At 65.9% G+C, this 64,917-nt stretch overlaps 8 protein-coding genes across 11 annotated transcripts in view; 4 read left to right on the top strand and 4 right to left on the bottom strand.

Annotated features, from left to right (window-relative positions):
- Window positions 1–6,943: 6,943 nt before the first annotated feature.
- Window positions 6,944–14,023, top strand: NES (nestin). Of its 2 annotated transcripts, XM_086630418.1 has the most exons (6): window positions 6,944–7,756; window positions 8,785–8,909; window positions 9,782–9,855; window positions 10,278–11,714; window positions 11,853–13,366; window positions 13,406–14,023. In XM_086630418.1, the coding sequence occupies exons 1-6, from the start codon at window positions 6,944–6,946 to the stop codon at window positions 14,021–14,023; spliced, it is 4,581 nt and encodes a 1,526-aa protein (XP_086486544.1). The 2 variants fall into 2 exon arrangements, with proteins under 2 accessions (XP_086486544.1, XP_086486543.1); XM_086630417.1 differs by having other exon boundaries at window positions 10,278–14,023.
- Window positions 14,024–20,405: 6,382 nt separating this feature from the next.
- LOC104372876 (dnaJ homolog subfamily A member 1-like) lies at window positions 20,406–23,806 on the top strand. Its single transcript, XM_086630327.1, has 8 exons — window positions 20,406–20,428; window positions 21,344–21,486; window positions 21,563–21,761; window positions 22,522–22,626; window positions 22,717–22,944; window positions 23,026–23,256; window positions 23,383–23,483; window positions 23,579–23,806. The coding sequence occupies exons 2-8, from the start codon at window positions 21,355–21,357 to the stop codon at window positions 23,804–23,806; spliced, it is 1,224 nt and encodes a 407-aa protein (XP_086486453.1). The 5' UTR covers window positions 20,406–20,428; window positions 21,344–21,354.
- A 5,129-nt stretch (window positions 23,807–28,935) lies between these two features.
- On the bottom strand, window positions 28,936–32,758 carry CRABP2 (cellular retinoic acid binding protein 2). The gene is made up of 4 exons (XM_086630389.1): window positions 32,689–32,758; window positions 30,410–30,588; window positions 29,098–29,214; window positions 28,936–28,986 (listed from the first exon to the last, which is right to left on the bottom strand). Exons 1-4 carry the CDS (start codon window positions 32,756–32,758, stop codon window positions 28,936–28,938), a joined length of 417 nt encoding a protein of 138 aa, XP_086486515.1.
- Window positions 32,759–37,892: 5,134 nt separating this feature from the next.
- ISG20L2 (interferon stimulated exonuclease gene 20 like 2) lies at window positions 37,893–39,538 on the bottom strand. Its single transcript, XM_086630395.1, has 3 exons — window positions 38,966–39,538; window positions 38,539–38,739; window positions 37,893–38,242 (listed from the first exon to the last, which is right to left on the bottom strand). Exons 1-3 carry the CDS (start codon window positions 39,536–39,538, stop codon window positions 38,129–38,131), a joined length of 888 nt encoding a protein of 295 aa, XP_086486521.1. The 3' UTR covers window positions 37,893–38,128.
- A 1,303-nt stretch (window positions 39,539–40,841) lies between these two features.
- Window positions 40,842–43,425, top strand: METTL25B (methyltransferase like 25B). Its single transcript, XM_086630357.1, has 6 exons — window positions 40,842–40,967; window positions 41,039–41,338; window positions 41,932–41,994; window positions 42,074–42,804; window positions 42,886–43,073; window positions 43,146–43,425. Exons 1-6 carry the CDS (start codon window positions 40,863–40,865, stop codon window positions 43,361–43,363), a joined length of 1,605 nt encoding a protein of 534 aa, XP_086486483.1. The 5' UTR covers window positions 40,842–40,862; the 3' UTR covers window positions 43,364–43,425.
- Window positions 43,392–44,479, bottom strand: MRPL24 (mitochondrial ribosomal protein L24). Its single transcript, XM_086630358.1, has 5 exons — window positions 44,300–44,479; window positions 44,130–44,225; window positions 43,918–44,021; window positions 43,693–43,823; window positions 43,392–43,604 (listed from the first exon to the last, which is right to left on the bottom strand). The coding sequence occupies exons 1-5, from the start codon at window positions 44,477–44,479 to the stop codon at window positions 43,468–43,470; spliced, it is 648 nt and encodes a 215-aa protein (XP_086486484.1). The 3' UTR covers window positions 43,392–43,467.
- A 1,528-nt stretch (window positions 44,480–46,007) lies between these two features.
- Window positions 46,008–53,747, bottom strand: HDGF (heparin binding growth factor). Its single transcript, XM_086630370.1, has 6 exons — window positions 53,622–53,747; window positions 47,211–47,287; window positions 46,908–47,046; window positions 46,612–46,794; window positions 46,324–46,535; window positions 46,008–46,183 (listed from the first exon to the last, which is right to left on the bottom strand). The coding sequence occupies exons 1-6, from the start codon at window positions 53,706–53,708 to the stop codon at window positions 46,177–46,179; spliced, it is 705 nt and encodes a 234-aa protein (XP_086486496.1). The 5' UTR covers window positions 53,709–53,747; the 3' UTR covers window positions 46,008–46,176.
- Window positions 53,748–58,637: 4,890 nt separating this feature from the next.
- The window catches only part of PRCC (proline rich mitotic checkpoint control factor), a 9,976-nt gene continuing 3,696 nt past the window's right edge, over window positions 58,638–64,917 (top strand). For all 3 annotated transcript variants that reach the window (XM_086630406.1, XM_086630404.1, XM_086630403.1), the window contains exons 1-5: window positions 58,638–59,180; window positions 61,922–61,969; window positions 62,706–63,287; window positions 63,862–63,957; window positions 64,784–64,917. The exon at window positions 64,784–64,917 is cut by the window's right edge and continues 10 nt beyond it. In XM_086630406.1, coding sequence (XP_086486532.1) covers window positions 58,638–59,180; window positions 61,922–61,969; window positions 62,706–63,287; window positions 63,862–63,957; window positions 64,784–64,917 — 1,403 coding nt within the window. The remainder of the gene's footprint in view (window positions 59,181–61,921; window positions 61,970–62,705; window positions 63,288–63,861; window positions 63,958–64,783) is intronic.

The following is a 64,917-nucleotide window of genomic DNA, read 5'->3' as shown; positions in this document are numbered from 1 at the left end:
GCGTGAGACCAGAAGTGGTCCCCGAACCCGTCCCCCAGTCCCCTTCATCCCAGGGATGAAACTCTGGATGCGGGAGGGGAAGGGAATTACAGGGAATTACCCCAGCCCAGGGCAGCCCCCGGGGGCGCTGGGGCTCACGCCGGGGCTTCTCCGTGGGGAAAAGCCATGAAAATCCTGCAAAACGTTTCCAGTTTTCCCCCAGTCCCCTCCTGTCTCCCTGCACTGGGATACGGGCAGAGCCGGGGGACGGTGCTGAGTGAGCCGGGGGGGGGATCTGCCCTGCAGCCCCCCCCAGCCCTGCCCCAGCCCCTCTGGGAGGGGGCAGCTTTGTCCCTGAAAATCTCCCCATGGAGAAAAAGAGAGGGGGGAGTCAGACGCCTGGGTCTCCGTGCAAGCCCCTGCCCAGCTCCGTGCCTCAGTTTCCCTTCCCGCTGCTACCCTGACTGCAGCCTCCTCGGGACAAGGACCCATCCAGAGGCTCCACAGGACACATGGGGAGGGTTCCCCCGGGATGGGACACCCCAGACCCATGCTGGACCCCTGGCCCCTCTGGCAGCTCTCCCAAAACGAGAATTCCCAAAAAATTCCCTTTTATCCCCAAAGCCTCCGAGCCCGGGCTGGGCTCCAGGCTGCAGTCACCAAAGCCCTTTTTCCACCCAACTTAGCAAGACCCTCCCCCCGCAGCCCCCACTCTGCCTCCAGCCCCGCAGAGCCAGCACCGCTCCGAGACGCTCCGTTAAAATAAAATTTAAAAAAAAAAAAAATAATAAAAACTCAACTTGCGGAGCGACGGTGTCCTCCAGGGAAAGGGGGTCGGTGACAAGGACAAACGTCCCCACCGTGGGGACAACCAGCTTCCAGCACCCTCCCCTGCAGGGCAGGATGATGCTCCTGTACCCACCACCACCCCATACCTGCATCCCATGGGGAAAAACGATGGATAACGCTCTCGGCATCCCCGCGCCGGCTCAATTCTCCTCTTACTTCCCTCCGGCGCGGAGGCGAGAGGCAAGGTTGGCATTAATAGCGCAGTACGGCAGCGGGCGGCCGCCCAGCCGCACCACGCGTCGCCCCAGTATCACCCGAGCCCGACGCCTTCCCCGCATCCCACCTCGCTTCCTTGGCGGCGGGGGGAACGGCAGCACCCCGGTGGGTTCCGCTGCCCCGAGACCCAGGTGAGGGGCTGAGCTGCGGTTTCTCCGGGGCAGTTGGCAGCGGGTTGGCAGGACGGCTGGGAACGAGCTCCGCCAGGCATAAGTGCAGGCACCGAGAAAAGAGGCGACTTCTCCGTGCGTGGTGGGTTTTTTTTTTTTTTCCCTTCCCCTTTCCCTCCTCCTTTTATATTTATTCCTTCCCCTAATTAAGGAAAAAAAAAAAAATTATTACCGTGTTGGCAGGCGCCTCGGCCCTCCCCTTCCCTCCCTCCTGGCAGCTGGCAAACCCCGCACGAGATGCCGAGAGGAGGATGCTCAACCCCGGGGCACGTTCATTTAACCCAACGCAGCAGAATTTTGGGGAGCAGCCGGCGCTGGCTCCTCCGGATCTGGCCGGAGAAGGGGGTCCCCCCACCACAACCCCCCCGCCACGGCTCTTTGGGTGGTTATTTTTAATATTTTGAATATTTAGCAGCTTCTGCTGGACAAGGAGGGGGTCCCGGGCGGGGGTCCCGGCAGCCAGCAGAGGCTTTGTCATGCAAAACCCCGAGACCACGGCAGGTCCCCATGGGGGTGGAGGCACCATCTGGGGGGGCTGGGGGGACCTGGTGGCTTCACCAGCCTTAAAAGGGTGGTGGGAGCTGCCAGACCCGACCTCCCGGCACGGCACTCACAGCTGAGCTTGATCCCATGTGCTGTGCCTCAGTTTACCCACCTGCATCCATGTCATGGAGACCCAGGATAATTAACACATCTTTAGTTTGATGGTTCCTGGGGGGATGTGTGGGGAGCTGGGTGGGCACCCAGTGAGGTCCGGGGTGCAGTTGAGGACCCCCGTGTGCAGAGCCGAGCCCCCTGGGAGGAGGGCAGCACCCACGAGCCAGCACTGGGGCATTTTTTTACCCAAATCTCACTCAAACTTTCCCTGGCACGGAGCATCGTCTGCCGGGGGGGCCGGCGCGGAGCCCGCCGGGGGATCGCGGGGTGAGTTTGCAGAAAGCCGCAGCTCCTGAGCGGAATTAATCACGCGTTGCCCTGGGAAATAATTACGGCCGGTCTCGTTAGCGGTGCAGCCCGGCGGGTGACGTGCAGCACAGCGCTCAGCCCTTGGGGCAGCCGCATGGCCGTGCAGGGCTGGGACGGACACGGGGACGGATGCTGGGATTGACACTGGGATTGACACTGGGACGGACATGGGGATGGACACTGGGATTGACACTGGGACGGACACGGGGATGGACACGGGGATGGACACTGGGATTGACACTGGGATGGACACTGGGACAGACACAGGGACGGACACTGGGGTGGCCACTGGGATGGCCACTGGGATGGACACTGGGATGGACACTGGGATGGACACTGGGATGGACACACGGGACGGACACTGGGATTGACGCTGGGATGGACACTGGGACAGACACAGGGATGGACACTGGGATGGCCACTGGGATGGCCACTGGGATGGACACCGGGACGGATACTGGGGATGGCCACTGGGATGGCCACTGAGATAGACACTGGGATGGCCACTGGGATGGACACTGGGATGGACACTGGGATGGCCACTGAGATGGACACTGGGATGGCCACTGGGATGGCCACTGGGATGGACACACGGGACGGACACTGGGATTGACGCTGGGATGGACACTGGGACAGACACAGGGATGGCCACTGGGATGGCCACTGGGATGGCCACTGGGATGGACACCGGGACGGATACTGGGGATGGCCACTGGGATGGCCACTGAGATGGACACTGGGATGGACACTGGGATGGACACTGGGATGGACATGGGGACAGACACGGGGATGAACACAGGGATGGACACTGGGACGGACAAGGGGAAGGATACTGAGATGGACACTGGGACGGACACTGGGACAGACACTGGGACAGACATGGGGACGGACACTGGGACAGACACTAGGATGGACGTGGGGATGGACACCGGGATGGACACTGGGACAGACACTGGGACGGGCAGAGGTGAAACCCACGGGCTGTCCCAACCTCTGCCCCCGCTCCCCATATCCCACCCATGGGGTCACATCCAGCACCCGCCACTTTGGCAGCAAAGGGCTTGGGGCTGGGGAAGTGCTGAGCACCCGCTCAGCGAGGAGTAGACCCCGTCCCAGTTGGGATCAAATGTTCCTGGCCTGGCCGGGGTTTCCTCGCCAGCTCGGAGCGAATCTCCCAGGGCTGCAGCTCTGCCTGCCCCGTCCCACAGTGGCTCCTGGTCCCTCCTGGCCAGTGGCACCAGTGGGGCAAAGCCCTTGGGACCTTCATCTCCTGGAAGAGGCAGAGGAGGAGGAAGAGGAGGAAGGCGGCAGTGGGGCACAACCCTTATTAGATATCAGAGAATCCCCATGGCTGCCTCCTGCAGCCCTGGAGGTGGTGGGGGTCTCCCAGCCCTTCCCGTTGCCCCAGCCCCAGCAGCTGAGGGCACGGGGAGGGGTCTGGCCCCATGGGGACCCCATTCCACCGCCCCAGGCCACAGGCGGCCCCAGCTGTGTCCAGGCTGAAAGGGCATCTCCTCCTCCTCCTCCTCCTCCTCCTCCTCCTCCTTCCCCCTCCAGCCCTGCTTGAAGCCACGTAGCAGTGCCAGCCGCGCACCCCGTGCCAAGCCTCGCCGGCACCTCGCCAGGCCCCCACCCTGGGGCAGCACGTACCGCCGGGGGCTGCGGCACCCTCAAACCTGACCCCTCCCCAAAACCTCTGCTGCTGCCAAACGGTCACCCCTGAGCACCCCGTGGGGACGGGGGGGCACAGACGTCCCCATCCCGGGGGATCCCGAACCTGAGCATCCCTCAGGGACATGGGTGTCCCCACCCCAGGGGATTCTGAATCTGAGTGTCCCTCAAGGACATCCATGTCCTCACCCAGGTGGCTCCTGACACCGAGCATCCTTCAGGGACACAGATGTCCCATCCCAGGTGGCTCCTGACCCCCAGTATCCCCCAGAGACATGGATGTCCCCATCCCAGGTGGTTTCTGACCCCCAGTATCCCCCAGGGACACAGCTGTCCCCACCCCAAGTGACTCCTGACCCCCAGCACCCCACAGAAGGATGGGATACACAGACGTGCCCACCCTGAGGTGCCCCCCCCAGCTCTGCCCCCAGCCCCCCCCAGCAAGGAACCTCTCTGCATCCCTGGAGATCCTGAATCCTCCCTGAGCTGCAGGATTTGGGGTGTCCCTGTGGGCCCCAGTGCTGGCTGAGGGTACTGGGCACAATGGGGGGAGTCAGAGCAAAGGCACGAGGAGGAAGAGGGAAATGAGGCCAAGGAGGAAGGAAACGCTCATTCCCTGGGCATTTCCTGGTGTAGCCTTGCAGACACCAACAGTGGGGGGGATCAGCCACCCTGGGGTACCCGGGCACCCGATGGGCACCCCACGGGAGAAGGGAACTGGGAGCTGATGGAAAAGCCGAGCAGCCAGGCAGCGGGGATGGCCAGCTCTGGAGTGGATGTGTTATGGAAACGAGGAGGAGGAGGAGGATGAAGGCATATGGCAGGGTTCCATCGCCCCAGGAGGATGATGAAGGCACACAGAGAGGCTCCATCACTCCAGGAGGAGGATGAAGGCACATGGCAGGGCTCCATCGCCCCAGGAGGAGGATGAAGGCACACAGAGAGGCTCCATCGCCCCGGGAGGATGATGAAGGCACACGGCAGGGCTCCATCGCCCCAGGAGGAGGATGAAGGCACACAGAGAGGCTCCATTGCCCTGGGAGGATGATGAAGGCACACGGCAAGGCTCCATCGCCCTGGGAGGAGGATGAAGGCACACAGAGAGGCTCCATCACCCCGGGAGGATGATGAAGGCACACGGCAAGGCTCCATCGCCCCGGGAGGAGGATGAAGGCACACAGAGAGGCTCCATTACCCCGGGAGGATGATGAAGGCACACGGCAAGGCTCCATCGCCCCAGGAGGAGGATGAAGGCACACAGAGAGGCTCCATCGCCCCGGGAGGATGATGAAGGCACACAGAGAGGCTCCATTACCCCAGGAGGAGGATGAAGGCACGCAGAGAGGCTCCATCGCCCCGGGAGGAGGATGAAGGCACACAGAGAGGCTCCATCACTCCGCTGCCCAGAGCTCCAGGGACCTGGAAGATGAATTATCCGACCTCGGCGCTCCCCGTGCTGCTTAATGGCATTTCAATCCCAGCTGGGCGCGCGGAGCGGAGCCGGGTGGGCAGCAGACAGGATGTCTGGCCGGAGACAGCCGGGAAGCCGATGCCTTCGGGGACCCCCGAGCCGGGGGCATCCCCCCCTGCCCCCTTCCCACCAGCTGGGCACCGAGACGGAACGCGCCGGCGCCTGAGGGAAAACCCACTCGTTGCCGTGCGAAGCGGAGCCGGGACCCCCGGTTATCGCCGCTCCCAGATGTGGGGGGACACGCGGGCCAAACCAGCTCCCTGGATGGTGTAAGGCTGGAAGGGGCTTGGGGACAGCTCTGGGTGGCCTTTGCCAGCAGAGGGGACTGTTGCTCCGAAGGACTCGCCCGGATCCTGCCCAGTGGGACAGCTCGGGAGGGGACATTTATTCTTTTCCTCCTTATCCTGGTGAGGTCGGAGCAGGGACCCTCCCGGGGGAAAACCACCGTCCCTCCGGGAGAGGGAGGACCGGAAGAAAAATTTGGCGATGAGTCTCTTCCCGAATTGTGTTTTCCTGCTTCTTTTGTTCATGGAAATCTCCCGAGTTTGAATTTGGAACCCTCCTCCCCTTGCTAACCCACTGCTTTCCCCCTAAATAAATCAACTGGGGAGGAAAGAAAGGGAAAAAAAAATAAAGAGGGAAATAAAATATACTCATCCCCCACCGCTCCGGCGCAGCGATCCGTAACCCACCGCGACGGCTCAGCCGCGCGGCCGAGAGCCGTGAACGAAACCAAATGTGGAGCCGGCGGCTGCCAAGTTTCGGAGGCTGCCGGTGAAAGCGGCGGCCACGATCCCAGCCCCGGGCTCCTGGCTCTGCCGGGCACCTCCCGCCGCGCACATCTGGAAAGAAAGAAGATTGCAGCTGGATGCAGCTGGATGCAGCACCCCAGGGGAGGGTGGTTGGGATCGTGCCCTGTGCCCACCCCTGTCCCCTCGGAGATGTTCTCCCTGGGCAAAGGGATGCCTGTACAGTCGGATCCAGGGCACTGGCAGAGCCGTGGCTTGTGCCAAGCCCAAAAGTGTCCCAGCCACCGAGTGGCACCGGTGTCCCTGGCGCAGCCATCACCCACCTGGGACTGTGAGACCCTCGACGGGCCCCATCTGGGTTCCCTTGGTCCCTGGTTTTGGATTGGCATGGGGCTGGCAAGCCGTGGCGGAGCGATGCCCGCAGCCTTAGGGACGGGCATCCGCCAACATACCCTTGGACACCTCCAGACCTCCATGCCAAGCCCCACAGCCGCCCTCCAGCGCCCCGGCATAGCACCCAGGCTTTGGGAGAGGGGAGAATGGATTTTCCCAAGCAGGAGGGATCCAACTCCTCAAGCCACCCTCCCAAAGCACAAAGAAATTTCTCCGGGTGGGAAATCACAGCAGTGTTTGCCGGAGCCCGGCTCGGCGCTCCGGCAGCCGGCGTCGAGCCCACGTGGGCTGGAGCCGGGCCGGCTGCGGAAGAGTTAAGCCCAGCTGCTGGCCCGGGGGCCTCCCACTCGCCCAGGCGTGGAGTATGAATAGCTGCTCCCCTCCTCTCCCAGCCATTCTGCTTCCCTCCCTGCCTTCCCTCTCCTCCACAGCTCCGGCATCCTCTCCGGCATCCTCTCCGGCATCCTCCGGCAGCGCCGATGCTGAGCACGGAAAGTTTCGCCGGGGCGAGAGCCCTGGGCGAGGAGTCCTTGCAGATGTGGGACCTCAACAAGAGGTTGGAAGCCTACCTGGCCCGCGTGAAGTTCCTGGAGGAGGAGAACGAGGTGCTGCGAGCCGAAATCCAGAGCGCCAAGGGCAGCCCCGCCGGCGAGTCGTGGCGGGCGAAGTACGAGGAGGAGCTGCGGGCGCTGCGGGACGCGCTGGATCAGGCCTTCAGGGAGAAGTGCACGGCCGAGCTGGCCAGGGACAACCTCTACGAGGAGGTCCAGCAGGTGAAGAGCAGGTGGCAGAAGGAGCAGGCGGCCCGAGAAGAAGCCAAGAAGCAGCTGTCCTTGAGCAGGAAGGAGCTGGAGGAGGAGAGGAGAGCCCAGATCTGGCTGAAGGAGAGAGCCGTGCAGCTGGAGAAGGAGGTGGAAGCTTTGCTGGAGGTGCACGAGGAGGAGAAAGCGGGGCTGGACCAGGAGATCGCGAGCTTCTCGCAGAGCCTGGAGAGCTTCCGCTGTGCCCCGGTGGCTTTCCAGCCAGTGGAGGTGGAGGACTATTCCAAGAGGCTTTCGGAGATCTGGAAAGGGGCGGTGGAGACCTACAAGACGGAGGTGTCACAGCTGGAAGGTTCCCTCTGCCAAGCGAAGGAGAACCTCTGGAAGGCGGTGGAGGACAACCAGCAGAGCCAGCTGCAGCTGCAGCACCTGGAGAAGGACCTGGCGGGGCTCAAAGCGCGGAAGGAGATGCTGGAGGAGAACCTGGCGCGGCAGTGGCAGGAGCAGTGTGGGGAGGCAGAGAAGTTCCAGGTGGGGGAAGGTGGTGGGGAGGCACTGGGTGCCTGGGGAGGGGGAGAACAGGGTGCTGGGGGTGGCTTGGGGGTGCTCCGGGCACCCGCAAAGGGATGGAGGGGAGATGGAGGGGAGGAGGCAACACAGGGGGTGCAATCCCCGGGGTGGGGATGAGGAGGGCTGGAGGAAGAGCAGAGCAGCTCGAGGACATCCTCATCATCCTCACAGCCAGGACCTGAGGCCACCCCGCTGCAGGGGAGCAGCACCCAGACCCTGGGTCCTCCCCCACCACCCTTCCCCGGGGGCCGCTGCTCCGCATCCCACCGGGCTCCGGAGTCGGGGACCCGGAATAACGGCAGCCCCTTCCCTCTGCCCCCCCCAGCTCTGGGTGCAGGCAGAGGGGTGCAGGCAGGGGGTGCAGGCAGGGGGGTGCAGGCAGGGGGTGCAGGCAGGGGGGTGCAGGCAGGGGGTGTAGGCAGGGGGTGCAGGCAGGGGGGTGCAGGCAGGGGGTGCAGGCAGGGGGTGCAGGCAGGGGGGTGAGGGGGCTGCGGGGAGAACAAACTCCAACCGACTTCGCTGCAGCTGCAACGCAACAGCTGCAAAAGTCATCGGGCAGAGGGAGGTGGCGGCGGCGGAGTTGGGGGGGGACACGGGGCTGGAAATGCCAGGGACGGGGCGGCCGCCGCTCGGGGAAGGGTCCCTCTTTGTTCCAGGTCCGGGAAGCGGCCTCGGTGCCACGGAGCGGGGGGTGCTGCAGCCTCACCCACTCCCCTGAAAGATGCTCCTTTCCCACACCAGTGTCCCACGGTCCCGAATCCCTCTCCCCTCTTTTCCACCCCACTCCCCTCCTCACCCCCTCTCCCCATCCTCAGCCCCCCCCATCATAAACCGAGTGCTCCAGGACCCCCCACCCCACAGCATCCCGAGGGGTTCTGGGTGGATGCGGGAGCCACTGGCACCCTCCAAGGTCTGGCAGGGGCAGGCAGGGCTCAGGGAGGGCTCCAGCACCCCTGACTCCCCCCACCCCACCCCATGCTCGCCCGCAGCTGGCGATGGAGGCCCTGGAGCAGGAGAAGCAGAGCCTGCGGGTGCAGATCGCCCAGGTGCTGGAGGACAGGCAGCAGCTCATGCACCTCAAGATGTCCCTTAGCTTGGAAGTGGCGACCTACAGGTGAGGTCCCCGGTGGGGACGGGGCTTCACCTCCGGGCAGGGGAGCTGGGGCCGAATCCTGCCCCACCATGGGCACGGGATGGGTCTTGGGTGCAAGGAGGGGTCTTGGGTGCAAAGAGGAGGTCTTGGGTACAAGGAGGGGGTCTGGGGTACAAGAGGGGGGTCTTAGGTACAAGGAGAGGGTCTGGGGTACAAGGAGGGGTCTTGAGTGCAAGGAGGGGGTCTTGGGTACAAGGAGGAGGTCTGGGGTACAAGGAGGGGTCTTGGGTACAAGGAGGAGGTCTGGGGTACAAGGAGGGGTCTTGGGTACAAGGAGGGATTTTGGGTACAAGTAGGGGGTCTGAGGTACAAGGAGGTGTCTTGGGTGCAAGGAGAGGGTCTGGGGTGCAAGGGGGGGGTCTGGAATACAAGGTGGGGGTCTGGGGTGAGGGCAGCCCTGCGCCCCTTTTGCAGCCCTTCCAGATGGCCCCAGACAAAGGCGGGCTGCCGGGGGGCTGGGGGGGACAATTAGCATGAGAATAGGGGCTGTCCCCAGCCCGGCCGAGGGGCCTCCCCGGCAGAGCATGATGTCACCCGGCGCGGTCACTAATCCTGGGGATGGGGGGATGGGAGGGGAGACAGGAGCAGGGGGGGCACCTCTGCTCCCCCCGATCCCACCGCCAAGCCGGACAGGGCAGCAAAACCATCCGTAGCCCCGTCGTGCCTCAGTTTACCTGCAAAGCAGCTGCCGTAGCCCAACGGGGTGTGACGGATTGCAAAGGGAGCAACTCAGCTCTCACCATGGCGCAGATACCCACCCCACAGCGCCCACCCTACAGCGCCCACCCCACAGCACCCACCCCATAGCACCCACCCCAGTCCTTTCCTTGCAGGACGCTGCTGGAAGCAGAGAGCACCCGCTTGCAGATGCCAACCGGGGAATACAAACTGGCCAACGGTTTGCGGGGTAAGGGAGCGCTGGCACCGGCCCCACCACCACATCACCACCCCCGGGGGGGTTTCGGGGGGCTGAGGCTGAATATAGACACGGAGTTTTCCTGGCAGCGGCCGCCCGGCCGCGATAGGAAGGTGCGAACCGCGGCCGGGGGGCTCCTGGCACGGGGTTTGGAGCCGCCGCGGTGCGGATAAGGCTTATCTGCCTCTTCGCCTCTTTTTTTTTAAGTCTTCACCCGTGCACCCTCCAAAATAAACCCAGCAAGGAGAGCCACGCGGTGCCGAATCCTCCGGGATCCTCTCGAGGGAGGAATTTCCCACTTTCCGTGTTTAAAAATAGGTGGAGGGGGCAGCGGGGGGCGGATTGGGGGGCACGGGGGAGCCAGGCGAGCGGTTTCGTGGCGCGCTCACCGCGCTCGCCCTCGCTCTTCGCAGATCTCAAGCTGGAGGGGAGCGCTGGCACCAAGCTGGCACCGGCGAGCGCTGAGGCCAGGAGGCTGCTGCCCCGGGATCACCGTGCCAGCCCCTCCGTCTTTGCCAGGGCAGAGGGGAGAGGGCAGCAAGTGAAAGCCCAAGGCGATGCTCTGCCACCCAAAAACCAGAGCCCCGGTGCCAGGGAGCTCCAGAAAATCAGCTCGGTCCTCCACGCCGCGGTGCCACGGGTCGCTGACATGGCCAGGGAGCCCAGTGCCCCCAGCTGCCCCACGCTGAGCCCCTCACAGCCTGGCAAAGCTGCTCCTTCTCTCTCTCCGGAGCCCCCCAGCCCTGTGCCACCCGAGTCGGGGAGCCCAGGGGGAGAGGGTCCCGCCTGGCCGGGGGGAGCCGGCGGTGAGATGAGCCAAGAGAAGGAGCATCCTCCACCCGGAGCCGCGGCGGAGCCCCACGATGCCAACGGGGAGTCCCCAGCATCGGTGCCCATCGGCAGCCTGCGGTACCCAGCCCGGCTGGTCAGCGAGGCACTGGAAGATGCTCTCAAGGAAATGAAAGACGATGCTCAGCCCAAAGAAGAGCCCACGCTCGGCGCTGCGTGGGCCCCCCGCGACGCCCGTGCCCCCAGCCCCGTTCCCCCCATGGAGGTTTGCAGAGGGGCTGGGGAAGGGCAAGACTCCTCCCAGGGTGTAGGGGATGGCAAAGCTCCCGAAGAAGAGGAGAAGGCTGAAGAAGCCGTTGTGCAGGATGGAGCCATGTCGCCACCGGGATGGCATCCCTGTGGCACGGCTGCTTCCCTGAGCGCCACGGAGAGCCGGGAAGAGATGGGAGCGTGGGAGGAGGAGATGCCCACAGTGCTGAGCCCAAGGGAACCAGAAGCGGTGGCCCAGGAAGAGGACACCAGTGGCCCTGGCCAGCCGGGGACAAGCTGGGAAGAGCCAGAGCAAGGGGAGGATGAGGAAGAGGCCCCAAACATGGGGACATCACACCCCTGGGAGGAAGAGGAGGAGGAGGAGAGGGGACCTCGCAGCCCCGAAGGGCTGGATGCACGAGAAGGGGAGTCCCTGCAAAGGGAAGTCGAAGCTGCTCGTGCTGTCCCCATGGAAAGCCACCCAGTTTTGCCCACAGAAAGTCACCTGGAAGAGGACCTTGTCGATGGAGAGCAGGAAAGGTTTGAGCATCGGGAAATGTCCGTGTGCCAGACGGATCTGGCTGCAGAGGAGGAAAAGGAGCAGGAGATGTGCCTGGAGCAGGAGCCCTCGAGCATCCATGAGGCCATCCCAGCAGAAGAGGCTTCATCAGAGGCTGAAGAAGATGCTGTGGGAGGGGAGGACCCAGGCAGCGCAAAAGAAGGTGAGGGAGAAAAGGGAGAGGCTGGTGGGGAGGCACTGGGAGGAGAAGACCCCTGGGCAGGAGAGGCTGTGGGACATGAAGCCCTGGGGCAGGAGAGCGGAGCCTGGGAGGAGCCCGGGGAGCTGCAGGAAAAGGGCTTCGCCGAAGAGGTGCTGGAGCAGGAGGAGCTGGAGCTAGGAGAGGAGCCCTGGGGTGGGGGAGACGATGGCAACAGCCAAAAGCCCCGTTCGGAGGACGGGGAGGTGATGGCAGAGGACGCAGAGGGGGCTCTGGGGACAGCAGAACCAACCTGGGCAGATGACGTCCCAGCAGAGCTGGAGGAAACCCGGGAAGATGATGAAGAAGATGCCGAGAACCTGGAGATGAGGCAGCAGCTGCCACTGCCGGAGGCTGAGCTGGCCCTGGGGCTGGCGAGGGGTGAGGATGGCACCGCAGGGCAGCCCGTCCTGGCACCCGCCGATGTCTCCATGCCAGGGGACAGCCAGGAGCTGGCCGAGGCTCCAGAGGAGTCGTGGGAGGTGCAGGATGAGGATGCTGAGGATGAGGTCGGCTCAGAGCCGGGACAGCCGGAGGGCAGCAGCAGCACCGGCCCCGCGGCGCTTCAGGAGGCACCGGGTGACGGTGGCACCGAGAGCGGCGAGTCGGTGGAGGAGGATGCTGAGCCATTGGCAGAGCCGGAGCCAGCACCGACGATGGGCAGGAGGATGGAGCTGGAGGACTCGCTGCCGGAAAGCACGGCCCTGCACCTCGACGGAGAGGAGATGCTGGTTGTGGTTACACCTGGCCAAAACCCACCAGAGATTGAGGAGACCACGGAGACAGAACCCACAACCGAACCAGCTCCGGAGGATGAAGGATGGCTGGAAGGGAAGGACAAGCCACCAACTCCCACCGCGCCGGAGACGAGCAAAGAGGAGGCAGGGACGGAGGTAGCCCCTATGGCAGAGGGTGCCGAGGAGGAGGAAGGCTACTTCATGGTCTCTGCTCCCAGCCAAGAGGTGTCCAGCTTGGAGGAAGCCGAGATCTTCGAGGACTTTGAAGAAATCAAAGTTGAAGTAACCGCCGCTGGCAAAGATGGTCCGGAAGCTCCTGGAGAAGCGTCGCCGGTGCCAGAGGACGAAGGGCACTTCGAGGCATTCGTCGGTGAAGCGGATGAAGACGCGGAGATGCCCGCAGATGAACCTGAGATGCCAAAGGGTGAGGATGAGGACGATGCTGGGGGTTTTACTGCCGAGCTGGAGGAAGGTCCAGCTGCACCAGAGGTGGATTCCGGCTCCCCCGGGGCCATGGAGCCGGTAGCAGGAGTCGCCGACGAGCCGGCCCAGGTTGCCACAGGCTCCGGTGCGGGCGAGGGACTGGGGCACTCAGCCTCGGCCACCGAATTGGTTGAGGAGCTCGATGGCGCGGTGGAGCTGGAGAGTGATGCCAGCAGAGCCGAAACGCTCCCAGGCTGCAACCTGGGGCTGGTGGGGCAAGAGGAAGAGGAGGAGGAGGAGGAAGAGGAGGAAGAGGATGAGCCTGGCATGGCTCACCGCGACGCAGCCGAGCCCATCCCTCCGGCGGGGCCCCAGGTCCAGGTGATGCCGGTTTCTCCGCTGCCCAACCAAGCAGAGCAGCCATCGGATGAGCAGATGTTGGATGAGCAGCCATCGGATGAGCAGCCATCCGTGGAGGAGGAAGCACTGGCTGGTGACAGCCCACCCCCAGCCAGGGACGAGGAGCCCCCCGAGGCCGACCCACCTGTGCCAGGCTCCGTGCCGGAGCAGGGAGATTTTCCGGAGATGATTATGATCCCAGAGGCAGCGGATCTCTCTGCAAAGGTGCCGACGGATGTCATGAAGGACTCGGATATTTTGGAAATAGTCGAGCAAGCTCTGGAGTTCAACCAGGAGCTGGTGATGGGGGCGAGGGCGGCTGAGGGTGGGCAGCGGGGTCCTGGCGGGACCGAGCCACCCCAGGACGCCGGAGAAGACTCCTCGCCTGCTTCATCCAGCGAGGAGGAGCCGACGGTGCAGGAGGTGCCGGCGGATGCGGCACCGGTAAAGGAGAGTCCGGTTCGGGCGGAGAACGGGCTGCACCGGGAGGCCAGCCTGGAGGACCTGGCAGAATTCACCGAGGAGGTGCCGAACGGCATCGCCAGCGCGCCGCCGCCGGCACAGGAGCTCCCCACTGAGACCGCGGACCCCACCGCGGCGATGCCGCTGCAGCCCCCGGCTCCCGGAGATGCCACCGCCGCCAAGCTGGGTGATGCCACCCCGCGTGGCAAGCACAGTGGAGTCGATGCCAGCCCTGCACCACCCGCTTTGGGGGGTGATGACGTCCTGTGCCTCGTGCCCGACCAGCCGCCGGCGTGCCGGCTGAGAGCCGAGCAGGAGCCCTGGTCCTCGGGGGACGAGTGACGGTGGCGGGGGCGACCTCCCCGGTAGCCCCTTCCTTGCCCAAGCCCAGCACCCTCACTTCACCCACCCACCCACCTAACGCTTCTGAGTCTCTTTATGATTTTTAACACCTTCGTGTGGATTTTTTGCACCCTTTTTCAGAGTGAAGAACCACCAAGCTCTGTTCCTCACCCCCCCCCCCCTCAGCCCCCCCCAAATTCGCATGCTTGCTCCGGGACCCCAGCCTCATTTTGTGCCCCCTCTGGGTGGGTTGCCGTGGCTGTATTTAATTTAAACCCCATGTTTCCCTCTTCCCTTCCATCTCCCCCCCTTCAATCCCCCCCAAACAATCAGCCCCAGGGAGCTGGGGACCTCCACACGCTGCGCCCCGGGACCCAGCGCCTGGGGGGCGAGGGCACCCTGGAGTCCCCCGCCCTGACGCGCCGACGCTGGCGGGGCTGACCCGCGCCGGATGTCCGCGCTGCCTTGACGTTAATTTAATAAAACCTCGTCCTCCCGCTCAGCCCCGCTGCCTCTGCTCGTTCCCACGGCCGAGTGGCTCTGGGGGGGGATGGGAGGGGAGGGGGCAGTAGTCCCGGGGCAAGGCTGAGGAGGGGGGGGGGGGAGGGTCCACTTCCAGGGTGCTTTCCACCAGGAAAGTGTGCCTGGGGCTGCCCATCAGCATGGGTTGGGGATGGGGTCCCCAGGGTGATTGTCCCCCATCCCTGGGGTGATGCAGCCCCCGGGGGTGATGCTGCCCCATCCCTGGGGCATTGCAGCCCCCTCGGGCATCAATCCCCCACCCCGAGGGCAATGCACTTCCCTGATGGAGGTGTCGCCATCCCTGGGGTGATGCTGCCCCATCCCTGGGGTGCTGCTCCCCCCTGGGGCATCAGTGCCCCATCCCTGGGATGATGCAGCCCCCATGGGCAACGGTCCCCCATCCCCAGAGTGATGTACCCCCAAAGGCAATGCTCCCCCAGCCCTGGAGCCCTGCGGATGCCACTCAGGGCTCGCTGGTGGCCGGGCACGTCCCCAACCTCCTCCTGGGCTGGCTGGTAGGAGCAGGACAGGATGCCAGGTCACCCCATGCCCATGCCAGCGCCTTCAGTGATGGATGAGCCAGCAAATCCAGCTGCTATTCCTGGCCGGATCGGCAGCCGCGCCGGGTACCCTGGGCATCACAGCGGGGACCACGTCATCCCGCCTTTGCCCCTTCTCCCAAAGGGTGCTGAGCTTCACGGGGTGCTGCAAGGAGCCGGGGGGGACTCAATCGCCCCGTTGTGCGGCCGGGCGTGGGGACGGCGCGGGAAGAGCCGCATAAGTCAGCCTCCGGCCGGAGAATGGGCGCCTTTATTCCGGGCAAAGGGCTGAGTCACCCTGGGCAAGGGGACAAGGGCACCCGGGTGGCCATGGCATCCCTGGGAATGGACAACCTCGCACCCACGGGTGCGCTCGGCATCACTCCCTGGGTGCTGGGGGCCGGGCCGCCCGCCCGGCTGGCCCCACCGCTCGCCCACGCACCGGATTTAGCCCGGCCGTGCCAGTGCCAGCGCGCAGGGATGCTCGGAGCCAGGGACCGATAAGGACCCACCACTTATCTGCTTTCCTCCGTGCAAAGCCCCCGGGCCCCCTCCCCTGCCCGAAGGCGACGGTTTCCATTTAAGGTTAAACTCCAAGAGCTCCGAACACCGTAATAAAATAAAAAATAACCCCGCCGATTAGTTTAATCAGGCGCCGAGCCTGGGTTCAATCAGCCCTTGGCCCAAATGTGCCCGGTCAGCAGGGCCTGGGCAGCGTCAGCCCGGTGGCAGCTCCAGTAACTGGTGCCCCCATATCAACACCCCCCCCCGTGTCCCCCAGCACGGTCCCCCCCAAAGCCCCGGGTGAGGGGGGCCGGTGGCACGGCGGGATGCTGCGGAGGAGCTCGGTAAGGCGGGGGGTGACGGGTGACATTCCTCCCGAAATTAATCCACATTCCAGCCGGTGCTGACAAAGCGACGAGGGGGGACAGATGGCAGAGAGGGGGGGGGACCTTCCTCACCCCGAGGAGGAGGAGGATGGGATGAGGCTGCTGAGGGCCAGGGGTCACCTGGTGGGGTGGGGACGGCTGCCGGGGGCTTTGTGAAGCTCAGGGTTTGCAAACCCCCCCCCCAGGCTGGAGAGCAAAACCCCAGCGATGCTGGTCTGCAGGCTGCAAGAAATGGACCAGGCAGCGGGCACCGACAGTGCCGAGCGCGTCCCCGATGGAGCGAGCATGTCCCTGGTGGGACCAGTTGTGCCCCTGATGGGACCAAGTGTGTCTCCAACGGGACCAACCATGTCCCTGATGGGACCAAACCTATCTCCAGTAGGATCAAGCGTGCCCCTGCAGCACCAAGTGTGACCCTGATGGCACCGAGTGTGCCCCAGTGGAACTGAGTGTGCCCCGATGGGACAAAGTGTGCCCCCAGTGGGACCAAGTGTGCCCCTGATGGGACTGAGCATGTTCCTGATGGGACCAAGCATGCCACTATGGCACCAAGTGCGATGCTAATGGCACCGAGTGTGACTCTGATGGCACCAAGCATGACCCTGATGGCACTGAGTGTGCCCCCAGTGGGACCAAGTGTGCCCTGATGGGACTAAGCGTGTCCCTGATAGGATTGACCGTGTCCCCATTGGGACCAAATGTGTCCCTGAGGGGACCAAGTGCCACTATGGCACCGAGTGTGACCCTGATGGCACTGAGCATGTCCCCAGTGGGACCGAGCGTGCCCAGGTCCCCCCATACCCAGCCCCAGCGTGGGGCTGCAGCTCCGACACCCACTGGGCACCCCCCACCCTGCAGACCAAAAGCCACTGGCCAGAACCGGGGGCCTCCGAGCCCCGCGGGCAGCACCCACCTAGTCCCACCCTGCCAGCCCAGCACATCCAGGCTGATTTTGGGGACCACACCACTTTCGGGGGCCAGCGAGAGCAGCTGAGGTGCCAACCCTGCAGCCAAGGTGCCAACCCTGCAGCCGAGCTGCCAACCCTGCAGCCAACACCAGTTCACCCCCTGGCTGGAAGCACCGTGCTGGGCTCACACGCGTGTGCAAAACAGTGGGCAGGGGGCGGGGGGGTCCCGGGGGCTGCAGCTATGGGGGAGGGGGGCTATAGGGGGGCCAGGCTAGTGCTTTAAGAGCCCCCCGGACCCCCCCCCAGCCTGGCCCCCCCCAGCCAGGGAAGGTTTTGTTTCCTTTCAGGCCGGGCGAGGGGCATTTCAATGGAGCCCACACAAAAACTCCCTGTGGGGTGAGCCCGCGCCGGGACGGGGAGGGGGGGGGATGACCTCAGCGATGACTTCATTCCGCTCTCAGCTCCCAAAAATCATGGGAACCTTATAAGGAAAGGACTAAAAATACAGCCGGAGGGGCGTGGGCAGCCCCCGCTCCCCCTCCCCAAAATGAGCCCCTGGCGATGCTAAATGCGGGCAAGCAGGAGCCACGCTGGGGCCACTGGTGGCCCGGGGTTGCCCCCAAGGGGGCTGCATGGTGGGGACCAGCCGATGGGGACCCCAAAACCCCCCTGGGGGAGGGGGGCTGGACCCCCAGGGCAGGGAGGTGGGTGGTGGGTGTCCCCCCAGGGAGGCATCGCCACCTCCCAGCTGGTACCATCCCTTCCCGCAACACTCCAATGGGACATGCTGGGAGGTGATGGGGGGGGGGGTGGTGGCTCAGCCACCCCCTCGCCCGCCCTTCACCTAGGTCAGACCCCCCCAGGAATAGCTCCCGCCGGCTATAATAAGCTCTGCCCCGGTTTCGGGGGCTCACCCAGCTGCCAGGTCGTGACCCCCCCTGGCGGTGCCGTGCCCCGACACCACGACAGCTGGTGCCAAATCGGGGTGTCGAGGATGCCTGCGGCCGAGCCCCGCGGCGGGAACCCCGCCGGGAATGTGCGCCTGGGGCCATCCATCAGCCTCGGGGAGGATGATGAGGGTCCCTGGGGCTCCCGGCACATGCGTGCCAGCACTGTGCCTCAGTTTCCCCTCTCACCCAAGCCTGCCGTGGGCCAGCCTCAAGCTCAAAGGGGCTGAGCCAGCAATGGGGAGAGGGGAAGCCCCCCCAACCCAGGGCATCCCACCACCCCAGAGCACCCACTCCATGTGAGCCATGGGGCACCTGGGACGGGGCGCAGCGGGCACAGGAGGTGACTCACCCCCAGACCCGGCAGCTGGAGGAAACGCCGACAAAGCAGCTCCTTCCTCGCGGCACAGCCGGTCTCCGGCAAGCAGGTGGCACCGGGACAAACAGGGCTGTGCCCCCCACTACACCCCGATGGGTTGGATCCTGCCCCCGGGGCCAAACCTGCCACAGATAAACAGGGCAAGAGCCCCCGTGGATCCAGGGCTGGTGCCCACCAGAGGTTCGGGGCACGGTGCCAGGTGAAGGTCACGCCGTCGGGGACAGGATGTGACCGTGGTCGGCCCTGAGTCACCGCCGGCAGCTGATGCTGGATCCGGCCCTGGGAAGGGACAGGAAGGTCCCTTGGCTCCAGCGCTCCTTGCCCCAAACAGGGTGGCTGACGTCCCCCTGTCCAGTTTGGGGACCCCTCTGCCCAGTTTGGGGACCCCCAGCCCAGTCTGGGGACTGTCTGCCCAGTATGGAGGTCCTCTACCCAATTTGGGGACTGTCTGCCCAGTTTGGAGACCTCTTGCCCAGCTTGAGGACTGCATGCCTGGTTTAGAGACTCCCTTTCCAGTTTGGGACCCCCTACTCTGTTTGGGGATTGTGTGCCTGGTTTGGAGACCCTCTGCCCGGTTTGGGGATCTCCTTCCCAGTTTGGGGACTCCCTGCCCAGTTTGGGAACCCTCTGCCTGGTTTGGGGTCTCCCTGCCCGGTTTGGAGACCCTCTGCCCAGTATAGCGACCCTCTGCCCAGTTTGGGGATCTCCTTCCCAGTTTGGGTACTTCCTGTCCACTTCGGAGACCTGCTGCCCAGTTTGGGGACTGCATGCCCAGTTTGGAGACCCTCTGCTCAGTTTGGGGTCTGTGTGCCCAGTTTGTGGACCCTCTACCCAGTTTGGGGGCCATGTGCCCAGTTTGGGGACTCCATTCCCAGTCTGTGGACCACCACGTCAGACCGCGCTCCCAGCCCCTCGCCATCCATCACCCAACGGCTCCAGCGTCTCGCAGGAATTCAGACCAAATTCCCACCCCAGGCAGGTGGGATGGGGGTCGCTGAAACCCCAGTGGGGCGCCAGCTGCCCGGCGGGGTTGGATTTCGGGGTGGGGGGTCTTGGATTTATCACCTCCAGACTCATGGGACCCCCCAGCATTGCCCAGGGCGCTGCTGCCGCCCCCCAGCCCGGCACTGGGGGGGCCACGACAGCCCCCTGGGAGGTGGAGAGGGGCCTGGCTGCCTGTCCAAAGATGGCCCGTGATTTCGGAGGCCGACACCGGAGCTGGCTCGAAGGATGGCGAAGGGGTGGCCATGGCAGGGGGGGGGCACCTTGAGCACCCCAGCCCCCCCCCAAAGCAGCCAAGCCCAGGAGAGCGACATCCCCCAGCACGGTGGTCCCTGCCTGCTCCTGGGATCCCCCAGCACCCCCAAACCCGGAGACATGGGACCCCCCAAACCTCTCCCTGCTGCTGGCAGCCCCCTCCCAAAAAAACACTATTTGAGGAGGGGGGGGACGCAACTAAGCATGTCCCCAGATGGCGGGAGGCACTGCCAGGCAGTGCCAGCACCCCCCAAAGCTTCTCGCATTTGGGGGGCACCGGGCAGGAGACGGCAGACCCACCCTCGCCGCCCAGTCTCCGGCCCCCCCCGGGGGCCCCCAGCCCTGCTGGATCGGGCCCCGTTGGTTCGAGCCCCGCTGGATCGGGATCGGGCCCCCTTGGATCGGGCCCCACTGGATCGGGATCAGGCCCCCTTGGATCGGGCCCCACTGGATCGGGCCCCATTGGATCGGGATCGGGCCCCGCTGGATCGGGCCCCGTTGGATCGGGATCGGGCCCCGCTGGATCAGGATCGGGCCCCGCTGGATCGGGCCCCGCTGGATCGGGATCGGGATCGGGCCCGCCGCGCCCCACGCGCCCCCTGCAGGGCGGCCGCGGCGTTCGGAATTCCCCCTCTTTCTCCTGATTGGTCCCGCGGTTCCAGCCAATGACAGAGGAGATCTCAGCCGGGAAGGCGGATCCATCACACATCTCAGCCAATCGGAAGCCGGCCAGGCGCTCCTCCTCCGCAGCCGGCCCGAAAGAGCCGCAAACCAATGAGACTCGGGGCGGGGCAGAGGGGGCGCGGCGGGGGGCGGGCTGTGGAGGGAGCCGCGGCCAATGAGCGCGGCGCGATGCGAGGAGGGGGCGGTGCCCGCGGGGCCGCCGCCAGCCAATGGGGAGCGCGGGGGGCGTGTCCCCGGCTTCCAGAGAGTTCGGAGACGGGTGGCGGAGCGGCGGCGGCGGTGAGTGGGGGGGGGCGGCGGCTGGGACCCCCCCGGACCCCCCGGGACCCCCCTCGGGCTCGGCACCGCGCTCCCCGCTCCCCGCCCACCCGCGGCGGCACGGACCGGCCCGGTTCCGGGGGAACCCGCGGCGGCGGCGCCCGGGCCCGGTTCCGGGGCACCGGGGCCGGTGAGCGGAGGGGCCTAGGGCCGCGGCTGCCCCGACCCAGCCCCGGGGAGGGGGTCGGTGCCCCCCGCGGGGCCGCGCTTTGGGGGTGCCCGGTGCTCTGAGGTGCCCCCGCGCCGCGGCGGGGCCGTGTCCCACCGGGACCGGTTTTGGGGGCGCGGCGCGGGGGGTGCTCGGTGCCCCCGAGGTGTCCCGTCCCGCGGCCCGAGGTGTCACATCGCTCACGGCCACCCCCGCAGCCCCAGCGGCCGCCTCGTAGCCCCCGGGGGGGCTCGGAAGTGCCCGGGCCGGGGGGGTAAACACCAGTCCCGGTGCCCCCGACTTGGACCGAGGGGGCGGGACGAATCCAGCCCCGGTCCCGGGGGGCTGCCAGCCCCGGGGGGGGCCGATCCGATGGCGTTTCGCAGGAGGAGCCCCTTATTTACCCCCCGCCAGGGGCGCGGGCAGGGTGCAGGAGGACGGGCGCTTCCCCGCGTCCCCCCCCCCCGCCCCCGGTGTCGCAAGATAAACGCGTCCGCACCCCGCGTGGGGTTTATCGGCTCCGGTGCAGCGGGACAGCGGCTGGGCGGGGGGATGAAGGAGCCTCCGCCCCCCCGTGCCCGGCGGGATGCTGCTGCCGTGGGGAAACTGAGGCAGGGCTGCGCGAGGTGGGATACAGCGCCATGGGTGGGGGGTGCTGGGCCAGGGAAGGGTGTCGTGGGATGGGGAGGGGTCCCGGGCCGGGGCTCACCACTGTCTTCCTCTCCCAGCAGCGAGGAAGATGGTGAAGGAAACGGGCTACTATGACCTGCTGGGCGTGCGGCCGGGAGCCAGCCTGGATGAGATCAAGCGGGCATACCGGCGCCTGGCACTGCGCTACCACCCCGACAAGAACCCCAGCGAGGGCGAGCGGGTGGGTGCAGCGCCCCTTGGCCCCCCACCCACCTCATCGCCCCCTCGTCTCACCCGCTTCTCGCCCCCCTCCCCAGTTCAAGCAGATCTCCCAAGCCTACGAGGTGCTGTCGGACGCCCACAAACGGGCGCTCTACGACCGCGGCGGCGAGCGCGCCATGAAGGAGGGCGGCCTGGGCAGCCGAGCCGGGAGCGGCGGGTTCGGCTCCCCCATGGACATCTTCGACCTCTTCTTCGGCGGGGGAGTGCGGATGCGTGGGCGGGCGGACAGGCGAGGTACTGGGGATGAAAGACCCTCCGAGGGGGAGACCGTGGGTGCTGGGAGGGGTCTTGACACCCAGACACGGCGTAGGGGAGAAGGGGTGCCGGGGTCCGGTTGGTGGCCCACGGGCCGCTTGCCTCCCCGCGGCGCGCAGCTTGACGCGGTTCCTCGTCACCCTCATTACTTTCTCCATCCGCCCCTCTTCAAAGGGCCCTTCCCTGTCCCTGTCCCAGCTCTCCCCCACCATCCCCGGGGCTGGGGCTGAGTCAGCCCAGCGCTGCCCTCGGCTCCCCGCGAGCCCCGGGGGAGGCTGCAGCGAGACGCAGGGCGTGCAGGGCCGCTCCGGTGACTCGCCGGATGCTTTCGGCCTGGGTCACGGCGAGAGGGTGGACTCGCCGTGGTGTTTCTTGCTGAAGTGGCACGATTTAATAGCAGGGCAATTAGGAGGCCGAGGGAAGCGTCTCGCCAGCTCCGGGCAGAGCCTCTCCAGCCGGGTTTGAGGCGATAAGCAGCCGGAGGGCAGCTGGGCGACAGAGGGCCCTGGCGTAGGAGCCATGCCCGCCCCATGCTAGGGACCTGGGGCTGCCCCGGGGCAGCTGGCAGGATCCAGGCTTGGATGTACAAGGAGATTCCCTGGTAGAGGTTGCTCCGAGCCCGGCGTAAAGCTGTTCCTCCCCGTGGAGAACTGGTGGTGCCAAGCCACGGTGGCCACCATCCATCTGCCGGTGGCACGCGGCCGGGCGCCGCTCCAGGCTCTCCCCTCTGTCCATGCAGGGAAGACGGTGGTGCACCAGCTGTCGGTGTCGCTGGAGGACCTCTACAACGGCACCACGCGCAAGCTGTCCCTGCAGAAGAACATCATCTGCAGGAAGTGCGGAGGTGAGCGGCGGAGGGATTGGGATGCGGGATGCCCAGGGTCGGGGGGGGGTCCAGCCTGGCTGCTCACCCCTCTACCTCCCCTCACCGCAGGCTGCGGGGTGCGGGAGGGTGCCCAGAGGAGGTGCCCCAAGTGCCACGGCTCGGGCATGGAGGTTCGGATCCACCAGTTGGGACCCAGCATGATCCAGCAGATCCAGACGGTTTGCTCCCAGTGCCAGGGCCAGGGCGAGTGGATCCGGCCTCGGGACTGCTGCCTCACCTGCAACGGCCGCAAAGTGGTGCGGGAGAAGAAGATCCTCAGCGTTCACCTGGATAAAGGTGAGACGGGGCCACGTGGGGGGTGAGGTCACCCCCAAAACGGCCCCCGCGCCCTGAGCTGTCTCCCCACGCTCCCTGCAGGCATGAAGGACGGGCAGAAAATCACCTTCCATGAGGAAGGAGACCAGGTTCCTGGCCTGGAGCCTGGGGACATCATCATCGTCCTGGATCAGAAGGAACACCCCGTTTTCCGACGCAGCGGCGACGACCTCATCGTCAAGAGGGAGATCAGCCTGGCAGACGCCCTGTGCGGCTGCCGACAGGTCATCCGCACGCTGGACAACAGGACGCTGCTCATCTCCTCCCAGCCAGGTGCCAGGGGGTGGCACGGGGTGGGCGTCCCCGCCATGCCCCCTGTGCCATGCCATGCCAGGAGTGTGCCAGGCAGGTGCCAGGAGCTGCCGGTGGCAGCGAGGTAACCCCAATCCCTCATCTTAGGTGACGTGATCCGACCCGGAGACCTGAAGTGTGTCCCCAACGAGGGGATGCCCGTCTACAGGAGCCCATTCCAGAAGGGAAAACTCATCCTGCAGTTCCAGGTGAGGAGCTGGCACCGGGGAGGAGCCGGTGTCGCCCATCCTGCTGGGTACCCTCGTGTCCATCCGGCGCCTCCATCTCCCCTCTCCGGTCGCAGGTGAAGTTCCCCGAGCCCGGCTGGTTGCCCACCGACCGCCTGCGCCAGCTCCAGGCCTTCTTCCCGCCCCAGGAGGAGGTGATGGCCACCGAGGACACGGAGGAGGTAGAACTCAGCGACTACACGTCCCACGGCGGGCCGGGCCGGCGGCACTACGCTGGCGAAGCCTACCACGAAGACGACTTCGAGGATGGCATGCGCCAACACGTCCAGTGCCAAACCTCGTAGCCGGGGCCGGGGCGGGGGGGCCGGAGCTTCCCGCGGGGGTGCGGGGAAGGGGGCTCGGAGAGCCGGCACGTTCAGGGATGTACATAGGTCGCCTTTCCGACAGCACTTACGCCTCCTTCGCCCGCCCTCCCCGGGGAGCCGGGCACGGTGCCGCCCCGCGTCGGGGTCCCCCCGCACCCTCCCGCCGCGGGAAGAGGCCGGGGCCCCTCTGAGCTGCCCTGGAGAAGGGGCCGCGTCCTCCCTCCGGCCCCAGCTCTGTGCTGGCGGAGGAGCCACTGCTGCTGCACTGGCCGTGGGCTCGGTGGCCACATCCAGCTGGTGGTAGCCCAGCGGGCGCATCCTGGACTGAGGAGGAGGAGGAAGGGTGGGGAGCCTCACCCCCCCTGCCTCAGTTTCCCCATCTGTGGGCCAGTGGGGCAAAGCCCCTGCAGGAGCCAGTTTGGGGAGGACAAGAACTGGCCCCACGCCGTGGGGTGCCGCTGCCCCACGGTGCCGCCTGGCCCCACGCCGTGGGGTGCCACTGCCCGGGCCCCCCAGGGCCCCCTTGCTTTGCCCGTTTCTTTCCTTGCTGGAGCCTGGCTCAGGCCTGGGGAGCGGAGGGGGTTTCTCTTTTCTCTTTGCACAGACAGAGGGGGGTTGAGGGGGGACCTGTCCTTTTAATTTATTTTTGGAAGAATTTTTAGACTGTTTCTTTTTTTTTTTTTTTTTTTTTTTGAGGAGGGGTGGGGGACACTTTGTACATGGCATTAAAAGCAAATCCCGAATCCGAGATGGCTGCGTGGTGCCGCGGCGGGGCCGTGCTCCCCGCGGAGAGGCCGGCGGGGCAGGGGCGGTGACTCCTGCTCCCCGCTTTGATCTGCCGGGCGTGCCTCAGTTTCCCCAGCTTTACACAACAGGGAGGGGACCCGCAGGGCTCAGCCGGGGCTGGGAGCCAGGTCCTGCCCCCCACCAGCCAGGCTCATCACCCCCAAGGCCCCTGGCCGCAGCCCAGCAGTGGTCACCCTGGGCAGGGTCCCGTCCCAGACCCCCCCTCACCCCCATCTTGCCATCACTAGACCCCTGCACCCCATCCCTGTCCCCCCCCCTCCATTTCTCCAGCCCCCAAACCCCCATAACCATCCCTACACCCTTGGCAGCCCCTCCCCCTGCCCTGTTCCATCACCCCCAGAGCCCCTTCTCCCACCCCCAGACCCCCCCTCACCCCCTTCTTACCCCTCCCTGCACCCTTGGCATCATCCTGGCATCCCTGGAGCCCCTCAAGACGGATGCAGACCCCCCCCCAAACAACCTCAGCTTCCCCCTTTTAGCCACTTGGGAGGGCTAAACCACCCCCCCCCAGATGTGGGGGGGCTTCAGGCTACCAAGCAGAGGTGAGGGACCCCCCCCCAAAAAAAAACCAACCACTGGGTGGGGGGTGAAGCAGCTTTCCATAAAACATCCTCCATGTGGAGCCGAGTGTCGACACCCCCCCCCCACAATAGGATGGGCTCAATCCCCTGCAGCCCCTCACCCATGGGGAGCCCCAGCCTGGGGGTGCTGGTGTGGGCTGCAGCCAGACACCCCCCACACACACCATGCTGGGGCCCAGGAAAGCGTCCGGCGCCAGATGCAGCTGGAGGGGGGTGAGGAGGAGGAGGAGGAGGCCGAGAACAATGCTGGCCGCCCGCCAGCTGGGGGGGAGCGAGGCAGGGGGGCTGCCTCCCCGGCCCCCCGCCCCGCAGCCCCCGGGCAGCGGGGTGCCCACCAGCGGAGTGAGCTGGTGGGTCCCGGGGTGACGGGAGGGGGGGGTGAACCCTCATGGGAGGTGACAACGTGTTGTGTGTCCCCCCCCCCCCCGCAAAGCGCTGGCTGTCCCCTGCCGGAGCTGATGGCAGTTTTGGGGAGCTGTGCCCCCCCCCCCCCGCTCGCCTGGTTCCATCCTCGGCTGCCTCGAGCTGCAGGGATGCCCGCAGGGATGCCCGCAGGGATGCCCGCGGGGACGGGCGCGTCGCCCCATGGCAGACAGGGACAGCCCCGACACTGGGGTGCCCTCCCAGTAACCCCCCCCCGCGAGGCACTGTGGCCCCGGGGAAGGGGACCGCGCCGGTGGGACCCCCACCCCAGCCACGCTCTGCCCACGCCGCCGGTCCCGGGCAGGGCCACGCCGCTGCCATGTGCCGGAGCCCGTCCGGGCACGCGGCCCCGCTGACTCACCGATGCGCCCTGTGCAACACCCGGGCACCGTGTGCCCCCCTGGGCACCCTGAGCCCCCCTCCCTCCCCCTCAAGAGCCCCTCAGTGCGGCACTGGCATCACCAAGGCCACCGAAATGGTGTCCCACGCAGAAAGCCCCTTTCCAGGGAGCACTGGGGGGGGCTGAGGGGTGAACCCCCCATGTCTGGCACCTCCCTGGCCCCTGGCTCATCAGCCGGACCCCATGAGTGGGTATTGGGGGGGGGTGCTTTGCTGGGGGGTCTGGCAGCCAGCCTGGACCCCCCCCCAGACCCCCCAGGACCATCCAGGGCGGGCACAGATCCAGGGAGCAGCCGGCTCGGGGTGGTGGAGGGGGTGACCGCGGCACCAAGGGGTCGAATTGGGCACATGAGGGGGGGCACAGCTTGGCGGGAGCCATTTCAGCCCCTGCCCAGCGCTGTGGGGCTGAAGGAGGGGGGGGGATTTAATCCTCTAGCCCAGCTAAGCCCCCCACCCCAGCCCAGCATCCCAGCCCAGTGCAGGGGGATGTCGCCCCCCCCAACCTGACCAACAAGTCCCATCCAGCCCCCACCCCCCCCCATCGGGTGGGACAAAGCCCCCCCCCATGCTCCTTCCTGATGGCTGCACCACCAAGGTGGGGGCAGGAATGAGATGGAACCTCTGGGCCCCCAAAGAGGCCACATGTCCCCCCCCCTCCCCGCTCATCCCCCCCCTTGTCTGAGCCTTCGCTTCCAGAAAAATGCGTGAAAAATGCCGGGGCGAGGGGCAGGGCCCCCCCGGGGTCGGGCATTCATTACCCACAGCACAAAGCGGGGCTGGGGGGGGGGGCTGGGCCCCGCTTTGTCTCCGGCAGATGAAAGGCGAGGGGCCAGCCCGGGCCCCCTCCCCATTCCGGGGGGGGCAGCGGGGCCAGCCGGGGTCACCGGGGAGGATTAATGCCGGATTAGAGGCGCCGGGGGCACCCGAAGCCACCCACACGGTCCCATGGAGGGGGGGGGGGTCACAGCCCAGAGCATCCCGCAAGGTTTCGGGGTCATTCATGGCCCCTCCATCCCGGGGGCCCCCCCCAGACCCGAGGAATTTGCTTTTGTTGAAGGAGCGGTCGCCGTCCAACGCCCAACGCCGGCGGCCGAGTCTCGGCGTGGGGTGGCCGTGCACGGAGGGGGGGGCATCAGCCCCCCCACACCCACCTCCCACCACCCCCCCAGCACCCATAAAGCAGGATGGGATCCCCGAGGTCCTCAGCGTGGCTGTGTTTGGGGGAGCACAGGCAGATCTCCCCCACTCCCCCCCCAAATCCAGATGTGCCACCCCAGCTCTCGGGGTGCCAGGGCCCCCCCTGTGCTCCCCCCCCCGCAACGCGGGGGCTCGGAAGAGGCGCAAACCGGAGCCGTCCCCAGGGCAGCCGGGGAAGAAAGAGGATATTGCTCCGAAGGGGAGAAGCCGGAGAGCGGGAATGGGGGGGTGCGGATGGTTTCCATTACCGGCTGCTCCCCCCACCCCATCACCCACCCCCGCTCGTGGCTTTCGCGAAGTCTCCAGGGAGAGAAATGGGGGGGGTTGGGGCAGAGGGGAGGGGGCCGGACCCAGCGCCCACCGGTGATGCCCACTGGTCCCAGTTCCAGTAGAGCCGGGATGGGCCCTGGCAGCGTTTCGGGAACGGCGACTGGCACGATGGGCGTCTGCCAAGGGTGCACCTGGAGACACCCGAGCCTTCCTCCCCCTCCTCCTCCTCCTCCTCCTCCCCAGGGAAGGTGTAATTACACCCTTCCCGCTGCTGAGCGCCCTCCCCAGCCGTGCAGCATCACACCCGGGGCAGGGGGGGCGAAGCCAACCCCAAATCCTCCCCCCCCCCAGCCCTGGGGGCCGCTCACCGCTGTCCCCTCCCCAGCTGGGGCAGGAAGGGTGCTGGGTCCTGGGGAGCCAGGGGTGCTGGGTCCTGCCCCCCCCGGCACCCTAAAGGCAGCCGCACGCACCCCACGGCTCAGTGGGACCCCAGCGCTGGCAGGGGGGTGGGTCACAGCCCCCCACCTGCCCCACAGCGGCTTTGGGGGCTGCCCCAGCCCCCCCTGGGGAGCAGCTTTGCCACGTCTCCTACAAAAAATAGGGAGAGCCTCAGCCCCACGTCCCCCTCCCTGCCCCACGGCTGCCCCACGGCTGCCCCTCGCCGCTTCCCACGCTGGGACGTGCCAACGTGGGGCCACCGCCTTCGCCCCCGGCCCCTTGCGCAACGGCGGCGGGGCAGGATCCCCGTCCCTGTGCCAGCGGGGCCGGGGGGGGCACAGGGACACCGGGGAGGGGTCATAGGACGTTTATTGAAAAGAGAAAAGAGGTGGCTGGGATGATCCTGGGGGAGGGGGGGAATTCGGACCCCTGGGGGGGTTTGGATCCGGAGGTGCCGCCGCGGGGTGCCAGCGGGTTGGGGGGTTGTTGGGTGTTTCCTTGCGATAACAATATTCACAAATAAATACTGGGGAGGGGGAGAGCGAGCGCAGCCCCCGGGGCAGGGTGAGGGCCGGGGGGGGGGTGTGAGGGGGGGCTGCGTTAAATCGAACTGAACCAAAAGTGGTTAAATCCAACCCAAAAAGCCCAGGGAGGCGGCTGCGGTACCCCCCGCCGCGGCATCGGCACCTCTCCAAAACAAACGGGGGCTTCGGCTGCGGCGCGGGCAGCAAAACGGGGCCAGAAAATGAGATTTTGCTACCCCTGGAGAGACCCCACACTGCGGGGGGGGGGGGCAAAAAAACTTCATCCCCCCCCCCCAAAAAAAAAAAAAAAACGGGGTTGCTCTGATTGACCCCCGTGGGAAGGCACAGGAGCAGAGGGGACCGGAGGGTGACACAGGGTGGGGGGGGGTAACGGGGTCTGGGAAGTGGGGGGGGGGACACACATGGGGACGGGGATGTTGGTGGGGGTCAGCAGAGGGGGGGGGGGGCGTCACTCCCGGACGTACACCCTGGTGCAGACGACGTCGTCGGCTGTCATGGTCTGCAAGGAGGAGCAGACGGTCATGGCCATGGCCCCCATCCCACGGGAGTTTCCCAGCATGCACTGGGCCCCCCCCCACCTAACCTTCCCCCCCCCCACCCCAGTCCTCACCAGTATGAGTTCCCCATCGTTGGTCATCTCCCTGGACCAGCCCGTCTTGGGCCCCTCGCCCTTCAGCAGCCGCTGCTCACACACCATCTTGTTCTCGCTCTCCCACTTGGCCAAACTCTGCAGAAGGGGGACAGGGGGGCACTGGGGGGGGGGACACATGGACGTGGCACCCCGAGGAGCCCCCCCGAGGCAGGACCGTCCATCAGCGCCCACCCACCCGCCAGGGGATGGACAGAGCCGTTTGGTCCCCGGTCCCGGCAGTTGCCCCCCCGGCTCGTCCAGCACCTGGGGGGGTGCGGGGAGGGGATGGGGTGCAGCCCCCCTGCTCCTGGGGGAGGGCGTGTGCTGTGCGCGTGCAAACACACGTGTGCAAACATGGGCGTGCGTGTGCAAACACAGTGTGCACGTGCATGCATAAACACGCGTGTGCTGGCACGAACACACGTGCACGCACACGTAACTGTGCACGCACACGGGTGGGTGAGTTCTCCTGCCCTCGTGCAAAAAGTGTGTGCGTGCACAGACACCTGTGGGCATGCATGCACGTGTGTGGGCATGCACATGCATGTATGCATGTGCAAGTGTGCACACACATGCAACTGTGCATGCATATGTTGCACACACACACACAAGTGCTCCTGCCCTCATGCAAAACGCGTGTGCATGCACAAACACCTGCAGGCATGCATGCACGTGTGTGTGTGCATGCACACGCATGCATGTGCAAGTATGCACACACGTGCAACTCTGCATGCATGTACGTGCACACACACACGAGAGTGCTCTTACTCTCATGCAAAACGCGTGTGCACGCACAAACACCTGTGGGCACGCACAAATGCGCGCACACACGCAGCTGGGCATGCACATACGTGCACACACACACGAGAGTGCTCTTACTCTCACGCAAAACGCGTGTGCACACACAAACACCTGTGGGCACGCACAAGTGTGCACACACACGCAGCTGTGTGTGCACATATGTGCACACACACACGAGAGTGCTCTTACTCTCATGCAAAACGCGTGTGCACGCACAAACACCCGTGGGCACGCGCAAGTGCGCACGCACACGCAGCTGGGCATGCACATACGTGCACACACACATGACTGCATGCATGTACGTGCACACACACACACGAGAGTGCTCTTACTCTTATGCAAAATGCATGTGCACGCACAAACACCCGTGGGCACGCACAAGTGCACGGGCACACGCAGCTGGGCATGCACATACGTGCACGCACGCACAAGCGGGCGCTCCCGCCCTGATGCCAAGCGCGTGCCCGTGCCCGGTGCCGGCCCCCCCCACCTTGCAGGGCCGCCCGTCCACCGTCTGCTCCTCGAACTCCTCGCCGATGCAGAAGCGGATCTCGGTGGTGCGCACCGTGGTGGAGGTTTTGATGTAGAAGCTCTCCCCGTCCTGCCTGATCTCCACCGCCGGCTTCGAGGCCGCCGCCACCGCGATCTTCCTCAGCATCATGTTGACGCCTGGGGAAGGGGGATGGGGGGGTCGAGCTCACCCCCCCCCACACACACACCCCCCCACCCACCCTGGCTGTAGCATCCCCCGGCTTGGGAGGGTGGGGGGACACCCTGGAGCTGCCCTTTCCCCATGGGGTGACCCACAAGCGGGGAGGTTAAATCAAACTCGGCCTCCTGTGCCCCCCCACCCCCCAAGCTCCTTTCGGAGGGGGGGGACAGGGCAGGGGGTGAATATGGGGGGTGGGCACTGAGCCATGGCCCCCACACTTGGCGGTGCCATGTCCCGGGGGACCCCGAGCGCTGCAGGGGGCTCAGGGCAACCCACGGTGGCGGGGGGGGGGGGCGGCGGGGAGGGAGGTATGAGCCCTCCCTGGGCCACATCTGGGCCACATCTGGCTCTCGTTACCTGGCGGCGAAGGCGGGGTGGGGGGGGAATAGGGGGGGTGATGGCGGGGCCGGCGCCGGCTGCGCCCAAGGGAAGGGATGAGGGTGATGGGGAGGGTGCGGGGGGGCGAGGGCTCCCCCAGCTCGGGGTGACGGCGGGGACAAGGCCGGGGAGCAGCTCCGCACCCGGTGACCTGCATGACCCCCCCTCGAACCCCCCCCCCCCCCAGTTAACCGCAGGGCAGCTGAGGCTTTGTCCCCGCTCCCGGAGGAGCCTCATCCATCACGTCCCCAAACCCCCCCCCCCCGGCTCTTTGGGGACATTGTTCCCGTGTCACCCTCCGGCAGCCGAAAGCTGCGGGTGGGCCCCCGGCCAGACCCCCCCCCTCCTTACCACCACCCCCCGCACCCCCAGAGAGGGGGGGGGACACAAGGACAGTCTCAGCCCCACAGCGGGGCCACGGGTGGGATGCGGGTGCTCCTAAGAGCATCCCCGGGAGGGCCGGGGGGAGCTCAGGGAGCAGAATCCCCCCCCCCGATGCCCACGGTGATGGGGGGGGGGACACACACGACGTGAAACAGCAAAAGCTGAGGGGGGGGGGGGGGGGGCACGAAGCAGCCAGATTTGGGGTCTTGAGTTGATCCCCCCCAGCAGCCCCACAGCTCAGGGGGTCCGGAGGTATCGGCGTCCCCCAAAGGTGCTGAAAGGCGGGGGGGGGGGGGCGGGGGGGGGGGGGGAAGGGCAGGAGCCCCCCGCTCCCGCCGTGGGAAAGGAAAAGCACTTTGCTGCGGGCTGGCAGATTTATTTTCCTGCTGAGGTTTCTCCGAGCCGGTTTCACCGGCGGGGCTGGGGGGGGGGGGGGGATAGGAGGTGAAGGGGGGGGGGAGAGGGGAGTGAAATTCAAGAAAGTGATAATTATACTGAAATATTTGTTACGTATCCCCTAACCTGGAAAATATTCTGCTCCAGCAGCTCCTCGGCAGGCGAGGAGGGGGTCAGGCGGAGGGGAGCGGGGAGGGAGGGGGGGCTGGCTCTGGCCCTGTCAGAAACCTTGGGGGCCCCCCCAGCCTGTGCCCCCCCATTTTCCCCCCCTGCAATGGGTCCTGGCCCCATGAGTCGTGTGTCACACCCCCACCCCCCCAGCCCCACTCATGGCTGCAGTGGGGGCACGGCACCATGGTGGGGGGGGGGCAGGGGACCCAAAATGAGCCCTGCGGGGACAGGCTGTGGTTTTGGGGACACTGGCTGCACCCCGGGCCCCGGTGGGGCAGGTGTGCCCCGGTGGGTGCCTTTGGGATGGGAGGTGCAGGAACCGCCAGTGCGAGGGGGACCGTGAGGGTGGCGGGGTGCTGGGGGGACAGTTTGGAGATGCCTGCACCTGGGGAGGCCACTGCGGTGGGGAAACTGAGGCAGGCAGGAGAGAGGGGCCCGCAGGGGTCATGCTGGACCCCACAAGAGCAGGACGCGCTGCCCAACACCCCCCCGTGCCTCAGTTTCCCCCGTGGGGCAGCAACACGGAGGGGTTGGTGAAAAGGGGGAGCAGGGTGGGGGTCCCCTCCAGCACACGGCGTCTCGGGGCCCTGCGATCCCCCCCAAAGCGGGAGGAGGGTTTTGGAGGGGAGATGGGGGGGCAGGACACCCCACCCCCCGGCTCCGCTGCCGCCCCCAGAGGGGGGGGGGACACCCCGGGGAGGGGGCGCGGGGCCGGGGCTCGCACTCACCCAGCGCCTTCAGCAGCTCCTCGAAGTTTTCCGAGCTCTTCATTTTCCAGTTCCCGGAGAAGTTGGGCATCGCGGCTGCCGGGGGCGGCGGGGGGGACACGGTGGGGGGGGAACCGAGGGCGAACCGAGCGGCACCGACCGACCCGCCGCTCCCTCCGCACCGGTACCGGCTCCGGCACCGGCCCCGCCGCTCTCCCGCCCCGTCCCGTCCCGTCCCGCCCGCGCCGGCCGTTTTATTGCCGGGCTGGTCCCACCCCCCTCCGCCCCCGGCCCCGGCCCCGCTGGGGGGGGGCTCCGCGCTCACCTGCGGGGCTTCGCACCGGGAGGGCACCGGCGGAGCCCCCCCACCCCGGATCTGCCCCGGGGGGTGCGGGGTTGAGGCACCCCCAGCTGCCTGCACCCCTCGGTTCTGCCTGCATCCCCCTGAACTACTGCCCCCCCCCCCAACCCCGAGCTGCCTGCACCCCCCCAGTCTGCCTGCACCCCCCCAAGTGGCCCACATACCCCCAAGTTTCCTGTAATCCCCTAATCTGCCCACACCCCCCTTGAACCACCTGCACCCCCCCCAGGCTGTCTGCACCCCGTTAATCTGTTCGCACCCCCCTCAACTGCCCATACCGCCCCCCCAAACTGCCTGCACCCCCCTAATCCATCTGCACCCCCCCCCAAACTGTCCATACCGCCCCCCCCAAAGCTGCCTGTACCCCCCTAATCTCCCCGGACATCCCCAAACTGCGTGCACCCCCCTAATCCATCTGCACACCCCCCCCAAACTGCCCTCATCCTCCTCCGAGCTGTCTGTACCCCCCTAATCTCTCTGGACACCCCCAAACTGCCTGCACCCCCTAATCTGCACCCCCCTCTGAACTGCCCACATACCCTCCCTGAGCTGCCTGCACCCCCTGAGCTGCCTGCACCCCCCCTAATCTGTCTGCAACCCCCTGAAGTGCCCATGTACCCCACCCTGAGCTCCTGCACCCCTCTAATCTCCCTGCACCCCCCCCAAACTGCCCGCACCCCCCAAATCTGCCTGCACCCCCCAAATCTGCCTGCACCCACAAGTCTGCCTGCACTCCCCTAAACTGCCTGCACCCCCCAAACTGCCTCCATGCCCCCCAGCTGCCTGCACCCCCTCAAATCTGCCTGCACCCACCAAACTGCCTGCACTCACCCCAAATCTGCCTGCACCCCCCAAACTGCCCCCATGCCCCCTCAGCTGCCTGCACCCCCCGAAATCTGCCTGCACCCCCCAAACTGCCCCCATGCCCCCTCAGCTGCCTGCACCCCCCCAAATCCGCCTGCACCCCCCGAAATCTGCCTGCACCCCCCCCAAACTGCCTCCATGCCCCCTCAGCTGCCTGCACCCCCCCAAATCTGCCCGCACCCCCCCAAACAGCCCTGGGGACCTAGAGCCACCCGGCCCTGTGCCCACTCGCACACCAGTCACCCACGGGCACACGCACGCCCGGCGCCACGCCAGGGACACGCGTGTGCGCGTGCGGCACGCGTGTTCGCACACACGTGTGTCTCCGCACACGCGTGTGAGCACATGCAGCGTGCACGGCCGAGGAAGCGGGGGGTTGCGGTGGCACCCCCGGGCGCTGGCACCCACCGCCAGCCCTCGCCGCGCCGCGGGCGGTTTGCGTGGCCGCGGGCCGGGGGCAAAGCACGACGGTGAACCGCTAACGTCGATTAAACCCCCGATAAATCGGGCCCGGGGAAAGTGCAATTAATTATGCCATTAATTATTTTTTCCTGAGGTTTCTCTCTCCTGCGGAAGAAGTTGGCAGACGGTGCCGCGCGGCGCAGGTGGTGCCACGGTGCCAGTCCCCAGCCAAAAACTCGGTGGGCGAGTAAGAAATGGCGTTACTGGTTCCTCGGGAGCTCGGAAATGGAAGGAGCGGTTTCTGCTGGGGTTTGGGGGTGAAAATGCCACCCCCCCCCCCCCCACCCAGAGCCACCGTCACCCCCCCGCCGCCAGCTCCTCCCGGCCACGGCCCCGCTCGCCCCCGAAATGGCGGGGTTGCCACGCCGGTGAGCCAAGCCCTGGCTTGCAGCGAGTCCCTAATCCCCCGAAAAACAGGATTTATGGCATGACCCTACCTACAGCGACGCGGATGCTCGGCGGGGCGGGGGGCTCTGCAACCCCCCCGCGGAGCCGGAGGGGATGGGGGAGGGGGCGCAGGGGAAGGGTCCCCCCCATTTCTTCATCCCAGGGGCGCAGGGGTCGCGTCCCCCTGGCACGGATGTATGGGAGGGGGCGAGGCCGCGTGTTTGCTGCGAGTTTTTTGGGGAAAAAATGCGCCGTTTGCAGGAGAAATGTGGGGAGGGGGATGGGGTGGGGGTGCCTGCACTTCCCCCCCCCACCTCGGGGCACCCATGGGGACCCCTCGTTACAAACACCGTCCCCGGCAGCTCCACATCTGGAAGGGATTCTGCTGGGAAGGGCGGATAAAGCCTTCGCACCCCACCCTCCTCTCCCTCCTCCTCATCCCAGGAAAGTCCTGCGGGGGGGGGGACAGACAAAAACCAGCACCGAATAACCCCCCCCCAGCCCCGGGACAGCCGGAGACCCCCGGGAAGGCCACAGATCAACGGGGAGAGGCGGAGGGCGGCTGGCGAGGAGCAGCGTCCCGGTGCCCGGGTGGCAGCGGCTGGCACTGGCCTCTGGAAACAGCTGGAAACAGCTGGCACCGGCTACCGCCACCGCTGTGCCCCCCCTTGCCCCCCCCTCAGCTTCCCGGCAGGATGAGCTGCAAAAATCCTCAAAATCCACAGAAATCCTGAGCGCAGAGACCCCCGAGGCCCCCCCCAGCCCGGGCACGGCTCCCTCCCCGGCTCTGCACCCCCGTGGGCCCCCCCAGATGCTGTCGGTGCCCCAGAGCCTCTCGAGGGGGGGAAATGTTGCCCCCCCCAAGGTCCCCAGCCCACGCTGGGTGTGGGGAGGGGGTGACCCACACCCCCCAGGCTGCCGGGGGCTCATTCCTGACCCACCCCCCACCCCCCAACCTCTCACTGCATTGGGAGAGTGGCTGGGGGGGCTCCAATGGGGGGGGGGGGGGGGGAGGCTTCAATGTGGGGGGGTGGGGGGCTTAGTGTGGGGCTGAGTGAGGGCAGGTCACCCTCCCCTCCACCCCACATCCCTGCAAATCCATCCCAGCTGGTGGGGTGCAGCCCCCCCCCTCCCTGCCACGGAAATGAAACGCAGCTGGCTGGCGCGAGCGGGACCCCCGGCTGGGGGGTGAAGGGGACCCCCCCCGCCCCCAGCGCTCCTCCGGCTGCTGGAACAGCGGGATGCTGCTCCGGCTCGTGGCCGGAGGGATGCCGGGGTGGGATGGGAGCGAAGCCCCCCCCGACCTCGAGCCGCCAGCCGGATCCGGCATCCGCCGCCAAGTGGGGGCCCAGCCGCCTGCTTCTCATTCCCAAACTTTTAACCCCCCCCACACCCCGTCACCCCCCCTGCCCCAAATCGCTTCCAAACCCTGCGCAGGCTTCTCACCTTCCTGTGGATCCAACAGCATTCCCACCCCGTCCCGGGATGGACACACCAGGCACACACGTGTGAACACGCGTGAGCACACGCAGGCGCTGGGAGGGGGAGAGCTGCCCCCCCCCCCAAAAAAAAACCACAACATGCCACAGGATGCCAGCGGGACGCTCTGGCAGCCACCCTCCAGCTGGGACCCAAATTTTGGTGTTTAAACCCCAAAAAGGGGAACGGCCCCCCCACACTGCAAGGGGTTACGGGGGGGTTGTGCCCCCCTCCCCCCAAAACACCCCTCTCCAGGGTCTCGGGATGGCTGCCCCACCCCAGCGTGGGCGGGGGGGGGTCTGGTCCCCCAGGGTGGCCGCTGGCACCGGAGCCGCCAGTGACGAAGGTGATGAGGAGGAGCCACCTCCGTGATGCCAGCAGCGGGCACCAGCCGGCTCCTTGGCACCCCCCGGTTTAATGGGAAAAGGGGGTGAGGGCGGGGGGGTCCCCACAAGCACTGGGCAGGGGGAAGGGGCCAACTCGTACCTGGCGTGAAGAGGAGGTGGAGGAAGGGTCGCCAGGAGGCAGATGTTGGCAGGCGCTGGGTGACGGGTGACAGCAGCCACCCGAGGGCCCCTCTGCCCTCCCTGCAGCGCTGCCAGGCGGGAGCCGGTGGGGAGGTATGGCACCGGCTCGGCAGCGGGCACCCGGCCAGGGCCCTCTGGCTCCGTGCCCCTCCGAGACCCCGGGAGCTCAGCCCGAGGCACTGCCTGCAGCCCCCCAGCTCCCCAGTGCCTGGCACACCCCCTTGGCACACCCCAGCCCCACCGTTCTGCCCCCTGGCACACCCCAGCCCCACCGTTCTCCCCCCCGGCACACCCCAGCCCCACGGTTCTGCCCCCTGGCACACCCCAGCCCCACGGTTCTGCCCCCTGGCACACCCCAGCCCCATAGTTCTCCCCTCCCAGCCCGTTCTGGGGGCGACTTTGCCAAACTGGGGGGGGTTCACTGCTTCCATTTCCCACCACACCGTGGCGGGGGGATCTTGGACCCCCTCCTCTCCGCCCGGTGCGGGTCACACCGCGCCCCGCGAAGCCGGGGCTGAGCACCGTTCCCGGCACCCGGAGCTCCTCTCCGTGCCCCCTCGCCCCCACCGAGAGGAAGGGTTCGTTAATTATTTCTTTTTAATTGGCATTTCGTACAGAAACATGGAGTCCAGAGCAGCCCTCCCGCTGGGAGGGAGGCTCCAACTGGGAACTCCGGGTACATTCAACCGGCGTCCGTGGCCGGAGGCACCTGCAAAGGACGCAGCGTCCCCAGGGGGAGGGTGGCACAGGTGGGCATGGTGACACTGGTGCCCCATGCCCGGGCTCGTCGCAGCCTCCACACTCCCAGCAGCACTTATGCAACGAGGAAGATGGCACCGAAATGGGCAACGGGGCGCAGCTCCCAAATCACTGCGGGGACTTTCCGGTTGGATCGGCTCCATGCCTGCCGGGCACTGCCCGCTCCCACTCCCTCCACCACCTTTGGAGGTGCCTGCCTTGCCAGAGGTAGTTTTGCAAGGTGGGGAGAACCGGGAGGGGAAGGAGCCCACCACGGGCACCGATTCCACCAGGGAATGGGTCTGTGCCAGCAGGGAGCGCAGACGGAGCCCCAGCAGCCCCGCAGTGTTACCGGCACCTTGGGCAGCACTGAGGTGTTCCTGGGGGGGCACGGAGAGAGACCCCCACCCCGGCAAGGCACAGGCTGGCCCCAGCTCGCCCTCCTCACCCTGCGGGAGGACGGAGCGGAATGGCCGTGGCGTAACAAGGCACGTCAGGGGCACCGGGACGAGGGACGGCTGCGCCTGGCACTGCGTTCCCACCGTTTCTCCGTGCCCGCTGCCTCACTTGGCCGGACGGAGCGGCCCCGGGGCGCTCGCTGCTCCTGCCCGCGGGTGCTGGGCCCCTCTGGGTACAGTGCCCGTCACTCCTGTGCAGGGTGCAGCAGCAGGTGTTGCTCCCACTCGGCCTCCACCACCTTGTAGAGCTCCATGGTGGCTCGGGCGTCCTCCACCGAGGAGTGGCCGCTCTTCCCGACCTGTTGGGGGCACACATGGGGGGTGGGCAGAGGCTGAGCCACCGCTCTGACACCAGCTGAGAGGGAAAAAAGCCTCCCCGATGCTGCGGGGCTGCCTCCTCCTGCAGGCTGGCTTCCAGAGAAGGGGAAACTGAGGCATGGGGTGCAGTGCCCCAGTCTCAGGACAGTGTGTGGAACCCCAACCTTTCCCTGGGGGTGCACCCCCTCCCTCCTGTCATCACCCCAGTGGCACACGGGAGGGTCTCCACCCCGTGCCCCAGCCCCCGAGCTGGGGGAGGAGGCTCCGGCCACCCCACCTGGATGTCCTGGTGCAGCAGCTCCTTGGCGAGGCGCTTCAGGGAGATGGGGGTGTCCTCGGGGAAGCCCCCCCTGCGGTTCAGCAGCGGGATTTTGGACGTGTCCCGCGTCAGCGCTTCGGGGTGGAAGTACTTGAGCGCCTTGAAGTCGTTGTAGATGGCGTGGCCCACCACGACCTTCCCGGAGAGGATCCGCAGGATCTGAGGAGGAAGAGGAGGAGGTGGTGAGGGTTTAAGCCACCCGGCAGCCCGCCCCATGCCCCGCGGGAAGTTTGTGCCCCACAGCAGAGCCTGCCCCACACCCCTGGATGGTGGTGAGATGGCACAGGTGCCCCTGCCGGCACCGGGGGCACCACAGACCCCCCCAAACCCCCCCGGGATGAAGGACCCGACCCCCGGGAAGGCGGGCGGGGGCGGCGGGGCGCACCTCCCGCTGGGCCGTGCCGAAGGGGACGGCGTCGGCCATGTGCTGCCGCCGGATGCCGCTCCAGCGGGTGCGGTAGTCCACGATGGGGGCGGTGGGGCGGATGTACCGGTCGTACACCACGTCGCCCTGGTAGCCCACGATGCTGCAGCGGGCCAGGGCGCTGGTGCGGCCGCCGGGCCCCGTGCCCACCATCTCGCAGTCTATGGCCACCAATTTAGTGGGCGCGGGGGGCAGCGCGGGGGCTTTGCGGTTTCTCTTCGCCGCCGCCTTCGTTTTCACGGGAAATCGGTGCCCGGCGGAGCCGTTCCGCGGCTGGGCGGCGGGCCTGCCGGCTTCGGGCCGGACGGAGCTCCGCTTCCCCGCGCCGCTCTCCGCCGCCTCCTTCCTGCCGCCGCGGGGGCCCGGCTGCTTCTGCGAGCCCCTCCCGGGCGGCAGCGGCCTCTGCCTCGGCGCGCCCCGCCGCTCCAGCACCCGCCGCCGCCGCAGGAACCTCTTGTGCTTCCGGTTACCGGGCTCCTTCTTCGCGGGGCGCTCGGAGGGGGCGAAGTCGACGTTGAGGATCAGATCCGCCATGGCGGGGCCCGGCGGGGCGGCGGGGGGACCCCGGACAGGCCCCGCCGCCCCCCCCCCGTCACCTCGGCAACCGCCGGAAGCGGAAGTTGACCGCGCGGCGGAGCGGCGCGTGGCCGGCGCCGCTAGCGCGCATGCGCGCGGTTCGCTCCACCTCTCCCCGCCGCCGGGCGGTAGTGACGCAGTGCGCCTGCGCGCTGGCGCGCGGCTCCGGGAAGTCGGCGGGGCCCGCGCGGTGAGTGGCGCGCGGGGCCGCTCTGGGCCGCCGGCGGGGGCGGCTCTATGGTCTGGGCGGGCTGGGGGTGCTGACGTCTCGGGTGACGTCAGGCAGGGCCCGGCGCGGCGTCACAGCTCCTGGGCGCTGCCCGGCGGGGGGCGCGTCGGGAGGGTTGTGGGAGCTGCGTGGTGACGTCACGGCCGCAGGGGGCGCTGCACGGGGTAATGCCGTGGCCTGGTGACGTCATGGCTGTGGGAGGGGGTGAATTGCATCCCTGGGCGATGTCATGGCGTGGCCTGGTGACATCATGGCTGCAGGAGGGTGAATTTCACCCCTGGGTGATGTCATGGCATGGCCTGGTGACGTCATGGCTGCAGGAGGGTGGGTTGCACCCCTGCGTGATGTCATGGCCTGGTGATGTCATGGCTGTGGGAGGTGCCTCACTGGGTGACGTCACCGCCAGGTGACATCATGGCTGTGGGAGGGGAATTCGCACCCTCACGGGCTGTCACCGCCCGGTGATGTCATGGCCACCGAGAGCTGTTAGGGCCTGATGACGTGACAGCCCTGTGAGGTCACTGCCAGAGCAGGCAGGAGGCATCCTGGGGTGGTCATGACATCATCATTATCTGACATTGCAGCCCTAGAGGTGATGTCAGACACCCTGGGGTGACGTCAGAGCCCCAGGGGTGACCTCAGAGCCCTGGGGGTGACGTTAGACACCCTGGGTGTGACGTCAGAGCCCCAGGGTGACATCACCTCGGGGTGACGTCAGAGCCCTGGAGGCGATGTCAGACACCCCAGGGTGACGTCAGAGCCCCAGGGGTGACAACAGACACCCTAGGGTGATGTCAGAGCCCCAGGGTGACGTCAGACACCCCGTGTGTGACATCAGAGCCCCAGGGTGATGTCAGACACCCTGGGCTGACATCAGAGCCCCAGGGTGACATCACCTCGGGGTGACGTCAGAGCCCTGGCGGCGATGTCAGACACCACAAGGTGACATCAGCTGCCCCAGGGTGACATCAGACACCCCGGGGTGATGTCAGAGCTCCAGGGTGACGTCAGACACCCCAGGGGTGCCCACCCCCGCCACCCCCAGGCCCCGCCATGGCCGCCCCCCCGGGCCCCGCCCTGCAGCGGGAGCAGCAGCGCGCGGCTGACATCATCCGCCTCCTGACGCTCTACCGGCCGCTGCTCGACGCTTACATCATCGTGAGTGCCCCCCACCCCTCCCACCCCCCACTGACCCCCCCCCCCCCCACACTGACCCCCCCTCCCCACAGGACTTCTTCGCCGAGGGGCTGTGGGCACAGCTCCCCCCGCCCTGGCAGGCCGCCCTGGCCACCGCCCCCCCCCCGCAGCTGGCCGCGCTCCTGGGGGGCCGGGGTGGTGGCGGGGGGGGGCCGGGGGCCACCTGGCCCCTCTCCCTCCTGGCCTTCGCCGCCGCCGCCCGCGCCCTCGCCTTCCCCCGCGGGCACCCGGGGGGGGCCCCGCGCCCCCCCTGCCAGAGCCCCCGCCTGCCCCCGCTGCTGCGCCGCCACGTCAAGCCCAAAAAGCAGCACGAGATCCGGCGCCTGGGGAAGGTGGGTGCCCCCCCCCCGCCCCCAAAACCCCAAAAATCCTCCCCCAGCCCCCCCCACCCCGCGACCCCCCCAAACCCCCCCCACCTCACGACCCTCCCAAACGCCCCCAGCCTCCCCCCACCCCGGGACCCCCCCAAATCGCCCCCCCGACCCCCCCAAACCTCCCACCACCCTGCAACCCCCCCAACCCTCCCAGCTTCCTCCCCCCCCACGACCCTCCCAAACCCCCCCACATCACCCCCCCAACCCCCTCAAATCCCCCATCACCCCGCGACCCTCCCAGCCTCCCCCCACCCCGCAACCCCCCCAAATCCCCCCCTAGCCCCCCCACCTCATGACTCTCCCAAACCCCCTCAGCCTCCCCCCGCCCCGGGACCCTCCCAAATCACCCCCCCAACCCCTGATCCCCCCAAATCTCCCACCACCCTGCAACCCCCCCCAACCCCCCCAGCTTCTCCCCCCGACCCTCTCAAACCCCCCCAAATCCCCCCCCACCCCATGATCCCCCAGATCGCCCCCCCACGCCGGGACCCCCCCAAACTCCCCTAAATCCCCCCCCCAACCCCCTCCCTTGACCCCCTCCTCTCCCGCAGCTGCTGCGGCGGCTGAGCCGGGCCACCGGCTGCGACCGCGTGGTGGACGTCGGAGCGGGGCAGGTAGGAGCAGGGGGTGCCAAGGGTGGGGGGTCCCGGGGGGGTCCCTGGGGGGGTGTCATGTGTGCCCCCCACCCCCCAGGGCCACCTCTCGCGCTTCCTGGCCTTCGGCCTCGGCTTCTCCGTCACGGCGGTGGAAGGTGACGGCCGCCTGGCGGGCGCAGCGGAGCGCTTCGATCAGGAGCTGCTGCGGGAGCTACGGAAAAAGGGGGCGCCGGGAACCGAGGGGCCCCCCCGGCAGTGCCAGCACCCCCCCCAGCACCCGCCGTGCCCCCTCACCCCCCGTGCCCCACGCCACGTCGCTGGCCGCCTGGACCCCGCTGCTCCCTGGGGTGAATTCCTGCTGCCCGCCACCCCCCCGGTGCCCGGCCCTGCCGCCCGGAACCCGCTGGGGGGCACGGAGGGGTCCGAGGGGGGGCAGCGGGTGCTGGTGACGGGGCTCCACGCCTGCGGCGACCTCAGCCCCGCGCTGCTGCGCCACTTTGCCCGCAGCCCCGCCGTGGCTGCTGTCGCCTCGGTGGGCTGCTGCTACATGAAGCTGTCCGCTGCGCCGGAGTGCCCTGGTTGCCCACCTGGCTACCCGCTGAGCACCTGGGTAGCCGCTTTACCGGGCCACCAGCTCTCCTACCGGGCACGGGAAGCGGCGTGCCACGCGCTGGAGGAGTACGCGGGGCGGTTGAGCGGGGAGAGCGGGCGCCTCCGTGCCCACTGCTACCGCGCCGTCCTCGAGACCCTCATCCGGGCGGCTGATCCCGGCAGGAAGCGCCCGGGGGTGCAGACGGTGAAGGCGGCACATGCCCTCAGCTTCTCCCAGTGAGTTTGGGGTGGGGGGACGACACCCTTTTGTGCCCCCCATCCTCCTCTCTTCGCCCTCTGGACACTGTTATCCCACAGGTATGCCCGCCTGGGGCTGCCCCGCGTGGGGCTGGATCCGGCCGCCGTGCCAGTGGAGTCGGAAGCCGTGGCGGCCATGCTGGCACAGCAGCACAAGGTGGTGGCTTTCTTCAGCCTCACCCTGCTGCTGGCCCCGCTGGTGGAGACCCTCATCCTCCTCGACCGCCTGCTCTACCTGCGGGAGCAAGGTGGGCACTGAGGTGGCAGCGGGGCGGTGCTGGCGGTGCTGGTACCGACTCGGAATTCCCGCTTCCCGGCAGGTTTCCAGTGCGCCCTCGTCCCGCTCTTCGACCCCCGGTTCTCTCCGCGCAACCTGGTGCTGGTGGCTGCGCGTGCCCCGCTGGGCACGGCGCTGGCAGGTCTGGAGGAGGGCAGCAGTGAGGAGGAGGAGGAGGAGGAGGAAGATGCGGGGTGGGCAGAGCCCCCCGCAGATGGGCAGAGCCCCCTGGCTCCCAGTGCCGGGCACGGAGCACAATAAATCCAGGATTTGTGCGTCTGAGTGCGAGTGAGGTGGGAAAATAAAATGGCATCTTTATTGCAGCCCTGGGGGGGTTCTGGTCTTCCCCCAGTATCCCCTCCCAGTTAATACCAGTAGGATTTCTTGGCCCTGCGCGTCTCCACGATCCCCATGGCGTCCATGATCTCCTCCTCGAAGGTCTTCAGGGCCGGCCGGTATGTCTTGTCCAGCGCGTCCTCCACCGCCGTGTCCTTCGGGCCGTCTGTGCGCAGCCACGGGGACGCTGAGCCCCTCTGGAGGGGGTCCATGTGTCCCCCCTGGCAGCTGCCCACCCCCCCATGCCCACTCACCGATCCACTGCTCCGGCACGATGCCATCCCAGCGCTGCCGCAGCGGCAAGGGAATGATGCGGCCGCTGCGCAGGGAGACGCGGACGCGCTCGCCCTCCTCCGTGTACCGCCATTGCACCTCCGTCGGCTTCCTGCCGGCACCGAGCGTTTGTGGCGGCAGGGAGGGGGCAGAGGACTCGGTGCCAGGGTAGGGGGGGTCCCCTCGCCCTCCCACGCCGCCGTTACCGGTCCTCGGGGTCCACCAGGGAGATCTGGCTGAGCAGCAGCGGCGCCTCGCTGGCGATGTAGGTCCCGGCGTACTTGGCGGTGCGGTTGACGTAGCGGTAGTGCTGCCATGGGATGGGGGGGGGGGGTTACTGGCAGCCTCTGTGCCCCCCTCCCGCCACCGCCGTGGCACGGCAGCCTCCCCTGCCCCCCAGCACCAGCTCCAGCCTCACCGTGTTCAGCCCTTCCACCACCACCCAGTTGCGGGCTCGTACCACCTGGGTGACCATCGCCTGCTTCCCCGCGTCCTTCCCAGTGAGCACCTGGACCTGTGGCACAAAGAGGGGGGGTCGGGGGGTGCCCCTCAGCCTGGGGGGGCCCGGGGATGGCGGGAGGGACTCACCGTGTCGCCCCGAAACACCTTCCAGTCCTCCCTGGCGATGGGCTCCACGAAGATCTTGCGGCGGCGCAACCCCGGGGGGTTGCGGCGTTGGGCAGCGGCGGTGTCGGGGCGCCACGTGCCGTGCCGGTAACCGGGGGGCAGCCGCGGCCGCGCCGCGCACAGCAGGGCCGAGAGGCGCATGGTGCCGCGGGGGCTGGGGGAGAAGGGGGGGTGGGGGGGGTGTCGGGGGGGGCCTTGTGCCCCCCAGGACCCCACCTCGTGCCGCCCAGAGTGACGTGCCTTGGATGGGGGGGTGGGGGGGAACCCAGGTGTCCCATAGAGACGAGTTCCCCCTCAAATGGGACCCGGGCGTCCCGCAGAGCCCCCCCACCCCTCAAAGGGAACCCATGGCCCGGCAGAGCCCCCCCACCCCCCTAAGGGTACCCAGGTGTCCCGCGGAGCCCTCCCCCCCCCCCCCACCAAAGGCGACACGGGCGTCCCGCAGAGTCCCCCCGACCCCTCGAAGGGGGCCCAGGCCCCCGGCGGAGCCCCCCCGACCCCTCGAAGGGGGCCCGGGCATCCCACAGAGCACCCCCCCCCTCGTCCTCACCTCCGCGTCCCGCGGCCGCTCCCGCCGCGCAGGGGTCGGCGCGCGGGGCACGCCGGGACGCGTAGTCCGGGCGGGCGGGCGGCGCGGGGCACGCCGGGAGCTGTAGTCCGAAGCCACGGCCCCCCCCCCCCCTTTTTTTTGGGGGGGCGCGATGCATCCTGGGAGCGGCCGCGTGCGGGTAACACGGGGCCGCGAGGCACGCCGGGAGTTGTAGTCCCCCCTGTGTCCCGGTAGGCCGCGGAGCCGCCCGGGCCGAGCTGCGGGGCGGCCCCGGTCACTCCCCGCTGCCCCGGGACGGCGGCTCCCCCGAGGCCCGGGCGTTCCTCGGGCCCTGCGGGCGCTCCCCACGGCCGGCCCGGGCCCCGCGGTGGCGGCGGGGGCCGCCCCGCCCGGGCCGCTGGGAGTTGTAGTTCCCGCGGCGGGGCTGGCAGCCGGCCAGGGCTCCATTTTCTGCGGCGGGAGCCGCCGTGCCCGCTCCCGGGGCCAAAGGATCCCCTCCCGGAGCCCGTCCTGGCACCGGGACGCGGCGGAGGTGCAGCTCCGTACCGAGCCGGGCCGCAGCGGAGCCCCTCGTCTCCCGGGCACCGTCGCTTTCTTGCAAAATCGTGGGTTTTTTTCCATATTATTAAATATTTTCCCTGCAAAATCCTTCCCCTCGCCTCTTCCCTTCTCCCTCGTTCAACCCCATCTACCCCTGGGGACAAGGCGCAGGTCCCTGTTTGCTCCCATCTGTTCCTGCGTTTCCGAAGGAAAAAAAAAAAAAACACAAAGAAAAACAAAACCAAAAAAAAACCAAAGGAAAAAAATAAACAAAGAAAAAAAAAAAAGGAAAAAAAAATAGCAAAAAACCAAATCGAAGCTGCCAGGGGGATGCCAGAGCCGCTCTCCGGCAGCAGCCCCCCGGTGCCGCGGGGTTAGGGCAGCCCGAAACGGCCAGCGCGGTGGGAAGGGGCCCGGAGACGCCGTCGGAAGCGCTTTAAAAAGGCAGGAATCGCTTTTATTTCAAATCAACTCATCAGCCCCCTAGAAAGAAATCGCTAATACAAAGCACGCGCCCGCCACGGCGGGGCCAGGAGATGCAGGTCGCTTCAGGGGTTCGTGTTACCGGGTTTCTCTTCATTTCTCCCTCTTTTTTTTTTTTTTTTTTTTTGTGGTTTTTAAATTTAATTTTCGGTTTCTCTGATCCGGAGCCGCGAACGCGACGAGCCGACGAGGGCGAGACGGGGCAGCACCCAGGGAGCCCAGCGGGGAAGGGGCAGGCGGGACGATCAGCTCACCGGGGAGGCCGCTACAGGCTGCGGGAGCCAAGAAAAGACCCGGGCGCTCGGTCACGGATCCCGTGGCACCAGGATCCCCCCCTCTCCGCACCACCGTGCCCGGGGTGGGCAGGGAGGAGCCCGGCTGTTGGGGACGGGGGTCACCGCATCGCCCTCACCTCTCCTTGTGGTCTCTGACCTCCTCCGTGCCCGCCTTCTCCTTGCTCTCCTGCTTGGCTTCGTTGGCGTCCGGCACGCCGGCGGCGTCGCTGTTCTTCTCCTTCTCCCCTTCGGTTGGGTTGGGTTTCGGCTCCTCCTTGGAGACCTCTTCGTTGTCTACCTTCTTCTCCCCTTCCTGCCCCTCCGCCTCCTTGGTGCGTTTAGGGGAGTCCTGGGTGGGGGGGAGCTCGGCTCAGCCCAGCCTCGGACCCCCCCATACCCGCATCCCCATCCCGGCGCCCCCCTACCTCCAAAGCATCTTCCGCTTTCCGCTTGATCCCGCCTTTCTCGTTCTTCTCCTTGGACTGCTCGTCGATCACCAGCTTCCCCTCCTCATCGCTGCTGCCCTCCGCGTTGCCCTTCTTCTCCCCGTCGCCCTCCGGCTCCCGCTCCGGCTCGGCGTCCTCGGGACAGGTCTTCTTCTGGGTGGGCTGGAGGGGACACCGGGAGACTCACGGTCAGGGAACTGGGAAGACGGAACGGGGAGAAGGAGGTGGCCGGAGGGGGATGCGAGGTGCTGGGACCCCTCCAGCTCGTGACCCACCTGGTAACCGGAGGCTTTGACGGTGGGATTGTTCTCGATCTCCCACAACCCTTCGCTGAACCCTTTCCGTTTGTTGGGTTTCCCGAACTTCTCCTTGCATTCTTCATAGGGGAAGAGGTCCTTGGGCCCCAGGAACGCCCTGCTCAGGGGAGACAGGGAGGGAAGCGGTGAGGGATGGCAGCCAGAGGGGTCTCACCTCTCCCCAAAACCCCCGGGGCCGTCAGCAGCGCTGCCCCACGGAGGGGTCTCTGGGTCCGTGCCCCCCTCGGCCCCATCTCCCGCTTGTTCTGGGGCCCCACTCACGTTTCGTGGGTCCCAAAGAAGAAGACTTGGTATTTATTGGAGGAGGATTTTACCGCAGCTTCCGGCATCTCATCAATCTGCGCGACACAAAGGATGGCGTGAGAATTGGGGAGGGCACAGCCCCAGCTGCCCCCAGCACCGGGCCGTCACCCACTGGGACACGGGTGTCGGGCACACCGCATCCAACCACCCCACACAGCCCAGGGAGGGAGGAAAACAGTATTCCTCAGGAATTCACCCACCGGCCGGCGATGCCACGGGCCAGAACATAAAACAAGCGGCTGTGCCCACTGGTGCCGGGTCAGCGGGTGCCCACCTTCTCCCCCCCGCCGTGGGCACGGCCGAGGAGCGGCCGCCGTAAGCTCTTGTCTAGACTGGCTCGGACATATTTAGCTCAGCAAATTCGCGCGCGAGGCGTGCCGGTGGCGCCGGTGAAGCCAGAGGCGTCGCTTCCAGCCCCGGATCGGGGTGTAGGAGGAAAAAGCCGGGAGGTGTCGGGGTGCCCGGTGATGCTGTCTTGCTGCTGGGACCCCCGCAGCCAAAACAGGGTCACTGGTCATGGGGGGACAGCACGGTGAGGACCACGGGGGTCCGGGAGCAGCCGGCACTGACCCTGCTGGCAGGTGCCGTTTCACTGAGCGGGAATATTCCCGAGGCGCCAAGCGGGAATAGAGCGAAAGCGACTCCGGCTGCTTTTTATAGCGTCTAAAAATAAAACCTCCCCCCGCTCCAGCCAGCGTGAGAAGCACAGCCATAAATTCCCCGAGAAATCCTCCAAGGGAGCTGGAAGGAACCGAGGGAGGATGCAGGTGGGGGTCTCGGGGCGGGTGCCAACACGTCACCGGGCAGGAAGGTGCCAGTGCCAGTGGCCGAGGTGCCGGGTCCCATTCCCAGCGCGCTGCTGACTCACGGCACGACCTCTGCGAAGTCACTGCCACTCCCCCAGCTCGCCCAGCCTCAGTTTCCCCAGCTGGCCGGGCCAGCGCAGAGCCAGGCTGCTGGCAGCAGGGCTGCCACGGGGGTTTTTTTCCCCCCTTTTTCCCAGCATGTCACTGACCCATCTCGAACGCGACGCTCGAGGGTCAACCTGATCCAGGGTTTCTCCTAGTTTCATTCCCAAAGCTGGGAATACTGAGCAGCTTCATTCCTTGACATCCAGGAATACCATATGCCATTGTGCCGGGTGGTAATGCCAGCACGGCCCCAGGGGCAGCCGGGTGGGGTGGGGGCAGTCGGTGTGATGTCCCGTGCACAGTGCCCGTTCCGGAGAGCTGCACCAGGGTGGGATGCGCCTCCGTGCCATCCCCGCTGCCCAGCTGTGGTTTGAGGCAGCCGGGCTGTCCCGCATCCACCTTCCCAGATCAAGGGTGTGTTTTGGGACGGGTGACGCACATCTGCCCAGTTCCCCCAGGGCTCCTGGCATCACCATCCTGCCCTGAGGCCCCCCACACCCCCCATCCGGCACCCCCGAATTTAGGGAGGTGTATCATGGGCAGGAATGGGGCACGTGGGGACAGTCCTCGCTGGTGCAAAGGTTGGTCTCACCAACCCGCTGAGACCCCTGCCCACCCACAGCCCCATGGCACCCACGGCATCGAGGGCAGCGGGGATGGCTGCCTCATGGCACCGTGGTCCCTGAGCGCACCACTGCCTGTCCCCCATGCCCACGCCAAGAACCATCCTCGTGGCACGGCTAAGGGACAGGCAGCGGCGCGCCCGGTGCCCGGGTAAACTCATGTCTCTGCCACGATGTACGTGGCAGCCGGGACCCACCGCCCAGCCCGGCCCCGCGAGCGACAGCCCCTTATCTGCCCCTTCTCCACCCAAACCTCCACCTCCGGAGAAAGGGACGTGGCATCTCTATCCACAGGGGCAGGTGGGGAAACAGGCACGAGGAGATACGGGGAGGCGGGCGAGATACCCTGCTGCGGGCACCGATAGCGCGGGCAGGCGCCGGAGGAGGGAACCCTTCCCAAAACCCTGGCGTGGGGCTTGCGCTGCCCAAAGCCCACCGTCCCCGGGAGCCAAGGTGGCCACGAGGGCTTCGCTCTTGCCAGAGAGCTGGGGGGGGGAAGCTCCCCCCTGGAGACCCCCCCATGACGGGGAGCCGGGGCTGGAGGCACTGCCATCTGTTTGTCCGATGTCTGTTTGTCCATCCCTGTTGCTCACCGGAGAGGTGGCAAGGGAGGGGGGGGTCGGTTAAAGTACACGTGTGCCCGAGTGGCACCAGTGTCACCAGCCTGTCCTTGCCCGGGGACCTGCGGCTCATGAGGCTGCGGGGGGTGCGGGTGTCTGGAAACATGAAGCTGGGTTGGGCCCCCCCGGAGGGAAAGCTCTGGAGCGTGGCAGGGGAGGGACGGGCACGTACCCTGGCGTGGACTCTGCCCCCAACCTCTGCACTTGACCTTTGCAACTGGTCCGCAGAGCACGAGCGGAGCAAGGCTGGGAGCAACCCACCCCCTGCCTCAGTTTCCCCATTGCTGGACGAAGGCTGGCGAACAGGAGCCGGCTGTCAGGAAGGGGGAATTCATGGAATTCGTTCACGTGGGTCACACGCGGCTGGAAAAGCACGGGAGGGGGCACACGCAGCCGGGCTGGGGGTCTGGGGCACCCCCATGTCCCACGACCGCAGCCACGCACCCACCCAGGGCTTTGAGGACATCGCTGAGCCCCCATCACTAAGGCCCGGGCACCGAGCTCGCCTGGCCTCGCTGGCACGCCACCGGGGCACAGCCCTGTGGCAGTGGGCTTCTCCCAGCACCGGGCAGCCCTGGCCCCCTCTGCCCCCGCCACCAAACTGCCCTGTTTCTCCTCCAAAGAGCGGCAAAGCAGACGGACGGGTCCAGCCCAGCGGCGAAGAGACCTCCACCCCCACTCTGCCCCCATCAAATGCCCGGTGACAGGACCAGTAGATGCTCAGAGAGGGGGATGCCAGCGGTGCCGGGACCCCCCGGCACGGTGCCAGCCCCTGGGCTGGCGCACCGGTCCCTGCCGCGCTCCCACACCGTCCCGGCGGGCCGTAAATAAGTCACGGGCTGTAAGGAAGAAGGGCTGCGGATCCGGCCGTGGCAGCAGGGAAGTGCCAAGGGGCAGGTGATGGCGGGGGTCCCGGTGGCGGAGACCCTGCAAGGGGAAGAGGCTCCCGCTCCAGGCACGGGTGACTCATCTCGCTTTCGTGCCTCAGTTTCCCCTTTACTTGGTGCTGCCTCTGCCAGGGAGAGGTTTCCATGCAGGGGAGGACTGAGCTATCGGCGTTGGGGGACGGTGCCAGGCGCCGTCTCCCCGGGTTGGGGGGGGGGGGGCACCACGAGCATCATCCCAGGGAGTAACGCGGTGCCTCCGGCTCTCCCCCCTCCATTTCTTCCCTCGCCATTTCTTCCTGCTCCAACCACACCTGGTCGGCAACAAATATCCCAGCGAACGCCACGCGCGGCCGGGGAACGTTTCATCACAGCACCCGATTAGTCACGGGCAAACAAACTCTGCCGCTTCACCCCGGCCCGCGCTGGCATTAGTCACCGCAGGGAGGGCGGGGGGGGGGGGCTCACCCCAAAACCCCCACCCTGTTCATCTTGGCATCCCGCCGGGCTCGGGGAGGGCAGCCTGCCCCGGCTTCCCGCTGCTTTTGGAAGGAGGAAACCCGCTCCCCGCCTGCCCGAGAGGCCCCGGAACGTTCCTTCCATGATGGTGGCGGTGAAGGCGGCTGCCGGGAGCCGAGCGCGGCGTGAAACCCGAGCGGGCCCGGCCCCGCGCGGCGCACGCAGGCGCTAATTCCGTCTGCGGGAGCTCAGCCCGGCACGAGGCCGCGCGAACCCCGATCCGGCTTCACCCCCCCCCCCCACCCCATTATCCCTGTGCCCCGTAGCCACGGAGCACCCATCGATGGGGCTTTTTTGGGATCCAGAGCCAAACCCGCCAGGACAATCCCGATCCGGCTTCACCACCCCCCCACCCCGTTATCCCTGTCCCCTGTAGCCATAGAGCACCCATCGATGGGGCTTTTTGGGATCCAGAGCCAAACCCGCCAGGACAATCCCGATCCGGCTTCACCCCCCCCGCCACCCTGTTATCCCTGTCCCCTGTAGCCATAGAGCACCCATCGATGGGGCTTTTTGGGATCCAGACAAACCCACTGGGACAATCCTGACCCGGCTTCATCCCCCCCTTATCCCTGTCCCACGGAGCACCCATCGATGGGGCTTTTTGGGATCCAGACCCAAACCTGCCGAGACAATCCTGACCCGGCTTCACCCCCTCCTTGTCCCTGTCCCATGGAGCACCCATCGATGGGGTTTTTTGGGAACCAGAGCCAAACCTGCCGGGAAAATCCCAACCCGGCTTCACCCCCCACTGTGTCCCTGTCCCCCGTAGCCACGGAGCACCCATCGACAGGGCTTTTTGGGATCCAGAGCCAAACCCGCCGGGACAATCCCGACCTGGCTTCATCCCCCCCTTATCCCTATCCCACAGAGCACCCATCAATGGAGCTTTTTGGGATCCAGGGCCAAACCCACCGGGACAATCCCGATCCAGCTTCACCCCCCCCTTGTCCCTGCCCCCCGTAGCCACAGAGCACCCATCGACGGGGATTTTTGGGAACCAGAGCCAAACCCGCCGGGACGGGTAAAGGAGGACGAAGCGGCGGGTCGGTGGCCAGGAGAGCATCGTGTCCCCCCCCCCAAAAGGGAAGCGATGGTGGAAGCAGGCGCCGGGCTCCCAGGGATCCCTCTGGCTCCTCCTCGCAAAGCCGCTTTCAGCCGCGCGCTGGGAGGCCGGTGCCAAATCCGGACGCCTCCCCACCCCCTCCGCGGCCTCCCCGCCAGAACCCTACAAACCAAACAAAAGTTATTCAGGAGGGGAAGGAGGAGGGGATGGGCAATGGGGGGGGGGGAGCCGCTGTCCCCATTTTGGTATAATTTGGGGTTTTGCGACCAGGCCTGGCGGGGAGGGTGGGGGGGTTGGTGGTGAGGGGGGGGGGGACACATGCTCCAAGGAAATTTTAAACGGCATCATCGACCGCTTAAAAATAACCAGCGACGTGTTCCGTAGCCGGAGCTGCCCCACGGCCGAGTGCCGTGCCGCCACCAGGCCCCGATGGCGCCCGGCGAGCGTGGCCAAGGGGTTTTACCCCTGGGGAGGCCGAGCTTGTGATACTGAACCCCCTCCCCAGATACTCAGGGACCCCCCCCCCCCCCCCCAACATTCACATGGCACCCAGGACCGCTGCTCCGGTGGGAGCGAGCCGGGTGGAGGGGGTAAATCCGGCACATGGCGAGTCCGGAACACCCCCCCCCCCCAGTCCGGCACCCCACCTTGACGCCCCCGCACCTGTCCGTGTGTGTCCCCCCCCCCCCCCGACCTAAATCCTCAGCAATTAGATCGATTTTTCAAAGCCAAACCCCCGGCGAGCGCTGGCACCCACCTGGCACCCGGGGCCCCGGTGCCACGCGGGACCCGGGGGGGCACGCTCAAGGACCCGCTGGCGAAGCCAGGAGTGGGGGGGGGGGGGTGGGGGGGGGCTGAGCCCCCCCCCATGTCCCCCCAAATCATCGGTGAAGCGGAGCAGCAGGTCCACGGAGCGGGAGCGACCCCGACACCTCGCGTGGGTCCCGCCGCCGGCACCCCGATGGAGCGGGGAGCCAGGGGGGGTGCGGGGGGGGGGGGGCACGGTGCGGCCCCACGGGACCCCCTCCCCTAGACCCACCGGGCAATGCCGGGGGGGGGGTCATTCCGGGGGGGGGGGCGGGGAGGCGCGGGCTGGCGCCGGCCTCGTGCTCCGGTGCAGGATGCGGCCCAGGTCCCGGCTTCATCCCTCCGCACCGGGGGGGGGGGAGGCGGGGAGGGGTCGTCCTGCCCCGTGGGGACCGAAACGAGGAGGAGCACCCCGGGGGGGGGGGGGGGTTGTCCCCATTCCCACGCGGTGGCAAAAGCCACGCGGGCCCCCCCGTGACCCCCCCACCTGCCTCCTTCCCCCACTCCCCCGCAGGGAAATAGCACAAAAGGGGCCCAGGGCAGCCGGCGACGTCCTTTCCAACACATTAACCCCCCCCCAAAGCCATAAAACCACCAGAAAGCGCCTCCTCCCCTCCCCCACCCCCCCCGGTAACGAATAACCCCCAACTTTCCCACCGCGGGGAGCGCGGCCCGGCCTTACATAAGGTGCCGGTAAAGTTGGATCCAACCGAAAAAACGGCAGGCCCCCCCCCCCCCCCCCAACACCCTCCCCCCCCTGCACCCGGGAATCCTGACCCCGGTGCGGCCGCCCCCCCCCCCCCCCGCCCCGGCCCCGGGACACCGGCTGCGGCGTGCGGCCGCCCGCGTTATGCAACGGGGAGCACCCGCGGGGGGGTGCAGGGGGAATCGGTGGGTCCCGTGCCCCCCCCCCCCCCCTTGCTTCCCCCAGTTCCTTACCCGGGCAGGCCAGTGCGGGTAACCCTTCATCTTGGCAAAGACCAGGTCCCCGCATTTGTATTCCTTCTGCCGGTTGGACCGGGACATCTTTGCTGGCGGCTCCTCCCGGGAACGGGGGGGGGCGGGTAGGGGAAAGGGAAGGGGGGGGGGGGGGGGGTTAAGGATGAAGTTTGGGAGGCGAAACCCGGCGAAGCAAAGATTAGCGCAAAAAAAAAAAAAAAAAAAAAAAAAGGAGAGAATACAAAAAAAAAAAGAAAGGGGGGGGTGGGGGGGAGGAGGGGAACCAGCGGCTTCTCCTACCCCCCCAGCGCGGCGGGCCCGGCGGAGAGCCCGGGGCGGGGGGCGGCGGCGGCCCCGGCCCGCGGTGCTACGAGCGGCGCGGCGCGGCGGCGGTGGGTCCGTGCCCCATGCGGTTGTTTGTGTTTGAAATTCAATTGCTCCCTCCCTCCGCCACCCCCACCCACCCCCTCTTCCTCCCTCCTCCTCCTCCTCCTCCTCCTCTTCCTCCCGGTGGATGCGCTCGGAGGCTCGGCAGCGCTGCCTTGCACGCGCACCCCCACCCACCGCCACCCACGGGTGACTGGGGGGGGAGGTGGGACCCCGGTGGGGTTGGGTTTAGGGGTGACATACCCGAACCAAGCCCAAAAATCCCAATTAATAATAAAAATTCACCCAGCTGCAGGTGGCTGGGGGGCGGGGGGGAGGGGGGTGGCGGGGAGAGGGGGGCACCCCCGGCTCCATTTTGGTGAATTATCGTGGGTACATCACGAGGAACAGGGACACAGCCCGACACGGCCACCCTGGCGTGACATCGGAGGGATGCCCGGTCACGGGCGAGCCTGGAAATGGAGGAGTCTGGTGTAAACCTGGTGTAAACCCAGAGTAGTGGCATTCCCAAAACTCCACATCCCGGCTGAACGCCTTGTAGGAGAAGGAGCCAGCCTTAAAAAAGGAGAAAAATGAAAAACCGGGGGCATTTCGTGCCCAAGCAGCGGGCACGCTCCCACCTACCTAAAGCATTTTTCTTTAGAAACGCCCCGTTTGGCAGAGCCCGCGCCGGAGGTACCGGGATTACTCACGGCACGCAAAATTCGGTGTGTAGGGAAACCTTTGCGTGCCAGGGGGGGCGGTTGGGGCCGCCCGGCCGGGCTCGAGGTGGGGGTTACGGGGTGAGTAAGTCACCAGATGAGTAAATCGTCACCACGGTGTCACCTCGGTGTCCCTCCACCCCCAGCGCTGCTGCGAAACGCTGCCCAGCTTCAGCCTAAAACCAGTCAAGTTTGAAACCAGCCTAAAACCGGGTGCTGGGGATTTCCTTGCCAGGGTGGCGAGGCTCGGGACGTGGTGCCAGGCGAGGCTGGGTCCTCCCGACCTCCGTGGGTGCCCAGCAGAACACCTGCAATTAAATTAAGCACAGATTAAGTCATTTGCAAGACCAGAACCTCCGCTGCGACCCAGGTTCTGGGCTGGATTATTTTTTTTCCATCTCCAGCGTGCTTTCCTTGGCTTAATTTCTCCTAATGAGCCACAAAGGAACACAAATAAATAATCACAGCTGAGGGCAGGACCTCACTGCCCAGCGCCGGGCACCCCGGGTCTGAGGAATCCGTAGAAAAAGCGGACAAAGGGAGAGGGAAACAAAGGTTTCTCCCTCCTTCCACGCAGCGAGAGCAGGATCTCGCTGCAGGATCTCGTTTAAACTCGGTCCCTCCTGCCTCTGCCGGGGTTTTTGTGGATTTTCCTCCCCGGAGGATGAGGATGGCCTTCGGCTTCGGGCAGTTTAACCCACTCGTGTGGCACTTCTCGGGAACTCGCTGATTTTACATTTCGGCAGACCCAGACACTCGTGAAGGAGCGGGGAAAAAATAAAAAATAAATCTGGTGGGGAGATGCCGGGGTTTCAGCCCAAGGGGTGCTTTGGTGGCGGAGTGAGGGCAGCAGGGGCTTGATCCCCAAAAAAAATCCCTGTCTGTGTCATTCCCTGGTTTGGTCTCTGTTAGATTTGGAGAGCGGGTGGGGGGAGTTGGAAAGGGAAAGGTGAAAAAAACCACCTCCATGACACCCGTTGGGGTCCGGGCCCCCTCGATGAGGGGTTCACCCTGCAGGTCACTGCACACATGCGTGTGTCACAGCCGAGACAACGGCTCGCCGTTTCGGGTGGACGGGGGGCCCACAGTCCCGGGAAAGGGGTTCCTGTGCAGCCCCAAGGAAAGGCTGGCGCAGACAGGGCCTTCTCGCCATGAGCCGGCACCATGCCCTGGCAGCCCAGAGAGCCAGCTGTGCCCTGGGCTGCACCCAGAGCAGCGTGGGCAGCAGGGCGAGGGAGGGGATTCTGCCCCTCTGCTCTACTCTCCTGAGACCCCCCTGCAGTGCTGCCTTCAGCTCTGGGGGCCCCAACAGCAGAAGGACATGGAGCTGCTGGAGCGGGGCCAGAGGAGGCCATGAAGATGATCGGAGGGCTGGAGCACCTCTGCTCTGGAGACAGGCTGGGAGAGTTGGGGCTGTTCAGCCTGGAGAAGAGAAGGCTCTGGGGAGACCTTCCAGCACCTTCCAGTGCCTAAAGGGGCTCCAGGAAAGCTGGAGAGGGGCTTTGGACATGGGTGTGGAGTGATGGGACACAGGGCAATGGCTTTAAACTGAAAGAGGGGAGATTTTGATGAGATCTGAGGAAGAAATTCTTCCCTCTGAGGGTGGTGAGGCACTGGCACAGGTTGCCCAGAGAAGCTGTGGCTGCCCCATCCCTGGCAGTGTTCCAGGCCAGGTTGGATGGGGCTTGGAGCAACCTGGTGTAGGGGAGGGTGTCCCTACCCACGGCAGGGGGGTTGGAACTGGATGGTCTTTGAGGTCCCTTCCAACTCAAACCATTCCAGGATTCTATGATTCTGTGAGCCAAACTGGCCCCGCAGCCACAGCGACATCCTCCTCTTCCTCCTCCTCCTCGTGCTGGCAGCGCTCAGCTTGGCTCTTACAGGGCTCGGCTGTGTAAATGTACCTGTAAGTGTCACAGCTCCCGAAAACCACGCTGCCCCTTCCCTCTCGCTCCCAGGGTCCTCGGTGCTATTTTTAACACCCATCAGTCCTTCGGCACAGGGCGGGAGGGTGGGACGGGGCAGTTAGTTGGGTTTCGCACCGTCCGAAACGATGAAGGGCCCCACGTCGCAGGGCCTGCTTCTCGTTTGTCTCCATTTTAATTACTCACGGCAGCACTTCGGCAAACCGCTTCCCTCGGCCTTTGGATTTTCCCTACCCAAATCCAAGGGAGGTTCTCCTCCCCCTCCACTCTGCCCTGCTGAGGCCACATCTGGAATATTGTGTCCAGCTCCGGGCCCCTCAGGTCAAGAAGGACAAGGAACTGCTGGAGAGAGTCCAGCGCCAGGCCACGACGATGATGAAGGGAGTGGAGCATCTCCCTGATGAGGAAAGGCTGAGGGAGCTGTACTGGGCTATACTGGGCTGTACTGGTCTCTTCAGCTTGGCGAAGAGGAGACTGAGGGGGGACCTTATTAATGTTTGTAAATATGGAAAGGGTGACTGTCATGAGGATGGAGCCAGGCTCTTCTCAGTGGCATCCAGTGACAGGACAAGGGGAAATGGATCTAAGCTGGAACGTAGGAGGTTCCGCTGGAACATGAGGAAGAACTTCTTCCCAGTAAGGGGAACAGAGCACTGGGACAGGCTGCCCAGAGAGGCTGTGGAGTCTCCTTCCCTGGAGATGTTCAAAATTCTTGTGGGATGTGATCCAGGTGGTGCTGCTCCGCCAGGGGGACTGGACTAGATGATCCTTTGAGGTCCCTTCCCATCCCTGACGTTCTGGGATTCTGGGATCCAGAGCCCAGCTCTGGCCGTATTAAGGCTGGAACAAAGCAGAAGGAGGTCGCTGGAGTCCAACCCAAAGTCAGGGAAGCGCTCAGGGAATAAACCAAACCCGGCTCCAGCCAAACCTCCCGCCGGGACTCACGCAGCCCGGGCGCAGCTCCTGCCCCAAAATTAAACAGGGAACCAGGAGCAGGGACGCAGGGAACCAGCGGGCAGGTGCTGCCCGCGTCCCCCCGCCGTGACACAGCAACACGGCGCCGCGGGCCCCCCCGGGCACGCCGGGAGCTGTAGTCCGCCGCTCCGCGGCTCGGTTTGGCGATTAACCGGGCTGCCTGGCGAGCGGGGCGGGGACACGGAGCGGAGGGCGGGGAGCGCCGGGAGCTGTAGGCCCGGGGGCCATCGCCCCCGCGAAGAGCGAGGGGCCATCGAGGGGGCCTCGGGCCGGAGCCCACCCGCAGCGGGACGGCGGGCCCCGGAGAGGCCACACGGAGCCTGGGGGAGGCCCGCGTGTTTCCCCCGGGATCTCCCTTAAAAACGGGGACGAGGAATCGCTCCGAGGAGGCCGCGCCAGCCCCTCCTTGGCCCCCGGCCTCCTCAGAGGCTTTTTTTAGGCGAGGCCGGGGCTTCCCGCGGCCTGCCGCCGGGCTAGGCCGCACTGCGCCGCAGGGCCTGGCCTACCGCCCCTACCGCTGCCTCACCGGCTCCCCCCGCCCCGTCCCGTCCCCCCGGGACTCCCGCACCTCCCGCTCCCCCGCCATGTCAGCTCTCGGCCCCTCGGGGCACGCCGGGAGCGGTGGTCCCGCCGCGCGGCTGCGCAGACTACATTTCCCGTGGTGCCGCGCGGCGGGGCGCGCTGGGAGGCGGGCGGTGGGCGGCGCGCGGGGCACGCCGGGAGTTGTAGTCCGGCGGCGCCGAGGCGCGGGGTTGTTGGGGGGTGCCGCCGGCAGCCATTATCTGGGAGCGCGGCGGGCCGGGCGCGGAGCGGGGGGGGTGCGCTGCCTCGCTGCCTCTCCGAGCCCGCGGCCCCGGCGCTGCGCGGGGGTGGGGCCGCCATGGCGGCTTAGCCTCGCCCCTGCCCTCCTCTTCCTCCCCGCTGCGGTCCGCTGAAGGCGCGGCGGCGGCGCGGCCTAGGCGGGAGGGCGGATCCTCGGCCTCGCGTAGCGGCTGCTGCCCGCGGAGGGCCGCCCTCCTCGGGGGGCCATGTCCCTGGTGGCCTACGCCAGCAGCGAGGAGGAGAGCGATGCGGAGGAGGCCGCGGGCGAGGAGGAGGAAGCCGCCGCTTCGCCTCCAGCCGCTGCTCAGCAGCCCCCGGCCCGGGGGCTGTTCGCCGCCTTGCCTCCCCCCAAAGCCCCCGTGGCGTCCCCGCTGCCCGCGCCTCACCAGCCCCCCGGCAGCGGCTTCCCGCTGCTGCCGCCGCTCGCCGGGCCGCCCCCTCCTTTCCTCATGGGCCCTCCGCCCACCATGAGGGGCTTCACCCCTCCGCCGGCCATGAGCCCGGCCCAGGCCGCGGCCCTCAGCCCGCCCGAGCCGGCCGCCAGCGGGGAGCAGCCCAGGCTGGGGGGGCTCCTCCTGCCTCCCCCGAGGAACGCTGCCCCCACGACGGCTGCCTCGACCCTCCACCTGCCCGCTCCCGCCTCGGCCTCTGCCGCTGCGCCCGGGGCTGGGGCGGATTCGAGCCTCCCCAAGCCCAAGAAGAGGACGGAGCCGGTGCGGATCGCAGCGCCCGAGTTGCACAAGGGAGATGTGAGTATGAAATTCGCCGGGGGGGGAGGGTCCTCGCTCAAGCCCCCCTGCGAAGGAGCACCCTCTCCCCTGGGCGATTCCCCCCTGCATTGGGTTGCCCACGAAGCACGGCGTCTCTCGTCCCGCTCTCTCCCGTCCTCATGCCAAAACCTCGCCTGGTGCCGTTGTCGTGGCATCTACGGGGAGGTTTATCCCGGCCGCCAGCCCTAATCCTAAAGCGCTTTGCGGAATTAAACTGGTGTAGAAACCTTATTTATCATTGCAACGCAGCAAACCCCAGATTATCTGCGCCTTTTCTTGTTACCGGAGTTAACGAGTTGATGATGTGGAGCTGCGTGGCCTCGTGTGGGGGGTATCCCGAAAAAAAATCTCTGCTTTTTGAGTTGATTTTTCCTGTCGATTTATTGCTGGTTTATCTAAAGGCTTCAGGTGTCCTCCAGACCTCTAGGAATTCATTTCCCTCCTGGCTTTTGCTTTTCCATGTTTGCAGTGCCCTGTTGCTCCTGAGTGAGTCCAGACAGCCCCGTGGTGGCAGGAGCAGGGAAAGGCAGGTCCCTGCCCCTCCTTGGTTTTTTCTTCCTGGATGTCCCTGTTGATCAGCTTTCCCCCTCTCCCTTCTGCTCTTTCCCTCGGGGATGGCACTGTTGTAACGTGGAGGTGATGGTCGCTGGTTCTGGTGAGACATGAGTGCTCCTGGCTGTAGGAGGAGCTGAAGTGTGAAGCTTGGGGTCATTTCCACAGGGACAGGTGGCTCGAGGAAGAGGCTTGACTGTATGGATTTATGAACAACATCAATTCATGGCGTTCACACCAAGCTGTGTGGTGTGGTGGACACGCTGGAGGGAAGGGATGGCATCCAGAGGGACCTTGACAGGCTGGAGAGGTGGGCCTGTGAGAACCTCATGAAGTTCAACAAGGCCAAGTGCAAGGTCCTGCGCATGGGTTGGGGCAATCCCAAGCGCAGGTCCAGGCTGGGCGGAGAATGGATGGAGAGCAGCCCTGAGGAGAAGGACTTGGGGGTGTTGGGTGATGAGAAGCTCACCCTGAGCCGGCACCGTGCGCTGGCAGCCCAGAGAGCCACCCGTGCCCTGGGCTGCACCCAGAGCAGCGTGGGCAGCAGGGCGAGGGAGGGGATTCTGCCCCTCTGCTCTGCTCTCCTGAGACCCCCCCTGGCTTTCCTGCAGAGCTTTGGAGCTCGATAGGACAGCGAGGCGATGGGGCTCTCCGCTCCCTTGCTGGTTGTATCGTTACCAAAATGAGCCCGAATGAAGAGGGGTTTGTTCCCCCCTCTGCGTCCCAGCGTGTTGGTGTAGGACAGAAATACTTCAGGTCATAGAATCACAGAATCATGGAATGGTTTGGGTTGGAAGGGACCCTCAGGATCATCCAGTTCCAATCCCCTGCCATGGGCAGGGACACCCTCCACTACACCAGGTTGCCCAAAGCCTCATCCAACCTGGCCTGGAACACTGCCAGGGATGGGGCAGCCACAGCTTCTCTGGGCAACCTGGTCCAGTGCCTCACCACCCCCAGAGGGAGGAATTTCTTCCTTAGATCCCATTGAAATCTCCCCTCTTCCAGTTCAAAGCCATTGCCCCATGTCCCATCACTCCACACCCATGTCCAAAGCCCCTCTCCAGCTTTCCTGTAGCCCCTTTAGGCACTGGGAGGTGCTGGAAGGTCTCCCCGGAGCCTTCTCTTCTCCAGACTGAACAGCCCCAACTCTCCCAGTCTGTCTCCAGAGCAGAGGTGCTCCAGCCCTCGCATCATCTTTGTGGCCTCCTCTGGCCTCGCTCCAACAGCTCCGTGTCCTTCTGCTGTTGGGGCCCCCAGAGCTGAAGGCAGCACTGCAGGGGGGTCTCAGGAGAGCAGAGCAGAGGGGCAGAATCCCCTCCCTCGCCCTGCTGCCCACGCTGCTCTGGGTGCAGCCCAGGACACGGTTGGCTCTCTGGGCTGCCAGCGCACGGTGCTGGCTCATGGTGAGCTTCTCCTCACCCAGCACCCCCAAGTCCTTCTCCTCAGGGCTGCTCTCCATCCATTCCCGGCCCATGGACCTGTGCTTGGCATTGCCCTGACCCATGTGTCACGACTCATCGGTGCCAAGCTGGTGAGCGAACGCTGAAGGGAGGAAAAAGCACCTGAAAACCAGAGCTGGTCCGGGCGTTTCCAGTGTGGGATTCCTGGAAGCCCCTTGGCCCGTGACTGGCGTCCCTTGCTTGTTCCCTCTTTCTCCTAAAAACACCCCCGTTTTGTCTGCGCCTGGCAGAGGCTCCTGGGCATCTGCTTTGTTCCCAAATGCCACACGGGGGTTTATGGCAACTCCTGACCTCCCTTTATTTACACTTGCTCCTTGTCTGGGTCCTGGTTTAGAATTTGGAGCCAACTGGCAGAAGGAAAAATGGATATTTTTTTTTCCTTTATTGCCCCCGCGGCAGACCCAGCTATCCCTGAACGTCGCGGCGATCGCTGCGGTCCTGCTTTCACCGTGGGCAGTTTATTTAGTAGGAACCAGGACAGACTTTTATCTCTTTGCCCTGATGCTTCAGCAAGACTGTGAAAAAGAGCTTGACCACATCCCACTGTTGCTTTTTAGCTCGGCTCTTGGCAATTCTAAATCCAGATCTGTGTTAACTGTGATTCTTCGGCCAGTTCAAACTGGAAATTGATAAATTGCAGAGTGGGTGGGCTTTTTTTTTCTTTTAATGTCTCGAGTTGTGCTAAGCTCTGTTTTTCTTTCTCAGTCAGATTCGGAGGAAGATGAACCGACAAAGAAGAAAAATACTCTTCAGGTAAACACGTAGGATATTCAGTTCCATGAGTGGCACGGGAAAAAGAAGCGTTTGACTGTGACAGATCTTGGGCTTCCACTAGTGTAAATCAGCTGCTCCGACTAGCGCGTGGCTTTTAGCGTATAAAATTCCTGAAATCCCCTGGGGTTTCAAGTCCCTTCTTTTGGGCAATCTCCTAAATTTAAATCTCGGGAAAACAGGCATTACTCTGGGAAGTTGGCAGATATTTCATAGATTCATGGAATGGTTTGGGTTGGAAGGGACCTCACAGACCATCCAGTTCCAACCCCCCTGCCATGGGCAGGGACACCCTCCACTACACCAGGTTGCCCAAAGCCTCATCCAACCTGGCCTGGAACACTTCCAGGGATGGGGCAGCCACAGCTTCCCTGGGCAACCTGTGCCAGTGCCTCAGCACCCTCAGAGGGAAGAATTTCTTCCTTAGATCCCATCGAAATCTCCCCTCTTCCAGTTCAAAGCCATTGCCCCATGTCCCATCACTCCACGCCCGTGTCCAAAGCCCCTCTCCAACAAGTACCATGTTTCCCTTCAAGTCCCACTGGCCTTTTGTGCAAGAAAGCCCTGCGGCGTGTTCGAAGCAGCAAACGATCGTCGGGAAACCCATTAACGCCGTTAGAATCGGAGGAGCTAATTGGCAGGGAGTCAGCAAAACTAAATCAGTCTCACTCGTTTCTCTTATTTCCGTGAACCCTTCGCCCTGCACGAAACTCTCCAGGGACGCGGCGAGGGCTCCGGCTTATCCGCTTTGCTTCCTCAACCCAAAAACTTGACAGTGAAAGAGACCAATCGGTTACTTTTGCCCCACGCTTTCTCGAGGAAAGCGGGAGAAAACGCCTCCGACTCCAAGCCCGCCAAGGCCCCGACCTCTTCCTCCAAAACCAAACCTCTGTCCAAGCCGGCGGTGCCCACAACTCCTTCTCCCTCTGCCATCAAAGCTGCTGCCAAGAGCGCTGCCCTGCAGGTAACCAAGCAGATCACGCAGGAGGAGGACGACAGCGATGAAGAGGTCGAGCCAGAGAACTACTTCTCCTTGTCTGACAGGAGCGAGCCCAGCGTCGTGGGCGCCGAGACCTACGTGTACTCTGGCACGGTGGGCTCAGAGGACCCACCGCCCGGGACAGAGACAGAGCCCCAGTTCCAGGACGCTGCTGCCAACGCCCCTCTGGAGTTCAAGACGGGCGCGGGCTCCAGCGGTGCTCAGCATGGCTGGGCACCCAAACCTGGAGAAGACTACGGCAGCCAGTACGGCCAGTTCCCTGCCTACAGCGAGGCCGGTGTGACCGGGGCGTATTACCAGGTGAGTTCACCGACTGGGAGCTGAAGCTTGGTGGTGCTTCTCTGTTTAGGACGAGGGGGCTCCCAGTTAGTCACTGGAGCAGTCTGTGCCTGCTGGGAATCTAACCTGTCTGAGCTGGCTGGGACAAGGAGCAGAGATCCACAGCACTTAGCACAGCAGCATTCCTCTGGCACGAGAGCCGGAGATGCTTTTTGCTGGATAAATGTTTAATAGCTTCATTCGCTTTGAAATGCCCCCGTGCAACTGCCCCTGCTGTTGCCAGGGTGCAGAATCGCGGCTCGCCGGAGCCAGGTTGTTCCCAGTAATCCAGCAAAGTGTTTGTTGTTGAGTACCTCTGGAAAAAACGCCCTGTAGTGCCGGAGTAACGAGATGTGATGAATGACTCCTTGGGTCAGCCTTGGGACGAGGTACACGCGTGACGTACCGTGCTCCCCGGAGGCTGGGTGAAATCCTGCTGGGTGAAATCCCTCTGGGTGGAAAAGCAGCAGGTGTGTGATTCTGTGCTCCGTCTCAGGGCCTCCAGGATGGGTCTTACTTCACTCTCGTGACGATGTGGTTTTCCTTTTCCTGACAGGATTACTACAGCGGTGGGTACTACCAGGAGGTGGAACCAGCCCAGGCACCGCCACAGGAGATGAGCACCGACTCCTCCTTCATAGATGACGAAGCGGTTGGCACTTTGCTCTCTATCCCTTTGTGGAGTTTGTGTTCAAGCTCTGCTGTAGAACGTGGGACCCTTTTGGCAGCCCCAGTCCTGCCCCACCAGCACGACCCGTGCTTCGTGCTGAGAAGGACATGTGTGGTGTCCTTCCAGCAGTCTGTTGGGCTGCTGCTCCAGACGGGTTTGCTCACTTTTTTTGCTCACTTGTTCACCCACCAGTGGGTGGTGGTGGTTATTTCCACCAAGCTCAGCCTTTCTTGTGGAAGGTACCTCGAGCAGACCAGGTGCGTGGAGCAAAGACGTTGCTTGCTGAGGTGCAGATGAGCTACCGGTCAGACACCTTCATGGTGCACCCTGTAGCACAGTGGTGAATTCCCCACTTACTTCAAACGCTCAAAACCATGGTTTAAAAACCCTTTCCTGTTGTTGATCTAATCTGGGACCTGCCAGCCTGGTTAGCTGAGCCGGTCAGAGCTGCAGAGGGCAGTAGCCCGTCTGGCGCTCGCTTCTTCGAGGGTTGTCTTTGCTTTGGAGATGGATTTGTGTTATGGGAGGTGGATGTGTTAGCAGGAAAACTTGGGGTGCCTCCCTAGCACATTAAATGGGAGAACTGGGAGTCTGAGGGTCTTCTGAGCAAGACTGAAAGCAGGAGTAAGTGCTGTTTAAATGCAGAGGAAAATGAGATGATACGTGCTACAGCAAAGTAGAAGTCCTCTAAAGAAAAAAAACCCCAGTTGGAAGAATGTTTGTTGACGTGGCCTGTCCCGTGCTCGTGGAGCCAAGGCTGGCGTGTGACCTGTGTGTGTGACTCTCAGTGTTCCTCCTCTTCTTCCAGTTCAAGCGTCTGCAAGGCAAGCGGAACCGAGGGAGGGAAGAGATCAACTTCGTGGATATCAAAGGTGACGATCAGCTGAGTGGTGCCCAGCAGTGGCTGACCAAGTCCTTAACAGAGGAGAAGACCATGAAATC

Source organism: Tauraco erythrolophus (genome assembly GCF_009769465.1).
Source record: "Tauraco erythrolophus isolate bTauEry1 chromosome 30 unlocalized genomic scaffold, bTauEry1.pri scaffold_44_arrow_ctg1, whole genome shotgun sequence".
NCBI lineage: Eukaryota > Metazoa > Chordata > Aves > Musophagiformes > Musophagidae > Tauraco > Tauraco erythrolophus.
This window is presented reverse-complemented; position numbering and strand designations above follow the sequence as displayed.

Excerpts from the sequence above, each read along its gene's own strand:
- NES (XM_086630417.1), top strand. The coding sequence starts at position 6,944 with ATGCTGAGCACGGAAAGTTTCGCCGGGGCGAGAGCCCTGGGCGAGGAG. Across the intron at positions 7,757-8,784 it reads GGGAGGCAGAGAAGTTCCAG|CTGGCGATGGAGGCCCTGGA; the intron begins GTGGGGGAAGGT and ends GCTCGCCCGCAG. Across the intron at positions 8,910-9,781 it reads TTGGAAGTGGCGACCTACAG|GACGCTGCTGGAAGCAGAGA; the intron begins GTGAGGTCCCCG and ends CTTTCCTTGCAG.
- LOC104372876 (XM_086630327.1), top strand. The coding sequence starts at position 21,355 with ATGGTGAAGGAAACGGGCTACTATGACCTGCTGGGCGTGCGGCCGGGA. Across the intron at positions 21,762-22,521 it reads TGGGCGGGCGGACAGGCGAG|GGAAGACGGTGGTGCACCAG; the intron begins GTACTGGGGATG and ends CTGTCCATGCAG. Across the intron at positions 22,627-22,716 it reads CATCTGCAGGAAGTGCGGAG|GCTGCGGGGTGCGGGAGGGT; the intron begins GTGAGCGGCGGA and ends CCCTCACCGCAG.
- CRABP2 (XM_086630389.1), bottom strand. The coding sequence starts at position 32,758 with ATGCCCAACTTCTCCGGGAACTGGAAAATGAAGAGCTCGGAAAACTTC. Across the intron at positions 29,215-30,409 it reads TGGACGGGCGGCCCTGCAAG|AGTTTGGCCAAGTGGGAGAG; the intron begins GTGGGGGGGGCC and ends CCCCTTCTGCAG. Across the intron at positions 28,987-29,097 it reads ACGATGGGGAACTCATACTG|ACCATGACAGCCGACGACGT; the intron begins GTGAGGACTGGG and ends TCCTCCTTGCAG.
- ISG20L2 (XM_086630395.1), bottom strand. The coding sequence starts at position 39,538 with ATGGCGGATCTGATCCTCAACGTCGACTTCGCCCCCTCCGAGCGCCCC. Across the intron at positions 38,740-38,965 it reads TCGGCACGGCCCAGCGGGAG|ATCCTGCGGATCCTCTCCGG; the intron begins GTGCGCCCCGCC and ends CTTCCTCCTCAG. Across the intron at positions 38,243-38,538 it reads TGCTGCACCAGGACATCCAG|GTCGGGAAGAGCGGCCACTC; the intron begins GTGGGGTGGCCG and ends TGCCCCCAACAG.
- METTL25B (XM_086630357.1), top strand. The coding sequence starts at position 40,863 with ATGGCCGCCCCCCCGGGCCCCGCCCTGCAGCGGGAGCAGCAGCGCGCG. Across the intron at positions 41,339-41,931 it reads AGATCCGGCGCCTGGGGAAG|CTGCTGCGGCGGCTGAGCCG; the intron begins GTGGGTGCCCCC and ends CCTCTCCCGCAG. Across the intron at positions 41,995-42,073 it reads TGGACGTCGGAGCGGGGCAG|GGCCACCTCTCGCGCTTCCT; the intron begins GTAGGAGCAGGG and ends CCCACCCCCCAG.
- MRPL24 (XM_086630358.1), bottom strand. The coding sequence starts at position 44,479 with ATGCGCCTCTCGGCCCTGCTGTGCGCGGCGCGGCCGCGGCTGCCCCCC. Across the intron at positions 44,022-44,129 it reads TGGTGGAAGGGCTGAACACG|CACTACCGCTACGTCAACCG; the intron begins GTGAGGCTGGAG and ends ATCCCATGGCAG. Across the intron at positions 43,824-43,917 it reads CTGGTGGACCCCGAGGACCG|GAAGCCGACGGAGGTGCAAT; the intron begins GTAACGGCGGCG and ends CGGTGCCGGCAG.
- HDGF (XM_086630370.1), bottom strand. The coding sequence starts at position 53,708 with ATGTCCCGGTCCAACCGGCAGAAGGAATACAAATGCGGGGACCTGGTC. Across the intron at positions 47,288-53,621 it reads ACCCGCACTGGCCTGCCCGG|ATTGATGAGATGCCGGAAGC; the intron begins GTAAGGAACTGG and ends TGTGTCGCGCAG. Across the intron at positions 46,795-46,907 it reads TCAAAGCCTCCGGTTACCAG|CCCACCCAGAAGAAGACCTG; the intron begins GTGGGTCACGAG and ends TGTCCCCTCCAG.